General features: G+C 42.9%; 1 protein-coding gene across 1 annotated transcript; it reads left to right on the top strand.

The window, feature by feature from the left end:
* Positions 1–21,367: 21,367 nt before the first annotated feature.
* Positions 21,368–50,344, top strand: LOC143482162 (kallikrein-7-like). Its single transcript, XM_076980440.1, has 5 exons — positions 21,368–21,620; positions 22,038–22,215; positions 23,898–24,136; positions 29,698–29,822; positions 50,029–50,344. Exons 1-5 carry the CDS (start codon positions 21,578–21,580, stop codon positions 50,191–50,193), a joined length of 750 nt encoding a protein of 249 aa, XP_076836555.1. The 5' UTR covers positions 21,368–21,577; the 3' UTR covers positions 50,194–50,344.
* Positions 50,345–65,821: the final 15,477 nt, after the last annotated feature.

Genomic DNA, 65,821 nt, shown 5'->3' with positions numbered 1-65,821 from the left:
TGTTTAATCTCTACCAACTGCCAACAAAAATATGTTTTGTGCACAAATGTTTTTAAACAAAAGAAACTGCATTTATCTGTATTCTATTATGCACAACTTTGTCAAATCTATAATAATTTGTTTATCTTATCTGTGATGGGTTCGATATTTTCCTTACGTGTGCTGGAAACATAATATCAATGTCAAAACATAAGAAAACAAACATTAAAAAGATTTAAATGAAACCTAACTCAATGTCTGACTTGTATAAGCCTAATTGTTAATTATTATATTTTAGTTCTTTTAGATGTTTATGTGGCCTTCGACACTGTTGATGACTTGATGACACATTACCAGTGCTTTTGTACCATTGTTCTTCAATGTACACACTCATGCAACAACTCTCAGTGTCAAATTTATTAAACAGTGTTGAAAAAGGAAATTTCTTTCATCTGCAAAATAAATAAATAAACTCAAATGTGTTTTGGAGGTTTTCATTCATGTGCTCATTTCTTCTCTCCGTGACATCTGCAGCGCTGTGTTGGTCATCAGTCAGTTGAACTCGTCATGTCTACATACAGATCAGAGTGCTGCTACGAGGCTTCTGACAGGAACAAGGAAAAGACAAAATATCACTGGTGTATTTGTCTCCTTGTACTGGTTACAAATGAGATACAGGAGCTAATTCAATATTTTGTTATTTAAATATAACTATAACTAGAAGAGAGTAAACAATGGCACAAGGACAATGGCAATACATCACAAACATAAAGTGTTTAAATAGAGACAAATAGAGACATAATGACAATGACTCTGATGTCATGTCCTCTTTTGGCAACATCAAAACCACCCTTTATGACTACACTGTACACATCTTCTGATGGCTACTTCCAGCAGAATCAGAATCGGCTTTATTGTCATTGTAATTTGCATTACGATGAAATTTGCTTCTACTCCAAGGTGCTTGTTGGGACAATAAATACACACAATACAGACAATAAATACACTTAATGACATAGAATGATCCAAATATACAACTGGTTCAGTAGAATGCTTACATGATATGTTGGATATTGCACAAGCTATTTACATTGTTATTTTTACATATATTGCACGTGGGAAGTATTTTACATGGGTTGTATTGCACAAGGATTGGGAATTTACATATTGCTGTTATTTACATGATGAATTTAGTGCAGTGATGGCTCTAGGGTAAAAGCTGTCCCTGAGCCTACTTGTGTGAGTTTTGTGCAACCTGTACCGTCTGCCTGAGGGTAACAGGTTAAACAGGTGATTGCTGGGGTGGGATGAGTCCTTGGTGATACTGATCGCCCTTCTAAGGTAGCGAGAGGTGGCAATGTCCTCCAGGCTGGGCAGGAAGCAACCAGTGATCCCCTGGGCCGTGTTGATCACCCTCTGCAGCGCTTTTTTAACTGCTGCTGAGCACCCTCCATACCATGCTGTAATGCAGTACACGAGGATGCTCTCGATAATGGAGCTGTAAAAGAGCACCAACAACCTCCATCTTGTTCCTCTTTAGAACTCTCAGGAAGTGGAGTCGCTGCTGGGCTTTCTTCACCACCATTACTGTGTTTGCAGTCCAGGTGAGGCTGTCTGTGATCTGCACACCCAGGAACCTGATTGAGCTGACCCTTTCCACGCAGACTCCGTTTATGAGAAGCGGGGCTGGGTCAGTCTTGCCCTTCCTGAAGTCCAGAATTAGTTATTTAGTTTTTTGAAGGTTCAGTGGCAGGTTGTTGGCAGAGCACCACCTGGACAGCCGATCTATCTCATCCCTGTAATCTGACTCATCTCCCCCTGAGATGAGCCAGACTACGGTGGTGTCATCTGCAAACTTTATGATTGTGTTTGAAAGATGAGTCGGGGAGCAGTCATAGGTGTAGAGGGTGAACAGGAGAGGGCTCAGTACACAGCCTTGGGGGAGTCAGTGCTGAGTAAGATGGTGGAGGAGAGGTGGGGGCCTAATTTTACAGACTGTGGGCGGTCCGTAAGAAAATTCTGTATCAACTGGCAGGTGGAGGTGGAGATACCCAGAGCCGTGAGTTTGTGGACCAGACTCTCCGGGATGATGTGGTTAAATGCTGAGCTGAAGTCCAGGAAGAGCATTCTCACATAGCTCCCTCTATGCTCCAGGTGACTCAGCGCGGTGTGGAGTGTGATGTTTATGGCGTCCTGTGTGGAGCGGTTTGCCTTATAGGCAAACTGATGGGGGTCCAGGTTGGGAGGTAGATAGACTTTCAGGTGTTTAGAGACCAGTCTTTCAAAGCACTTCATGACTACCGGAGTAAGTGCTACAGACCTGTAGTCATTTGTGCTCTCCACCACAGACTTCTTCGGGACTGGAATGATGACGGAGGCAAGGTGGAATGTTGGCCTGTGCCAGGGACATGTTAAATATGCAGGTGAAGACCCCCGCAAGTTGGTCGGCACACGCTTTTAGCACCCTTCCAGGTACGCCGTCAGGGCCAGCCGCTTTCCTGGGATTCACCGCCTTCAGCACTCGTCTCACTTCATGTTCCTGGAGTGATAACACACCAGTGCTACTTGAGAGTGGTGAATGTGTGGTTGTTGTTGCTGCTGGTCCGACTGTGTCGAAGCGGGCAAAGAAGCGGTTCAGCTCCTCTGCCAACAAGGCGTCGGTGCCAGAGTTGTCCGGTTTCCTGCATCTGTAGTTGGTGATGTGGTTTATGCCCTGCCACATCCTTCTGTGGTCGTTTCCAGACATGGTCCTCTATCTTTCTTTTGTATGCCGTCTTGGCCTCCCTGATGCCTCTTCTCAGGTCAGCTCTCACTGCGCTATACCGGGCCCTGTCCCCCGATTTAAAGGCAGTGTTTCGGCTTTTTAAGAGGGACTGGACTTCACTGGTCATCCAGGGTTTCTGGTTAGGAAACACCCTGACCTTTTTGTGGATGGTGACAGTGTCAATGCAGTTCTTTATATAAGAGAGTACGGTGTCTATGTACTCCTGCAGATTGTGGCTGAAGAATAGGTTCCATTCCGTGCGGGAGAAGCAGTCCTGCAGCTCTGTGAGGGCTCCCTCAGGCCATGTCTGGATGGTTTTCCGGTGTGGCTTTGTCTGTCTCAGCAGGGGGGTGTAGGTGGGGGTGAGCGATAGGCAGGTGGTCCGATCCAGCAAGGTGGGGGAGGGTGGTAGCTCTGTACGCATGTTTAATGTTTGAATAAACATGGTCCAGCATATTTTCCCCTCTGGTTGCACACTTCACATACTGGACGAACTTCGGTAGCACAGTCTTTAGTTGGGCCTGATTGACATCTCCGGCTACAATGCAGATGCCATCCGGATGAGCCAGCAGCTGCTTGTTTACACAGGCGAGCAGCGCGCTAAGGGCTATGCTAACGTTAGCATCGGGAGCAATGTAAACAGCAAGCACAATAACTAATCCATAAGCAGCTAATTTCTGATAATGGTATGCAGTCTAGTTCACCACTAGTGAGTGTTATGAATCTGTCTCCATCAACTGTTCTGTGTGATTTCTGTCTTCCAACCGAAAGTCACATCTATGAACTTATTTCAAAATCAAATAACTCCACATGCAACCTGGATCCTATTCCCACAACTTTAGTTAAAGCTTGTTTACCTTCTATTGTTTCTCTGATAACCTTAATTATTAATTCTTCCTTGACTGCAGCTATAGTTCCGCCTGCACTGAAAGTTGCTATGATTCGACCAATTTAAAAAAAACCTGGTTTGGAGCCCAATGATTTAAATAATTATCGCCCTATTTCGAACCTACCATTTATTTCTAAAATTCTTGAGAAGGTAGTTGCAGCTCAACTTCAAGCTTACCTTGATGACAATAATCTTTTTGAACAGTTTCAATCTGGTTTTCGTCCTAAACACAGTACAGAGACAGCTATGGTCAAAATCACTAATGACCTTCTCCGTGCTGCTGATTCAGGCTTGGTTTCAATTTTAATTCTTCTCGACCTCAGTTCAGCCTTTGATACAATATCACATCAGCTTCTTTTGGATCGGCTGGCTGGTATTGGCCTCTGTGGCACTGTATATCAATGGTTTGTCTCCTATCTTGCTGATAGAAAACAATTTGTTCAAATTCAGGATTCTCGATCAGAGACTTCCAGAGTTTGTCACGGTGTACCACAGGGTTCAGTATTAGGGCCACTTTTATTTATTATATATCTTCTTCCTCTTGGCAATATTTTTCGATATCATGGGATTCATTTTCACTGTTATGCTGATGATACACAGCTCTATGTGTCCAGCAAATCAGCCTCTGTTCTTACTTTGGATTCACTTACTGCCTGTATCCATGATCTACACTTATGGATGACAAGGAACTACTTAAAATTCAACAACAGTAAGACTGAGGTACTTCTTGTGGGTTCTAAGTCCACTATCTCAAAAGTTTCACCTTGTTCTCTTCTCATTGCTGGAATCACTATACCTGTCTCTACGCAGGTTAAGAGTCTTGGTGTTATTTTAGATAGTACACTCTCTTTCTCTGATCATATCAGCAAGGTCTCTTGGACTGCCTTTTATCATTTGCGAAATATCTCCAGACTACGTCCTATTTTAACACAATACTCAACAGAGGTTTTAGTTAATGCTCTGGTTACATCGCGCATTGACTACTGTAATTCAATTTTGGTAGGCATTCCTAAAAAGATTATTCACAGACTCCAGCTAGTTCAGAATTCTGCAGCACGAATTATTACACGCTCAAAATCTTTTGATCATGTTACACCTCTGTTGATTCAGCTGCACTGGCTTCCTGTGTTGGAGCGGATTCAGTTTAAAATTTTGCTTTTAACTTTTAAGGCACTACATAACCTCTCCCCTGGCTATTTAGCAGATCTCCTTCAGATATACACCCCACCCCGTTCTCTGCGGTCTTCATCAGCACGCTTATTGGCACTTCCTGTCATTAAGCTTAGCACAGTGGGTTCTAGGGCTTTCTCTCATGCTGCACCTAACCTTTGGAATTCACTACTTTATCATATTCGGATGCTGGATTCAATCGCAGAGTTTAAATCTGCTTTAATAACTCATATTTTTAAAATTGCTTATTCATTTAATTGACTGTGTTTATTTTATTGTATTTTTTACAAAGTGGATTGTTTATATATTCTCTGTATGGGTTTACTGTTTATTGTTATTTTAATGTGAGATGTAAGGTGACCTTGAGTGACTTGAAAGGCGCCATTAAATAAAATGTATTATTATTATTATTTATTATTACTGTGAACTCCCTCGGTAGATAAAAAGGTCTGCATGAGACTGCCAAGACCTCTAAATCAGGAGAACAGTGAGAGTCTATAATCCTGCTACTGCCGCACCACTCACGGTTTACGTAAACACATAGTCCCCCACCTCCGCTCTTACCGGAGTCGCTGGTTCTGTCCTGCCGGTGTAGCGTGCGGCCTGCTAGCTCTAATGCAGCGTCGGGGATCAGTGGATGTAGCCACGTTTCCGTGATGAGGGAAATACTGCAGTTTCGCATAAAGCTGTTTGTCGCCATTTGTAGCTCCAATTCGTCTATTTTATGAATTATCGATCTTGCGTTTGAGAGGAAGAGACTCGGTAAAGCCGGTCTATGAGGTTGTCTGCGTAGCCTAGCCTCAGGGCCTGACCGGCATCCACGCTTTTGTTTCCTGTGTCTCCGCCTTCTCTTACGCTTGCCGGGCAGGCTGGTGATCCACGGAGACCCCGGCGGTCTCGCTATGTCCTCTGGAATGTTGTATTTTTGATGAAAAGATTTTGCCTCAGACCGATGTCTATCAGGTCCTGTTGGCCCAGTTTACGGTTAGCTTTACTAAACACTATGAACAAACATGACAAAACTAACAAAAACAAGCGCCAGATTGGAGAGCACCCATGCGCGCCGCCATCTTACTCCACAGCAGGATAACACACCATTTCATAAATTGGATTTGGACCCATATGATTGTTAAAACTTGTAAATCCTGTAAAGCTGCTTTGAGACAACGTGTTGTGAAAAGCGCTATACAAATATATTTGATTTGATTTAATGATCTGATGTATCTTTTACAATATCATTCATATTCTTCTGTTTGGCCATCTATACTCACCGGCCACTTTATTAGGTACACCTGTCCAATTGCTCATTAACGCAAATGTCGAATCAGCCAACATGACAGCAACTCAATGCATTTAGGCATGTAGACATGTCCAAGACGATCTGCTGCAGTTCAAACTGAGCATCAAAATAGGGAAGAAAGGTGAAGACTACACCAGGTGCCTCAGGAAAATGAGGCTACAATTCACACAGGCTCACCAAAATTGGACACTAGAAGATTGGAATAACATTGCCTGGTCTGATGAGTCTTGATTTCTGCTGCAACATTCAGATGGTAGGGTCAGAATTTGGCATCAACAACATGAAAGCATGGATCCATCCTACCTTGTATCAACAGTTCAGGCTGGTGGTGGTGGTGCAATGGTGTGGGGATATTTTCCTGGCACACTTTGGGCTCATTAGTACCAATTTAGTATTGTTTCAATGCCACAGCCTACATGAGTATTTCTGCTGACCACCCTTTATGACTACAGTGTACACATTTTCACCATGTCATAATGCATGAGTCATCTCAGACTGGATTCTTGAACATGACAATGAGTTCACTGTACTCGAATGGCCTCCACAGTCACCAGATCTTAATCCAATAGAGCACCTTTGGGATGTGGTTGGATGTTGTTTCCCTTGTTAGTCAGTTGTACTTCCTGTTTTCTGTCTTGTTCAGAGCTGGTAGTTAGCAAGTGGAAATCTTTCTTCTTGTTGTTTGTCTGTTTAACCTGTAAATTATTTCCAGTTTATGTTTTTTCTGCCTAGTTTATCTTTGTTAGTTACTATGAATATTCGTGTTGGCTTTGTGACCTTGGACCGTGATCCCGACTCTATTAGTGGATTTGCCCTTAATAAACCTCACTCTACTCAGAATATGTGTCTGCCCCATCGATCAGTGACGCCCCAGACGTTACAACAATAGTTTTTACAATGTACTTTGGGTGTGTGAAACCACACATGCTATTGCAGGACCGAAATCAGGAAGTAGTGAGCTGCTCAACCACTGCAGGATGCACTGCACATTGTTACAACCACAAGACCCATATGAAAAGATGCTTAAATTAAGTTCTGCTTAGATGGTTGAAAAGCATGCTGTACACAACATGTCTAAGCATGGTTTTGTTTATTTCAGTAAATGAGATGCATTCTTTGACAATTAAGTTTGGTCAGATACAACAAGATATTTGACATTTTTTTTTTACATTTGACATTTAAGACATTTATCAGACATCTATCATCTGGCCCCACCCCTTTTGTCACTCATGTCTATGTTTTTTTATTTTCTTTGTTTTTTTTTTTTTTGGCTTCCTTGTATGTTTGTCTTTGTTCACGCCTCTTTTGTTGACTTGCACCTTGTAAGTACTGCTGGCTGTATTTTGGTTGTTGCCGGATATTGTTTTGTATCTCTATGCTTTGCTTTCAGTGCCCATGTCAAGTATTTCGTGCCTTGAATGACCCATTGCTAATGAGAACAAGAGAGGAACAGGTGGCCATTATGTGTGTATTATGTCTACCCTTGTTAGTTAGCTTAGAATAATTTAGTTAGGTTAGAATAAACCTGGTTTATTCCTTGCCTAGTATTCAGTCGTTTTCCTCATGTAAGTTCTACTTTGTTTGTTTATTATTGGGTTCCCTGTCTTGTTCACCATGCCCCATCATCCATGTAGCTCTCGTGTGTCCCAACCTAATGTATGTAATGGCCATCTGTTCCTCTCTTGTTCTCCTGACATTGTTACCCCCAGTGTTTCTAATAAATGTACCATCTAATTGTGTCCACCTCCTTTGAGTGGATCTTTACAGGCTGAAAGAATTAGCTTATGGCTTTAAGTACAGCCTTCTATCTTGGCATTACATGACCTATGTTATGGTCAAAATTGCCAGAGGAGGTTTATGTTTTGCAATGTGGCTACATCTAATGTTGACTTAGCATTTATCTTAAAGTTCAGATCCAGTTCCCACATAACTTCTGATCTCTTCAGAAGAACTTCTGAACTTCTGACATTCTGATCTCACTTGTTTACCTTTAAGGCATGACTCCTTGAATATTTAAGTTCCTTAATATTTAAGAATATTTAGGAATTTACACATGGATGCTGACAAACACCTGCTGGCCAGTGTAGTCTTACAGCATCTAACAGAAGTGACTGTCAATGGTGCATTTATGACTCATGTCCTTTCAATCTTTGTTTAAATAATGATACATATGTTTATCAAATTCAAGAAATTCAATAGACTGCAGGGATCCAAGTGCTAGAGGGGTTTAATTCTCCACACAATAGAAAACCACAGGAGAACAGTCTCTGGGAGTCAGGCATGAACAAACGCTCATGTAAAGAATGATCCACTTGGTCCAGGAGTACTTCAGTAGTTGGGACACTTTGGGTCGATAACAGAAGGGCTGAGACTGATAGGCTTCCAGGGTTAGACGGGAGATGACGTCTGGGGATAGAAAGGACGGTGCCAGCTATTGGAAGTCATTTGCTTTGTGCCATCAGGCTTTCACATATCACATTTTAAAAATAAATCAAATCAAATCAAAGTTTATTTGTATAGCGCTTTTCACAACACATGTTGTCACAAAGCACTTTACAGGATTTACAGGGTTAACAATACTATGAGTCCAGAACCCTAATGAGCAAGCCAAAGGCGACAGTGGCTAGGAAAAACTCCCTATGATGGTGGGGAATAGGAAGAAACCTCGGGAGAACCAAGACTCAAAAGGGAACTCATCCTCCATTGGGCGGCCCGTTAACACACAAATTACACAAATTACAGACAAATATACAAGTCACACACAAATCACACAATCAGACTAAGTAAAAGGTAAAAATGAAAGTTCTTGGCTTTGATATTGTCACTGTAAATGTCTGTTGATGAACGCGAAGCTTTCATTCTGTGTCGGAGCAGTGATGCTGGTATTGTAGGCTCCGACTGCAGCGTTACTCCCCAGGTGAACCTCGGAGAGAAGATATGTGATGTGGTAAATATGTAACAGATTAATCAAAGGCCAAAGTAAACAGATAGGTTTTTAGTCGAGATTTAAACATTGAGACCGTGTCTGAATCCCGAATAGAGGCAGGAAGATTATTCCACAATTGTGGAGCTTTAAAAGAAAAGGCTCTTCCAGCTGCTGTGATCTTTTTGATCCTAGGAACAGGTAATTACTCCTTCGTCCTGCGAGCGAAGTGAACGTGCTGGGTTATATTGTTCAATAAGTTCACTAAGATAGTCTGGAGCAAGCTGTGCAGTGTTTTATAAAAGTTAATAAAAGTATTATTAACTTTTAATAAAAGTATTTTATAGTCAATACGGAATCTAATTGGCAGCCAGTGTAATGACGATAGTACGGAACTAATGTGATCAAACGAGAGGATATGAATGCATGGATTAGTTTTTCCGCATCACTAGTATTTAATATGTTTCTAATTTTAGCAATGTTGCGCAAGTGAAAGAACGCTACCCTAGTTATATTATTAATGTGTGTATCAAACAAGAGATCTGGGTCTATTGTGACACCTAAGTTCTTTACCTCTGCACTGGGGGTTATAGTAAAAGAATGTTGATTCAATGCTACATTACGTATCTTGTACATCTGGCAAATCACGTTATCTCACTTAAAATGGACTTAAATGCGTATTTTACACCACTGTAGCTTGAAGTATTAATGACTGCGTATGCAGAATATTTAGATATTATTAAACGTAAATGTAATACTGCGGTAGCTGCTAGAGAAAGGCAGTCAGCATGTCAAAAAATTGCCAACAGAGTTAATGCGTGAGTGAAAATGATATTTTTATATTTAGCAGAAGGGTGCGATTATATTATTATTTTCTCCACCTTTATAATACTGTATTGAGTTTTTAAATATTTTTTTATTGAACACTTACTAATTCCAGGTCTAATCTGAGTGGTGTGAAACACACATGGCATCAGATAAAAATGAAGTATAAGAATATTGTACAAAGTGGTATGGCTGTACATAACTATATCTTATTCTTAAATTATATTATAAAATATATTTATTTACAGGAAAAATGAAATAATGAAACATAACAGTGAATTTGACTGTAATGTATATTAAAAGGTTACAGGGTGGATGGTGAGGTGGGGTGGGTGGTGGTGCATGATTTAATGTGGAAAGCAGTGATTGCACATGGAGTCTCTGACAACTCCACCATCTCTGTTGTCACCCAGATGCAGTAAGGTTCCTCATCTGTGGGCATGTAAGAGATGGTAGGCTGTCACTCTTCCTGGATGGTTGCAATGTTGTGTAATACCACATATGCCATTATTATGTGGCACGCCCTATCAGGGGTAACTCTGAACCCCTTCAGGCACTGGAACCTGGCCTCGAGGATTCCTAGGGTCATTTACATTCTTGCCCTGGTTTTGCTGTGGGCCTGATTGTAGCGGGACAGTGGTCCAGGTGCAGGATCTGAATAGGGAGTCATAAGGTAGGCCTATAGGACAGGCAGGGATACCCTCTGTCTCCATGAAGGAGGCCGTCATAGTGTCCTATAATCGCACTAGGGTTTGCAATGATTTAACTATTACACTGCATGTGAACAACTAGCAAAACTACCACAGGCCTACCCTGTTCAAATTTGTTGTACAGTGTGGAATCATGCACGGATCCTGGCCATCTGGCTTCAACATTTGTGATGAGGTGGGAAGCATCACGTATGATCTTGATGGGGAGAACGGTCATTTACAATAGCTACGTTATTTTTGTTACCATTAAAGATAAGTATATTATTCATTAAGGATTATAAAGGTTAGTACCTCTACATTAATGCTATGGATGGATTTTCTGTTTATGTAATCACCTTCTAATGGTGCTGGAATAGGTAGCATATGTAGGTTTCATCAATGCAGCCAATCACTCTAGGAAATCCTTAAAATGTAAATGGAATGAAGTTCGTTATATCTAGCTTCTCCTTTGCCTAAATTCTTTATTGTCTGTGTGAATTAAAAACAAACCAACAATGCTGTGGAATTCCTCTTTGACGTCCATAACTGGCTTATCCCCAGGAAACACCACAAAACTGGGCACTAGTCATTTTAATGCCAGACATAGTTTTCGGACAGACAGACATACAGTAGCTTTGCTGACAGATTCCGCATCTCCTACACTATAAAAAAAACTTCCACTAGCAAAAAACGAAGAGCAATGTATAACAATCTGGAGAGAATTTAGGGCTGTTCCGCGATGTGTAATATTTGAAATGTGACGCTTAATAATGTTATTGATGTAAGTAATGGATTGTGCTGAAAAACGATAATGTTCATTAAAAAATAATCAGAAAATGATAGTAGGCCTATGTCTATTCGGGGTTTTATAAGGCATTCCCGACGAAGAGCTCGCGAATAAACTGAGCTTCAATATCCACATGATCCTCGAGGAAAGGACACGTCATGATGACGTGTTTGTAATTCATGTTTAGGTTCCAGTTAACCTGCCAGCAAGCAGGTTAGCTTCAGAGCATAAGTTGCTATAGTAACTGACTCAGGTTCTCTTTAAGCTTGGTTTCTGGAATGGAAAACCTAGAGTTTCTGTGAACACCCGGTTTTATCACTTGGAATACCCCCCTGGTCAGTAATCCCAAGCAACAGTACAAAGGGGCAAATCCAAAAGAGCAGTGCAAACAGTCCAGATCAAACCATGAATAGACAGGCAGTAGAATAATGCTACGTATGCTTACTAGAAGTTCGGCAATACTTCGTATTGAGGTTACAGATGGTAGGTATATGTGTACTAATGAGAGACACAGGTGTAAAGAATCAATACTGCGGAGAGAAGAAATGAGGCAATCGATGCCGAGGAGTCTGGGAAACGTGGTCCACTTGGTTGTGCTGCATGAAAAATTTAAAGTAATAATTTAAGTTCAAAATGGTCTAGCATCTAGGGGATGGGGGGTTATAGATGATGGTTTATAGTTGATGGTTTATAGACCCTGTTCAGTATAGTAACCGATACATCTAAATGCATAATTATTTAAGCAAATCTTGAAAGGACACTGTAAGAGATTATGGCTGATGCAAGATGCCGAGTGGAGTTTTTTCAATACGCTGTTTATTAAAAACAGAATGGTAAAATGGGACACACATGACCAAACACACACACTTAAATATGTGACACAAAGAAAAATACTGTATATGCAACACATAATGTTAACAAGACAAGAGACAGAACCCCCCCACCAAGGGAAGAGTCTGGGCGGACTGTGACAGAATTCCCCACCAAGGGAGGAAACTGGGCGGACCGTGACAGACACAAGGTGCCACAAACATTTGTACCTTCTGTTTGATGCTCCTGACTAGACCACACCGACCACAGAGTTGTTTCCACCACACACAGTTCTCTCATTGCATTAAGTATGAGATGTAGCCCTGATGTCATAAAAACATGGCAAACAAATCAAGGCTAGATGAGCTGTAAGATGTATAGATTGATTTTTGTTTGGGGGACAGCTAGTAATCCCTTAACCCCTTTATGAAGGATACAAGAACTCAGTTGTAGGGGTTTCAGCTACTAATCCTTTAAAGTAGATACAATTTGTTTTACCTTAATAATTAATCAGTCTCATTAATTTAGAATCAGTCTCATATTCTAATTATACCAGAACCACAAGTTTAGTTATCAACTAAAGGTAATTAATGGTTTGGTATCTGAAGGATTTAACAATGAATTCTTTGGAGGTTTTGGCAACAACCACTTTTGAATGACATCAACACAGACAATTTGGTGAAAATAAATGATACATTTATTTAAAACCAACTATTCTAAAACACAAACAGTGTAGCGGATACATATGTTAGTTTATGGATTATGAACGGGGCACCATCCTGATTGCTCAGGAACCAGTATTGTGATAACGAAGATAGGTGGAATATGGTTTGATCAGTCTCATAACTAAAGGGTTAAGTTCTGGTTCCGCGCAGTGACCTAATACCATCGACCAAAATATGCATTTACTACCGTGACCAGATGAATGAATAAATGTCCAAATTTATTAAATGGTTAATATGACAATTGATACAAACATATGGAATGATTTGGCTCAAAATGAAACTAAACCTATATGTGAATCTATTGATCTAAACCAGGGATATAATAGTGAACAACAAAGAACATAAGATTAAACAACAACAGCGAATGATAAACAACTGTCGGTGATCATGAGATTTATTTATTTGACTATCCTAAGGCTTGCCTAACTAGCGTAGGACCCAGGGACGGACACGAGGTCTTTAGAGAGAGAATAGAAAGGAGAAAGAGAAGGTTTGGGCAGGTTAATGGTAACAGTATTTACTAATTTGGACTCTGGGAGAAATAGAAGCTGGCAACCCCAAAACAGCACATGAACTGAGCGTCTTACTTCGAAGCAGAGCCGTATAGAGAGAGAGTCGCGACAACGGAAGTTCAAAACGCTCGATGGTCACGTGATTCACGGAGGCTTCAGATAGTTCCAGGAAGTTCAATTTGAGCGCATAAACACACAGACAGAACTGCGATTTGAGGATTATTGTGAACATATGGCGACCAACTTTAGGCTAATTTTAGAGCACATTGCTGTTTAATGCTTTGATTGTTTTATAATTGTTATATATTACGTTCATTTATATATTTAGAGGGACAGGAAGGGGTGAGAAATTCAGATTAATTTTCTAACATCAACATATCTTTAAATCATGGTGATTTCTGTAATCCCATGGTATTGGGGACCTAAGTAATCTAAATGACTAATGTACATTTTCTGACAGAAGGAAAATTTTCTTTGACTTCATTGTGCATAAATATGCTTTAAAAGGGTACATTAAAACACATTACATTTACATTCAGACAGTATATGACATTAAAATACATTGATAAATTATATCTATATATCTTGTCTTTTTAATACACACTTATTTACAGCAATTAATTCATTAAATAAATCTCTAATAATCTCAAATATGAATATCATGTCAAGCAGTTTTTCTGTGTCTTTTCCTCCGTGTTGTTTGTGTAGTGTCCACCATGGTTTGCTGTGTTGCATGGGGATGCTCCAATCGAGCAAAAATGTATGGTTTCCCCACTGATACTGAGAGGAGAAAAAAAATGGTTGTCTCAACTAAGCAATAGCAATCTTACCCTCACTAAAGATTACAACAGCAAATATATGTGAGGTAATCATCAAACACTGCATTTGCACTTTTCACAATAAACACACTATTGGAAAGCTTAATGCATCATTTATTAAAATACAGAATAGTGAACAAAAAAAATCAAAGACTCCAGACAGACTCGGGTGCAGGGTGAGGGTGCTATCTAGTTGCAGGCTCCATTGAATCCTCTATGGTTCTTTGGCTTAAAGAGAGAGAGGAGAAAAAGACAGGAGAAAATTATTATTATGAGTATTGATGCAATATGAATTTGAATTTGTTGCACATCCTTGGTTGTTTTTTATACGTGTAATGACTGTATACGTATCCAGTAAGTGTTCTCTAATACTGTGTATTCACCCACTATGGGATATGTATATGGGTAGACAAAACTGAGTTGTCATGTGTGAGGAGTAAACTCGCATCACTCTGCAGGCACATTTTGAGGCAGACCAGTTCATCAGAACCAAACAGGACAAGACTAGGCTGAGATCAGATGCTGTTCCCACCATTTTTGTGCATCGCCCCGCACTCAGAAAGAGGAAGCCCCCTGCACTACGATGCACCACTGGACCTGTAAAGACAGGGCCCATAGCTGCTGATCACAGCTATAGTGTTGACACAGGTATAATAAGTATGAACTCCTAATAATTATATTATTTCTTTAAGTGATAGAATATTTAAAACTTAATCACACTAAATAGTATACGTCTTTTATATCCAGCAGTTTCAAAAACTGAGGAAATACGTTAATAAAATAAAAATAAATAAAACGAAATAAAAAGGAAAATAAAATAAAAGGATGATTAAATAAAATAAAAGGAAATAAAACGTTACATGTTAATTTGATTCTGATGTCCTTATAATACACAATCAGATTTTTTAAGCGTACTAACCTGTAAAAGTGTATCACAGATGGTCCACTGCTCCAGTTTGACTGCGCTGCTCGTATTTGCTGCTAACTTCCGGGAACTATTGACAGGCTCCACGATCCGCCATTGCTGTAAAAAAACTGGTCCATTGGAGTGAACGGAGTTGACGCGACTCTCTCTCTATATGGCTCTGCTTCGAAGAAGAGGCGTGGTGACGCGGACCAACCGGTGCGCGTTCACGATTCGTTTCTTGAGGCAGCTGAGGTCTGCGGAGCAGGTCACATGAGATGGCTCGGGTCGCGGAGACTTAGTGGTGACGTCACAGTCGCAGCTGGAGTGCGCAAACAAACTTGTGAAAATACTTGACTGAGAAAGAAGATGAGCTTGACTTGAACGACTAGACGAAATAAAAGTACTTTTGACGATGAAACGTAGAATAAACAAAATAAAATAAAATAAAGAAGAATCTTCTGTGGGACTCGGTGAGAGCTTTAGTTGTGGTCTATTGGCATTGCTCTACTGGACACTGCGGTGTGAGTCCAGCGAACAGTCGCGATGGTTTGGCGTGTTCGAGTCTGAGTCTCGGCGAGTCTGGCGAAGTTCTCCAAGTCCTTCCCAAATTACCAGGCTGCCAAGCTCATTGTTTCGCTTCGAGCAAGGGCTTTTAAAACAAGTTTTAGGGGCATAATTGTAAGGCACTTTCATGTTCATCAGGCCATTGACCATTGGCCTTTATTAATGAATATTCATAACCTTTGCCCAGACAGGAGCGAGAGAGAGAGAAGAGAGAGAGAGAGGGAAGTGAGGAGTGCCCATCTTTCCAGGTCTAGTTAATGACTTAACCAAAGAAGACAGATTAAACAATTCGAAGACCAAAAGGAATTCCCTATTCCTAAATAAACTGTCTTACATACTCTGCTTAAACAATAATTAATTTGGTTCTATTAGTCTACACATTGAGCCATTCTTAATTTCCACTTTTGGACAACAAATGACACATAATGCACAGACAGGCATGAATGTGAGGTCACATACGTACACATGAGAATGATTACATTCTATGAGTAACATACAAACTAATACATAGATATGCATATGCCTAATATAGCACATTACATGTCGATACTTGGTTATATATGAATCTAAATTAAAATTACATCAGAATACAAGTGTATTGATATGTCTAACATAATGCAGCACAGGAATCTGTGAGTACACAGTCTATGACATCTAACACATAGAATTAATGAGCATGTCTAAACAGCAGAACACACAAATATAATATATTATATATATGCATTGTTACGTTCTATGGAGGAGGCTCGACGAGCGAGAACAGTGCAACACAAAACGTTTATTTCACAACTCTTGACGTGAAAGCTCCGTGCGGAGCGTGAGCACAACAGACACACACTCACGCTGACACGAAACTTTAGACAAAGACGAGCACAAGACACTGTGTGAACGCACATTAAATAGGTGATTAACACAGACCCTCGTGATCTCGAGACAAGGCACAGGTGATCCTACGAACACGCTTACGGACAACCCACATAAAAGTACATACATGGACATAATGACACGCAGACAACGTAGCGGCACGCCTACAGGGAAGGGTCCGGGACTGTCACTGTAACAGAATCCCCCGTCAGGGGCTCGCTACTCCCGGAGCGTCCCGCGCAGCTGGAAAGCCCTGAACCTACACCGACGGGCAGGTCCGGAGCCGCCGGGATCACGAGCCTCCAAGAGCCGTCTCCCCAGATGGTGGGAACCACCACGAACAGCCCTAGTACACCCTCCCTGGAAAGACAGGGGAAAATACATTAAACAAGGGCACAGCAACAAACACACACACGGGAACATTAAACACGAAAGGCACAAGAGGGAAAAGGAGATTAGGAAGACACACGGGGATAGACAAACACACAGGAACAGGCAGCCATGACAGCGCTCCGGCTGCCTGCCAAAGCGCAAGCGGAGGCGCGGTCTGTCCTGGGGGCACAGACGCAGCGGGCGGTACAGGCGGCGGAGTCCCTCCGGTCTGCGGGATGTGACTCCACGCGTGCGTTGCGCTGCTCGGGGCTTCCGCTTGCCTTGCTCCCGATGGCTTCCCTCGGGGAGCTTCTGCCCTCCTTCTGGGCGCCACCGGAGTCCTGGCTCTCTGCCGCGCACTGGCTGGGGTCCGCCTTGTCTCCAAGGGTGCGCTGAACCCCCGCCTCGGACCGCTGGCTATACCAGGACCTCCTCGCGCTCCCGAGGATGCCGTCGCCTCGCCACTCGCCGTCTCCATTTCCTCCTCACTCTCGGAGACGCTGCGACCAAGCGACATGGGCTCCTCCGGGGTCGGGCAGCGAGAACAGTCCATACCACTTTCTTCCGAAGGGGCCCAATGTTCTTCCCGCGCGGACTGCACGGTAGCCTCTGAGCACTGAGCGTCGCTGTCTTCCTCGCTCTCGCTACCTTGCTCGGAGGGGAGCAAGCGAACGGAGGGAGAGGGGCTGGCTTTCTCCTGTCCCTCGCCGTAATACTCGGTCGGAGCCGAGTATATGGACGGAGGGGGACTGACCACTTCCTCCTCTTCATCGGAGCGCTCGGTGGACTCTTAACACTCCTACGGCGGAGGGCTGAGGCTTCCCTCTTCCTCGCTGGAGTGCTCCGTCGGAGCCGAAGACACTGACGGAGGGGGGCTAACGTTTTCCCCTTCGCCGTAGTACACGGTGGGTGCTGAATATACCGATGGTGAAGGGCTGACGTCATCGCCCTCCTCACCATAGTAGACGGTCGGAGCGGAGAACAGGGATGGGGCATAACTGGCTCCGTCGTCCGTCTCCTCCTCTCCCGACTCATCACTCCTGAACTCGAACTCGGGAGGAGTGGCAGCCACCATGCCCGCATACACGATCAGCGGGTCCTCCTCGCTTTCCTCACCGCTTGCCGGGGAGGACTCCCTTCTCATTGCGCGGAGACCCTCTCTCCACACAGCCTCAAAGAAGGGATCTTCTCTCCTCTCCTCCTCAGGATATGCTATGGTCAGAGGACAGTGACTCTCCCTCCACATCGTCTGTGCGGCCAGCCGGAAGCATTCGGCCTCTGCCTCTGTTTCGGCCGCCAGAGCACCACGCAGCATGCTTGCACAAACGGGCTCCTGCTGTCTTTCCCCCACTGGACCGGGGGTGTCACGGTGGCATGCAGGGGAAGAGGAGTGGTGGTGCTTCGCCCTCTTCTTCCCCTTCTTACGCGCATACGTATAACCAGGCATCGTCGGCTCGTCTTTATGTTACGCTCGATGGAGGAGGCACGACGAGCGAGAACAGTGCAACACAAAATGTTTATTTCACAACTCTTGACGTGAAAGCTCCGTGCGGAACACGAGCACAACAGACACACACTCACGCTGACACGAAACTTTAGACAAAGACGAGCACAAGACACTGCGCGAACGCACATTAAACAGGTGATTAACACAGACCCTCGTGATCTCCAGACAAGGCACAGGTGATACTACGAACACGTTCACAGACAACCCACACCCACGGAAGTACCTACATGGACATAACGACACGCAGACAACGTAGCGGCACGCCCACAGGGAAGGGTCTGGGACTGTCACCGTAACATGCATGCCTGCATTCATTACACAATTTAAGACTACAAGAACAGGTATCTAACTACTGATACACAAAGTAATACATGAATATGCATCAATGTGGTGTGTTTATACAATAACCAGTATTCTAATAAGACCACTTAATACTGAATACATGAAAGATCATAAGTTGTGTCTTTATATAAACCACATGGCACAGTGTTCACATTTAGGCACATGGTCACGTGGTCCTTTGTCCTTAAAGGCTGGAAAGCTGAATACTGGTTTCAAGAATAATTAATCTTTCCTTGTATGGAAGGTAGTCAAGTTTGGTGTCTCTAGACTGCATTCGCCGAGCTGGTTCCTGTGAGTTGAATCCCAATTCCGTGTACAGTTCAGATTTGGAGTTACAGAGATCTCTGAAATATTTGTATCTTCAGCTCTGGATTTTAACACAGGACTTATAACGGGTTTAAACTGTGGGCAATCAGATAAGGTTGGAATTTAGAGTTTTATTGCTCTTCCTGACTGTGGTCCCAGTGTCCTCCGACGAAGGTTGGTTTTGACCAGCCTCTCTTAAGCCTAGTTTATACTTTCACGAGCGACCTTAGCGCGCGACTCCGCCCACCTCGCGTGACCCTGCGCGAGCGGTGTAGGCGTTTATAATTTCGCGAGCGTCGCTGCAGTGTTCTCCGAAACGATAGGTGGCAGTGGAGAATAAAAAAACCCTGCAAAACCGGGGAAAGAACATTTTTACCTGACCAGAGACCGTATATATACACATCAGGCATCAAACGTAAATATGGCTTTGCAGTGTTGTCCGAAACGATACGTTAACAAATACGAGCCTCTTGTAATTCCAGGGCGAAACATGAGAGAACGTGAAGACGTTAAGATTGGGCGTTTTGAAAATAAACAACCATAAAGTAATGTGATAAAAAAGCGAATTATTTCGATTCATTTCGAGTATATGTATAAATATTTAACTTAATTAAGTTTAACGTGCTGGGAAATATTGAAATGGACCTTTAAAGTGACATACAAGTGCTTTAATTCCACCTTGTAAAGGTGTATGAACCCGGCAAACATGACTTTGTCCATCGTGCTGAAGCGCGGCGCGCGCGCGAAGTTACAAAATTCGAGAGGTGCACGACCCTCGCGCACGGGCGGAGCCACAGCGATTGCGTCATTTTCGCCGCGCGGACCCTCGCGCCGTGTCAAGTATAAACCAGGCTTTAGATGGCCTCTCTCCCAAGCTCAGGAGATCATAAGGTCAGCATTGTAGGCTTTTGGGAGGTAAGCACCATTATGGATGTGGGTCCTTTGGGGCCTGTTGCTGTTGTAAAGAATCAGTGTTTATCTTTACATACCATCAAAGAAATCTGAAAGAGTCAGTCACTCAGTTCTAGGCAAAGGATTCCATTTTGGGTGTCACAGTGAAATGGCGTTTAGCTGTCTCCACTACAACAGCATCAACAAGGATCAGTATATTTACAGTGAAGACTCTGCATCTAGTGTGTGTGTGTGTGTGTGTGTGTGTGTGTGTGTAAAAAGGGGGGGAGAATAAATGTGTGCGCGCTTGTGCGCGTGTGAGGAGGAGGGAGTTGTAGCTTCAGTTCTCCTATGGAGAACAAAGCAACTAAAGTGGCGCCGACTTTAAACAGTAGAGCAGCGTGACTGTATGTTAATGAGCTCAGCTGGTTTATTCCAACGTGGTCAGAACAAAGAGTAATGGAGCTGGCTTAATAACTAAAAATTAAATGTGATGTGTCTGAAAATGAAAAATACAAATCTTGATGATTATGAAAATAAAGTTAAACACATTCAGAATGTATTAACAGAAAACTTAGTTAACTCTACAGTTCAAGTAACTTTACCCTTTTATTAAACTATGCTCAGCGGTAAGAGTCTCACGTGTTGAGGATTTTGGGTAGTGTTGTCATCCTCCCTGAATTAGGAGGGAATTTCCACCACAGGCTCCTCGTTGATAAAAGCGACGTCGTCCAGGTGTGCTGGGAATCGTCCTTCTGGGTATGAAGTCCAGGAATGAGAGTCTCATTCACGGTTTAACAGGGAATTGATCGCCTTTGTTTCAGTCCGTGTGGCCGCGTCAGCAAGCTTGATTGAAGTAGCTAGGTGAATCTGTTGTCACGGTAATGTTGATCAGTTGCTGGTTAGATTGCACCGTAACTCGGGCTCGTTAATTAAGTAATACGACTTTCAGCTGTTTGCTGTTAGTCGTACCAAAGTTTGCGTGCTCTTAATGAAAACCGGAGAGAGAGAGAGAGAGAATTACAGAGCCTCTCTTTAATAGGTCTAACCTATGTGTCGGTCAAACCAGAGAGAGAGAGAGATTGATGGCTGATCAGAGTATTTAAGTACCTGGAAACCACGTACTTTAGACACACCCTTACTTCCGTCAGAGCAAGCTTGTTCAATGTGTTGCCAGTGGTACTGCTACCTGCTGGTTTAGCAGTATTCTGTGATGAATTATGGAGCCTCATTATGAAAATTAACTCAGTGTTCTTTTTTTACATGAATATATACTTTTTTTTTTACATGAATATATACAATTTTTTTAAATGCAATTTTTGTAATAGCATTTACTTTGGTTATCTGCCTGAAGAAATGTTTAAAAAGATAACATTGGTCCAATAAATGCATGGTAACACATGTGAAAATGTTTATAGTTCAGTTATGTGGTTTTCACAAGTTCAGGGTGTCAGCTTTTGAAGCAAGTGGAAAATTGATCCTCAAGAGTTGTGTCAACTGTGATTGGTCTGTGTTATGTGCAGAGGTGGCGTGATGTGGGTTAGAGAGTTTAAAAGTCAGACACTTCCTTGACATCTTCACCCAAGAAAAGACTGAGGGGGACCATTCAACTGAAAACTGAGAGGGAACAATCATGGCAAAGGTTTTTCTCCTGCAACTCTTGCTTCTATTGGCAGGTAAAACTCAACATGTAAACTTAACAATACATAGATACTGGAACACATTATATAAAACTCAACAAGTAAACTTAATACACATACACTGGAACAAATAAAACTGTCTGTTTTAAAGACATGCTGATCTAAAGTTCATTACCAGTATATGCTATTATTATAGACTGTCTAATGAGAAATTTTTGTGTTTGCCCCTTATGCTAACTCTTAAATTTTCCCTTATGAACCATGCTGAACTACGATTAGATGAGCATGGTTATTGTGAACTAACCTAAACATCTTACCTGTAACATACCCATGGTAATATGTTAGGACCATGTCTAAAAAACTAAATGAATGCTTTGTCTGTTATCCATGTTTATACGTTCATCTCTAAACAAGAGAATGAAAACATACAAATTAAATGTAAAATTATTCCAGGTGCTGGATCAGGTGAACGTCTGATTGGTGGAGGACCCTGTAAAAAAAGAGAACGACACCATCATGTACAGGTTTTTCATCACAAACGTAATGGACAAATAGGTTTCTGTGGTGGGACTCTGATCCATGAGAACTGGGTTTTGACTGCAGCCCACTGTTACAACCAAACAGCAGGCGGGTATGTATTGGTTAATACAGAAATATGTTCATGTTTTGTATCTTATTTAGCCCAGTTTGCACTGCATAATCTGGATCTGGGACCTTTGTGTGTGTGTGTTCTGCACAAATGTTTCAATCCATGTATTTGTTCATCCAAAGAAACCAGATTTTTATTTTTTTTGCATTGACTCAAGAGACAAGCAGCTCTGGATAAAGTTGAGAAAACTTCAAAATGTCATCTACACATACACTATGTTGCCCTATATCACCCATCCAAATTATCAGAATCTGGTGTTCCAATCACTTCCATGGCCACAGGTGTATAAAATTAAGCACCTAGGCATGCAGACTGTTTATACAAACATTTGTGAAAGAATGGGTCACTCTCAGGAACTCAGTGAATTTCAGTGTAGACCTGTGATAGGATGCCACCTGTGCAAGAAATCCAGTCGTGAAATTTCCTCACTCCTACATTTCCACAGTCAACTGTCAGCTGTATTATAAGAAAATGGAAGTGTTTGGAAATGACAGCAGCTCAGCCCTGAAATGGTAGGACACATAAGCTGATGGAGCAGGGTCAGTTGATACTGAAGCACAGAGTGTGAAGAGGTAATCAACTTTCTGCAGAGTCAATCACTGCAGACATACAAACTTCAGATTAGCTCAATAAGATTAGCTCATTCTAGAGAGCTTCATGGGATGGGTTTCCATGGTTGAGCAGCTGCATCCAAGCCATACATCACCAAGTGCAATGCAAAGCGTCAGATGCAGTGATGTAAATCATGCCGCCACTGGACTCTAGAGCAGTGGATGCGCCTTCTCTGGAGTGACAAATCTCACTTCTTCATCTAGCAATCTGATGGACGAATGGTCAAAAATCTCCACAAACACACCAACCTTGTGGACATCCTTCCCAGAAGAGTTGAAGCTGTTCTAGCTGCAAAGTGTGGACCAACTTCATATTGAGCTCTATGAATTAGGAAGGAGATGTCACTTAAGCTCATATGTGAGTCAAGGAAGGAATACTTTTGGCAATATAGTGTGTGAGTCGCACCATTCCAGTGTCTGCTGAATTCCAGCACATGGACACCTCATTCTACTTAAACACATACAGCACATAGGCATAGTAAATCCAATTAATAGTAGTGGAACTGATTAATTTGCAGTGCACAGTGGTAAAATTCTTTCAGAGATGTATTCTCATATGAGGCAGGATGTGAGGCTGAGGCAAGCTGTGAGGAAAAAGACGTTTATTGAAAACGAAAGCACACTGAGTCAATGAAACACACACAAACACAGGGGTTTACATACTCACACACACACACACACACACACACACACACACACACACACACACACACACACAAAAACAGGGGTTTACATACACACACACACAGGGGTTTACCTACTCACACTGGGTCAATGACCCACACACACACACACACAGGTTTACATACATAATGACCCACAAACACACAAGTGAGGAATAAATCAGGACACAGATGTGACACATAACAAGGGGGCGTACTGGATGCACAGACACACACACATGATAAAACCACTATGAATGGTGATGTCATGCTGGTCAAACATCCTGATGCTGTGAGCAGTTTTTTTTCTTATATTCTGTGTGTGTGTGTGTGTGTGTGTGTGTGTGTGTGTGTGTGTGTGTGCGCACATATGTGTTTGTGCATCCTGCAGAACTGTTTCAGTTAAGACAGGGGTTCATCCGAATTCAGCAATCCAAAAAACTCACAGTAATCTTCGTGACATCCACAAATTTGAAGAAACCAAGGAAACGGGTGATATCATGTTGATCAAACTTCCTGGAGGTGTGAGGGGAATCACTCCTGCTCAGCTTCCTAAATCCCCATGCAAAACTCCTGCTAATGGAGATGTGCTGCAGGTCGCTGGTTATGGAAGTACTGTCAACCCAACAGGTAAAACAGCTTACAGCTCATAATACTGCTATTATAAACATTTCAAGAAACCTTTCACGTTGTAGTTGTTTGTTTTTTCAGTTTATCATCTTCTCTTGTATCTAGTGCAAAAGTTCACTCACCTCGGATGTACTCTTACTAATACAGGGACTAAGAAAAGTCCGACAGTGCATTTAGCTTTGTCAAAAACAAATTCTGCCAATGAAAACTCAAAAGTCATTAGTCTCAGAAAAATCTGCTTGAGGTCTAGTGGGAAGTGTGCATAATCTGTGCTTGTGTAGGTCCACTGTCTAATATCATGAACAAGGTCAGCGCAGCTGTCTACCAGGAAATGTTAGAGCACTTCATGCTTCCCTCTGCTGACAAGCTTTTTGGAGATGGAAATTTCATTTTCCAGCAGATGTCCACACTGCCAAAAGAACCAATACCTGGTTAAATAACCACAGTATCACTGTGCTTGATTGGCCTACAAACTCACCTGACCTTTAAACCCCCACAGAGAATCTAGAGGAAGTGTCACGTAGGGCTACGCCCCCTCTTCTAGTTGTCATTCCAGTCCCCTGTTCCACGTGCCTGTGTTTTCCTTGTCTGTTTATCCCACCCCCTTTTCACGGTTTCCTTCTGTCTGTCACACCCCTGTCGTCAGTGTTGCCATGTCTTCTTTAGTTCTGTGTATTTAAACCCCTTTGTATTTCTCCTCCGTGTCGGTTATTGTTTCTTGTAATCTGCCATTGCTATGCCATTCCGTGCCTCTTGTTGTAAGTAGTGTTTAGTTCTCTGCCGTCGCCTTCGTTGTACATGTGTGTAATGATCTGCGTGACGCGGAATTACGAGGCGGACACAAGCGCTGAGAAGAGTGAGATTTATTATAGGGAATTCCATAATCGAAGTCGTAACAGGCAGGAGTCGTTACCGGAGAGCCATCCAAGTGAGACAAGTACATGGCCATGACAAAACACTGAAAGACACGAACGAGGCAGGGAAACGAAGAACAGACAAGAGCGCACAAAGAACCACAATAGAATTAAGCACGGCAAAAATACCACAACAGAACGAGAGAACGAATATCCGACAAGGGGCTAGGAAAACACAGGGACTATAAGTACACGGAACTTAACAAGACACAGCTGATAACGATAATGACATGGGCGTGGCAGACAAACAGAAACCAGGGCAACAGACAAGCAAGGCGGGGCTAACGGGCAAGGCACAACACAGACACGGGGAATAGAGACACCGGAGTGACAGCGAGGAGAGGGGGGCATAGCCCTACGTGACAATGTGTCCTGGTCGTGGCCTTTGTATTGTGTTCTACCCGTGTTTTGTTTATTTATGTATATTGTTCCTTGTCTTTATTTCTAGTAACTCTGTTCAGTATGTCGCTATATGTTTCATGTTCGGACTCCCTCAACAATCTGACCTAAGCTTTTCTCTTCGACCATGAGTTTGGAATTCCCTTCATTATTTCTCACTCTCCTCAGCATTTGTGTCCACTTCCTCATTCTACAATGCGTAATGCGTTATAGGAAGATGAGAGACACCAGATCCAATAATGCAGATGAGCTGAAGGCTGCCATCAAAGCAACTTGGGCTTGCATAACACCTCAACAGTATCATTTTACATTTACATTTTATGGCATTTGGCAAACGCCCTTATCCAGAGCGACTTACATTTTTATCTCATTTTTTATACAAGTGAGCAATTGAGAGTTAAGGGCCTTGCTCAGGAGCAAGACCAGTTCCCTAACCGCCAGGCCACGACTGATCGCCTCCATGCCACGCCGCACTGATGCAATATGTCACGTAGGGCAACGCCCCCTCTCGTAGCTGTCACTCTGGGTTCCCTCATGTCCGTGTTCCCTGCCTGTTTGTCCCGCCCTGCTCGTTGGTTTTGATGGATTCCTTGTTTGTTACCACGCCCCTGTGTCATTGTCATCACCTGTCCCTAGTTTAGTCCTGTGTATATTAGTCCCTGTGTCTCCCAGGTCTAGTTGTCGGTCTTTTTGTTATGCCTGTGAGTTGTCTGATCTCGTTCTTCGTGAGTACTGCCGTGTTTGCGCCTTGTGTTACCCGTCACCCGTGTATTTTGCCTGTCCTTCCGTAGTCAGTCTGCCTTGTTGTTTTCTTTGTCCGTGTTCATGCCTGTGTACATTTCATGTCAGGATTGCCACCCCGTTATGACCCATGCCCGTGACTACAACTCTGCCTATGGAATTTCCTGTAATAAATCTCGCTCTCCTCAGCGCTTGTGTCCGCCTCCCTGTTCTGCCCCGCGCAGATCGTTACATAAAGACCGACCTAACAAGGACACAGCGAGGGAGCGAGACTCTGGTGAGTTTAATCGCTGTGATGAGATGTTGGCTGGTTCGGTCCAGTTCAACTCTCCGATATCGCAGCGTGAACGAACCAGAGACAGAAATTCCCCTGGCGCTGTGGGAACACGGAAGTCTCGACGCGCACCAACGAAAGCCCAGTCACTTTCGGTTTCGACTGGCTTTCGCGTCGAGACTCCTGTTGAGCGCTACGTGTCTGCCCGGCTTGATCACTATAGGGAGGAGAAACCTGTAGTACAAGTCGCGGGCAGACGGATTGAGTGCACAGACTGGCGTTTGCTTAACCCTCGGTTGGCTCTCGATGGCTTCTGCGAGCTCCCGACGCCTCAGAGGAGGCGGAGCCGTCGCAGAGAGAGCCACCGAGGGGCTTCTGTGTCTGTGTATTCTTCCAGGCTCACCCAGGACCCTGAGGAGGAGGACCTAACACCGCTGATCCCGCCGGCTACTCCACAAGACACCCCCATGTATTTTTTGGGGGGGAGTACAAGCCACGTCGGCTTGGCGGTCCCGCCCCCCGATGACGTCAGTATGGCGGTCCCGCCCCCCGATGACGTCAGTATGGCGGTCCCGCCCCCCAATGATGTCAGTATGGCGGTCCCGCCCCCCGAGGACGTCAGTATGGCGGTCCCGCCCCCCGAGGACGTCGGCTTGGTGGCTCCGCCCCCCGAGGACGTCGGCTTGGTGGCTCCGCCCCCCGAGGACGTAGGCTTGGTGGCTCCGCCCCCCGAGGACGTCGGCTTGGTGGCTCCGCCCCCCGAGGACGTCGGCTTGGCGTACACGCCCCCCGAGGACGTCGGCTTGGCGTACACGCCCCCCGAGGACGTCGGCTTGGCGTACACGCCCCCCGAGGACGTCGGCTTGGCGTACACGCCCCCCGAGGACGTCGGCTTGGCGTACACGCCCCCCGAGGACGTCGGTTTGGCGTACACGCCCCCCGACCGCATCTCCTCACTCCAGGTTCCTGTCCCCGCTGCCCGTAGGCAGTCCGTGCCGGTTCCTGTCCCCGCTGCCCGTAGGCAGTCCGTGCCGGTTCCTGTCCCCGCTGCCCGTAGGCAGTCCGTGCCGGTTCCTGTTCCCGCTGCCCGTCGGCAGTCCGTGCCTGTTCCTGTCCCCGCGACCCTGGAGGGGTCGTCCACGCCGGTTCCTGTCCCCGCGACCCTGGAGGGGTCGTCCACGCCGGTTCCTGTCCCCGCGACCCTGGAGGGGTCGTCCACGCCGGTTCCTGTCCCCGCGACCCTGGAGGGGTCGTCCACGCCGGTTCCTGTCCCCGCGACCCTGGAGAGGTCGTCCTCGCCGGCTCCGCCTGTTCCCGCTGCCCGCCAGCGGACCCTGCCTGTTCCCGCTGCCCGCCAGCGGACCCTGCCTGTTCCCGCTGCCCGCCAGCGGACCCTGCCTGTTCCCGCTGCCCGCCAGCGGACCCTGCCTGTTCCCGCTGCCTGTCTGCCGGCTCCTGTTCCCGCTGCCCGCCAGCGGACCCTGCCTGTTCTCGCTGCCCACCGCCCGGCCGCGCCTGTGCCCGCTACCCGCCGCGCCTGTGTCCCCAGAGACTGTGCTGCCCTCTATTGGGCCTGGACTCTTTGTGCCCCCTGCTCTGCCATGTGCCCCTGTCTCGTTGCCCATGTTCCCCTTGCTCCCATGTTCTGTCCCTGGTTTTGTGTTGGTCCCAGTTCCTGTGTGTGTACCTGTTCGTGTCCTCGTGCCCGTCCCTGTGTCTGTGTCTGGTCGTTTCCTCCAGGTCCCTGTCCCCGTGTCTGTTCCCCAAGTCCTGACCCACTTTGTTCCTGTGCCGGTCTCTGTAGTCCAAGCCGTTTTTGTCTCAGTGTTTACCTCTGCCCTGTCCCCTGGCCCCGCTCCAGTGTCTGTCCCCGGTCCTGTCCTGTCCAGCCCTGCTCCTGTGCCTCACCCTGGCCCTATCCGGTCTCCCTGTGTCCCGTGTCATGCCGTGTCCCAGGTCCCTCGTCCTATTTTGTCTGGTCCTGTCCCTCCGGTCTGTCCTGTGTCCGCTGTCCCTGTCCTGTCTGCCCTTGCGTGCCCCGGAGTGGCACGCTTTGAGGGGGGGTTATGTCACGTAGGGCAACGCCCCCTCTCGTAGCTGTCACTCTGGGTTCCCTCATGTCCGTGTTCCCTGCCTGTTTGTCCCGCCCTGCTCGTTGGTTTTGATGGATTCCTTGTTTGTTACCACGCCCCTGTGTCATTGTCATCACCTGTCCCTAGTTTAGTCCTGTGTATATTAGTCCCTGTGTCTCCCAGGTCTAGTTGTCGGTCTTTTTGTTATGCCTGTGAGTTGTCTGATCTCGTTCTTCGTGAGTACTGCCGTGTTTGCGCCTTGTGTTACCCGTCACCCGTGTATTTTGCCTGTCCTTCCGTAGTCAGTCTGCCTTGTTGTTTTCTTTGTCCGTGTTCATGCCTGTGTACATTTCATGTCAGGATTGCCACCCCGTTATGACCCATGCCCGTGACTGCAACTCTGCCTATGGAATTTCCTGTAATAAATCTCGCTCTCCTCAGCGCTTGTGTCCGCCTCCCTGTTCTGCCCCGCGCAGATCGTTACACAATAATTTGTGCAAAAGGAACCCTGACAAATTTTTGAGTACATTTACTATACATACTTTTCAGTAGGTCAATATTTCTGAATTAAAAATATTTTTTTCAATTTGTCTTAATATTCTGATTTTCTGAGATAATTACTTTTGGGTTTTCATTGGCTGTAAAACATATCAACATTGTTCATCAACAATAATCGACAACAATCATCAGCAAATTCATGTGTGCTACAGTTTGGTTTCTTGTGTGCCTGCTCTTTCATAAATGTTTGGCTTATTTATCTGGTTTCATGTTGTTTAATGTTACGCCATATTCAAGTGTTGAAGGTGTTTAATCAAGTCTTTGTTAACTCATTGTTTTGTCTGGTTTATGCATGGTCTTGTTTCTGTTTGTTTGTGATACATCCGGGTGTATGAGAGGATACATAAAACTTGTTCTTCTCAGCAAATGTGTCTGCCTCTTGGGTGCTACATGCAAAAAACCTCACAGAATGTGAAACGACAGGTCAATAGTAACATCTACCTGCTTATACCACAATTTGGATGCAACTAAAAAGCCATCAAGTTTGTCCTGCATTTTCAGTTGTACCTGAACTACAAAAAATGTGGAATAAGCACTTAGCATATTATAACCCTTTTATATAAAATAACAGACCCTTATTACAATTTCCTCTTTATGTTTTAGGACCTGCAGACCCAAAACAGCCTCTTCAGTGTCTTGATCAAAGAGTTATACACTGTCCTCATTCCTATTCCAACACTTTGTGTGGTGAAGGTCTTCATAAGAAAAAAGCCACCTACAGCTGCCAGGTAGGGGCTTGTCATTACAGTACCACACAAATTGAATTCCTTAATGATCTTAAATTGTATTTCCTTTTTTTAAAAAACCTCACAATCCCACCTCAATCCCACCATAGAATGAGAAAATCATAGACTATGGTTTACTGCTGTGTAGTAATCCTCAAATGCATTCTTTAGATGCCTGTCATGAGAGACAGGAGGTGGTTCTGGACAGCAGATGCCACAGTCGAGCACTGGCCACGCTACCTGCCACAATTATGTTTTTAGTAGCATCCAAAGGGCCATTTCTGGGTGGCAGAGAGGCCACTTCATGCTGCCATATGCCAAACAAGGACCAAACCCTTACTGGAAACTTAGCAGAAAAACACGCCTCCCAATTACCTCAGAGATGTTTTGTAATTGGCCAGCTGTGAGTTCGATTAGCTTGATGTTTGTTTGCTCTTCCCAAGTACCCCAGATGTTTTCGTGACCTGAATTTTGAATTTTTCAACTTGAACTTGAATTTCAAATCGAATATTTAGATACCTGACTACATTCATCATGTGTCAGGTTCAGGCTCTGGTGACACTAAATTATCCCCATAAAGAAATACCTTTGAGTTGAACAGGTGTGTGCACTAACCAGTCTTTGATAAGCTAATGTTGAATTGATATTAATTACTTCCCAAAGAACATAAATAACCCTAACTCTACAAACAAAAATGGGATGCAAGATCATTTTTGCGACAAAGTGTTAGACCAAATTAAGTGATTAAGCAAATTAATCGCAAACAATGGGGAGCTGAATTGTTTGGCGTGTGTGACTGTTGCTGTGGTGAGAGCTGGGTTTTATGAGTGTTGTGTGAGTGGCGTAAGAGGTAACTGTTTGGGAGTCATAAATTGACTTGCATTCCCACTTCGTTACTGGCATTGTACCCCTCTACCGAGTATGCGACCCCAAGGGGTGGGAGGCGATTAAAAAAAATTATCTGATTAATTAGAAGCTTTGTAATTGATTAATCAAATTTAATCACATTTTAATCACATTTCAGTATTTAACATGAGAAATATTAATTTAACTTTGAATGATGAATAAATCATAAGCATAAACTTCAACATCTTGTTTATTTTTCCACCAGTCTACTACACAGACCAATAGATGAGTGCAGAAAACAGAGCAAACAGTTTTCAGAACACTGGAAATTCGGACCAAAAATGTTTAATTTTGGGAGTTTTGCTCAGGATATTGGAAGAATAAGGACTGAAGTAAAGCAGAAGATGTTTCTTACCATTTTAGATGGTAAACTTTTTCTTTAATTTGCCAGGCATAACGTTCTCTGCACAGGCATCTCCATAGTGCCTAGAAGTGGTCTTCTGCAAGCTCAAAGCAAATGACTGGATCTTCCATTCATCAATTTGAACCCCAGACATGTGGTCGAGTGTTGACTGGCGACACTGTTTGCTCGTACTAGGAATACATTTAGCAGCTAAGTTATCAGTACTGACCTGCGCGTTAGCCCCAACATGTTTTGCGTTGAGGTGGTAACAAATGGCGAACTCCTTCCTCAAAAAGTGCAAATAACACTATTTTTGTTTGTACTTCCATCTGGAAGTTTCTTATATTTAAATTTCTCATCCACCAGCGTAGCCTCTTCAATCATCTCCATCATGCTCATCTTATTGTGCGTCCATATAATCTGTATGCCTGAAACTTGTGCACTGAGAAACATTCCACTGTGCAAAAGTGTCTCATGTGTTAAATGCGTTAAAATGCATACATTTTTTTAGTTCGTTATTTTCCCTGTAATTAATTAATCGAAATTAACATGTATGTGTACCAATATTAATTAATTATGAATAATGAGGGACACCACCCTGAACTCTCAGGGATATATGTTTTGATAACGTGAATAGGTGAAATGAAGTTATATCAGGCTCATTACCAAATGTGGAGTTCACATATATACCATGACCAAATGTATTGAATGTTTAGTATTACAAGGGATAATATGTGGGATGATTTGGCAGGATATGTGGGATAATCAGGAAAGTAGATCATTCTAATTGGTAAGCTAACTAGCATAAATCATAAAAGCAATAAAACAACAATTGGTTATTATAGGACTACGAATGGATTATATAACCAAAGCAAACCTTTTTTATTACCAAGGTGGAAATGAAGATGTAATTGTGACGCACGACGAGGCACAGATTCCTTCCATTCACTCACGGTCACTTTTATTAACACTCACAATTATAGTCAGTGGCGGACTTAGCAATTTGGGGGCTCAAGGCGAATTTAGCTAGGGGGCCCATCAACATTAATATGCGAGAAATAAGTTCAGGTTCACACTACACGATTTTAGGCTGGTTTTTCAGTCGCCAACTGTTTTTGTAGATCGCCGACAGAAACTGTGGTCGGAGGCAAATCGGTGATCATTTGGCGCTCGCTCAGTCGTGTAGTGTGAACTGCTGAAAGACGCTCGCCGAGCCGTCGCCGAGTGGTCGCCAACTCATCGCAGATGACCGGCAGATATCTAGCATGTTTAATATCTAGCATGTTTCATATCTAGCCCAGTCGGCGACTGTGAGTCAACAGCAGCGTCTAGCTTCATACAACTTTACTACAACACTGTGTTTAAGTTATTGTGACAGCACTGGAGAAATAGTGCGATTGACTATATCTATGTTCACTGCAACGGAGAGATGAAATAATTCTGGCAATTTGGGACTATGGAGTGGTTAAACGGTAAAAAAATAATAATAATATTAACGAAAATGTGGAGTACATGTACATTGTTTTTATCTTCTTCGTGGTGTTGCTGGTTCTTGCGAGTGTTTCGTTTTCGTGTTCTCGTGTTTTTGGACGGCAGCCAGATGAGTCGGCGATTCCCCAGTCGTTTAATTCGTGAGCCCGCGTCGCCGATCAGTCATGTAGTGTGAAAGCCACAACAACTGAGAGACTCGCGATTACAGCACAACCAGTCGTGTAGTGCGAACGGCACAAAAACCTGATGACTGAAAAGTCGTGTAGTGTGAACCTGGCTTTAGCTAGACAAGGGGGCCCTACAGTGGGAGGGGCCCAAGGCAATTGCCTAGCAACGCCTCTATGCAAAGACCGCCTCTGATTATAGTGCACATAGAACATATGAAATACAAATATGCAGACTTAGGACAAAGACCAGCACGGGACACTGCGCGAACGCACATTAAATAGATGAACCACATAAGCCCCGAGTGATGACGAGATGAGCCACAGGTGAGACCAATATACACTCAGACACAACCGCACCCACGCAGATACACAGACGCAGACGACTTGACATAGACAACGTAAACACACGCCCAAAACGAAGGAGTCTGGGGCTGTAACATGACAGTAACGCTCGCGAAAAGTAGGCGGGATGCAAGTGCGGATTTTGAAACTATTTAATAACAACTAACACTACAAAGAAGATACTGACAAAAGATAATAAAACCAAACCAAATATGAACCAAATACACCAACTAACACTACACTGTAAAAAAACGGTAAATTACTGGCAGCAGCGGCTGCCAAACAAAAACTTTAATTTTATAAGTAAAAAACCCTGATTTAAATTATTTGGAAAAACTATAAATTTACAGAAAAATTCATTAAACATTGTTGAGGGCCGACCACGTTCCTACCACTTCAGCCCAGCGTGTTCGTTTGATTGTAGGAGAAAACAGGAGCCACCAGCCAAATTGTTGCAATGCTATCAAAAGGCTTTATTAAAAACAGATATATCTCGGGAGAATCTCAGAGACACCAACAATACCTGTGCATCAGAGAATTCTCAAAGAGTATGATTAGACGCAGTCATTATATACTGTTTTCTCCACCCCTCCGCTCACAGCTCTTCTATACCTTACATGGTAATGTTATTCAAGCATACCACACTTCTCCTTCTTTTCTGCAACCCCAACATTTTTCCCAGATGGACTTATGGTTCCTGTCTATGGACTGATGGGTCGGCGAGAATCCCCCATACATGAAGATGCTGTAAATTCATATTTCCTCAACGTCGGCATAATCAGGCCTACGCCTTCTGCTTTTTCGATCTCACTCTACAGTGTGGTTTCGCAACATTCCCTTCCAGGGTTCACAGCTCGGACACATCTTAAAAGAGTTGTTACATTTTACTCCTATATTAAACAGTGATTACATTTTACTTCTATATCAAACAGTGGTTACATTTCACTTCTATATTATGTTAAAAGAATAAGCAAAGTAAATGCTATTGCTAAGCAAAAAACCCAAAATCACAACAACATTCTGCAGAGAAATACCGTTATTTTACAGATTTTTCCTGGATTATTATGATTTAGCACTTTTAATAGAGTGACAGCACTAATATTTTTGCTGAGAAATATCGTTATTTTACAACTTTTCCCTGAATTATTTGATAAAGCACTTTAAAAAAGTGACAGCACTTATTGTTTTACAACTTTTAACTGAATTATTACAATTACAATTGATTATTGCAATCCAGCTGCAAGATGAATTTTTATTGCATAGGATTTTCTCCATTAATCTAGAAAGGTTTGACAAAAAATACTGCAGTTTTAAGTCTGTTCATATTCATTACATGTTGTAACGGCTTCGAGTCAGAAGGACAAGAATGAGCCATGACACCAATGTTAGTGAACTGTTATTTTATAAGCAATACACTAAAGGGAGGGGGAACACTAACACACATACAACACACATCAATCAATCAATCAAAGTTTATTTGTATAGCGCTTTTAACAACTCAAGTTGTCGCAAAGCAGCTTTACAGGGTTTACAAGGTTAACAATACTATGGGTCCAGAACCCTAATGAGCAAGCCAAAGGCGAACCAAGACTCAAAAGGGAACCCATCCTCCATTGGGCGGCCCGTTAACACACAAATACACAAGTCACACATAATTCACACAATCAGACTAGGTAAAAGGTAGAATTGAAAGTTCTGGGTTTTGATATTGTCACTGTAAATGTCTGTTGATGAATGCCAGGCTTTCATTCCGCGTCGGAGCAGTGATGCTGGTATTGTAGGCTCCGACTGCAGTGTTACTCCCCAGATGAACCCCGGTATCAGCACATCCACCGGCAGCCAGACCATCCCCCAGGTGCCTGCAGGTGCCTGTATCCAATCGTCTTGGGTAGAGCCATGCAAGAAGATAGATAATACAGACTGAGTGGACATGAATTTAAACCACCGTTGATTTAAATGTACGTAGCTCACGTGCCAGTGATCAGCATGTGGCTCCGGCAGACTAATCTATAGCAGCATAACTAAAGGGAGAGGTTCAGAGGTGACCACAGGCATGAGGGCTCACTGAGACATTGCTTTCCAGTCAAGTCATAGTCACAAATAGAGTGATGCCAAGACACAGCTGGATGACAGCATCAACATCTCAGATCACCAGAAATCTCAACGTCTGGGGGCCCCCAAGCCCCTACACCTTACAAGGGGAATTTTAGCTGAAGGCTTGACTAAACAGGTGAGTCTTAAGTCTTGATTTAAAGATTGGAACTGTGTCAGAGTCTCGGATTGGAGCTGGAAGGCTATTCCATAATTGAGGGGCTTTAAAAGAGAAAGCTCTGCCTCCGGCTGTAGTTTTACTAATTTTTGGAACTACGAGAAATCCAGCATTTTGGGAGCGCAAAGGGCGAGATGGGTTGTAGTAATCAATGAGTTCACTCAGATATTGTGGGGCAAGACCATTTAACGCCTTATAGGTTAACAGGAGAACTTTAAATTCAATGCGATATTTAATCGGCAGCCAGTGTAGTGCAGCGAGAGTGGGACTAATATGATCGAATTTCCTAGCCTTGGTTAGGACTCTAGCTGCGGCATTTTGTACAAGTTGTAGCTTCTTTATGGACTGTTTAGAGCATCCAATTAGAAGACTATTACAGTAGTCCAATCTCGACGAGACAAAAGCATGAACTAGCTTCTCTGCATCAGCTAAAGAAAGTAAGTGTCTCAGCTTGGCAATATTACGTAAATGGAAAAAGGCAGCCTTAGTGACATTGCATACATGTGTGTCAAATGAAAGATCAGAATCAATAGTGACACCTAAACTTTTTGCAGTAGATTTTGGTGTTACTGAAAAACCATCTAGGGTAAGGGGAATATCAGCCCAATTGCTTCTAACAGCTTTAGGCCCAAGAATCAGTACCTCAGTCTTGTCAGAATTTAGTTTAAGAAAATTAGACGCCATCCAGTTTTTAATATCCTGGACGCAGTTCTCAATCTTGAGAGTTGTGGTGGTATCATCTGGATTAGAAGATATATACAACTGAGTATCATCTGCGTAGCAATGGAAGCTAATACCATGCCTACGAATGATAGTGCCCAGTGGTAGCATATATAATGAGAATAATATGGGGCCCAGTACAGATCCTTGTGGGACACCATACTTTACTTTAGAATGCTCAGAGCATTCGTTATTTACTAGCACAAATTGGTAACGATCTGTCAGGTAGGACCTGAACCAGGAGAGTGCTTGACCTCTTATGCCAATGAGTGTCTCCAGTCTATTAAGTAGAATATTATGATCAATGGTGTCAAAAGCAGCACTGAGGTCTAGCAGTATGAGAAACGAAATGTGTCCTTTATCAGAGGATATTAAGAGATCATTCAGTACTTTAGTTAGTGCTGTTTCAGTGCTGTGATGAGCTCTAAATCCAGACTGAAATAGCTCTAAGACATGTTCTGTCTGTAAGAAGGAAGAGAGTTGTGAAGAAACTACTTTCTCTAAAATTTTGGATATGAATGACAGATTAGAAATTGGCCTATAGTTGGACAGTTCTTGGGGGTTAAGACCAGGTTTTTTAATTAGCGGCTTGATGACTGCAAGTTTAAATGAACTGGGAACGTAGCCCAGGCTCAGAGAATAATTTATTATAGTAAGCAACGGTTCTACATTGCTGTGCAGTAATTCTTTAAGTAGATGGGTTGGTACAGCATCTAGTATGCATGTGGAGGGTTTAGCAGATTTCACCAGTGAAATAAGCTCCTCACGACCAATTGGGGAGAAGGACTCGAACAGGGCATCAGAGCTGACCAGACAGCTGTCAAGGTGCATTGGCATGTTGACAGGCTCTGAGATAGCACTACTAATGTTTTCCCTAATTTTATCAATCTTATCATTAAAGAATTTCATAAAATTGTTACTGCTACACTCTAGTGGAATAAGAGAATTGTTTTGTTCATGACTCCTCGTAAGGCTGGAAACAGTTTTAAAAAGGAGTCCTGAATTGTTTTTATGTTTTTCTATTAAGGCCGATAAGTATAAGGACTTTGCCATATGGAGGGCATGCTTATATTCAATAAGGCTGCTTTTCCATGATAGTCTATACACTTCTAACTTCATATTTCGCCATTTACGTTCCAGGATCCGCGCGGCTCGTTTGAGGCTACGCGTGTGCTCATTGTACCATGGCGCTATTTTTCTCTCCGTTGCTCTCTTATATCGTAGTGGTGCAACTTTGTCTAAAGCTGTACGAAGGGAAGTCTCGACGTGCTCGGTGAAACGCTCTAGTCCTTCCGGAGCTACAAGTGGATCAGTGTTTGTCAGACCCGGTAAAATATCAGTGAGCGCGGCTATGGTGCTGGGTGTTATAGCTCGTTTAATTTGATAGCGGAGCGGCCGATGAACACAGTCAGTTAAACACAACTCGTATGTTATGAGGCTGTGGTCAGAAACAGCCTCACTCTGAGGAAGAATTGCTAAACTGGATATGTCAATACCAAATGACAAGACCAAGTCTAAAGTATGACTACAGTTATGCGTAGGACCCACCACATTCTGAGTGATACCCATTGAATCAAGAATTGCTTGAAAATGAATGCTAAAAGAGTCACACCGATTTTCAAAATGGATATTAAAATCACCCACTATAATCACCTTATCGGCTGATAGCACTACATGAGACAGGAAGTCTGAAAACTCCTGCAAGAACTCAGAGTATGAACCAGGGGGGCGGTAAATAGTAATTAACATAAACGACTGTGACACTTTGTTGCTTGTTAAATTTGAAACATTTGATACAGTGAGGATGAGGTGTTCAAAAGAATTAAACTTGAAGCCAAATTTTTGAGAAATGCCTATATCAGAGTCATATATTGTAGCGACCCCACCTCCTCGACCATTTGGACGGGGGTTATGGACATATCTATAGCCAGAGGGAGAAGCTTCATTTAGGGCCATATAGTCGTCTGGTCGGGTCCAGGTTTCCGTCAAGCAAAGCATGCATAGATCATGATCGGTAATCATTTCATTAACAAGCAATGCTTTAGATGACAGGGATCTAATATTTAGTAGTCCTAGTTTCAGATTTAAACTGCTCTCTGAGGGAGCATAGTTGAATTTAACATTGATTAAATTTTGTCTACTAACTTTACGAGAATTATTTTTTGGTACTCGAGGAACAGACACAGTTTCAATCTGGTGTGACCTAGGTGACGTCTCTTTGCAGCTCGCAGACAGTCGGATTAGCCTGTTTGTCTGCTGCCTGGCCTCGGCTCTGGTTTGTCAATCCCCATTAACTACACCTACACTACCACTATTAAGCCTAGCAGATATGCTATGAGAAATGAGAGCAGCACCCTCCCAAGAGGGGTGAATGCCGTCTCGCTTCAAAAGGCCAGGCCTGCCCTCAAAACGTGTCCAATTATCTATATAGCCCACTTTGTTATCTGAGCACCATTTAGACATCCAGCGGTGTAACGCCCATAACCTGCTGTAGGTTTCAGCGCCACGCCGAACTGGAATGGGACCAGAGCATATTACGGCATCTGACATCGTCCCCGCTAACTCGCACACCTCTTTAACATTATCCTTGGTGATCTCAGACTGTCTCAATCCCACATCATTGGTGCCGACGTGTATAACTATCTTAGAATATTTACGTTTAGCCAGCACCTTTAAATTAGCCCTGATGTCAGGCGCTCTAGCCCCCGGGATACACTTGACTATGGCCGCTGGTGTCTCTAAACTAGTCGCTACGTTCACGTGTCTGAGCTGTGAATCTCCTATCACCAGAGCTCTTTTAACAGGTCGCTCAGTCGGTGTATTACTGAGTGGGGCAAACCTGTTTGACACGGGAACCTGAGAAGGACGGTGCTCAGCCCTACGGTTATGCCGCCGAGACGTCACCCATTCGCCCCGCTGCGAGGGCTCTAATGCCGGAGCTGAGGGCTCGCTAGCTACAGCTGTGCAACCCGGGCCTGCTACGCTAGCTGCGCTAGCCGCTACGCTAGCTGCGCTAGCTGCTACAAACTTTCTAGGACTTTCTAAAGCCCGGATGCGTTCCTCTAAAAGCGAAATCTTCTCCGTCATACTAATAACTAACCTACACTTCACACAAATATAATTATTATTATCACTACTGACGGAAGAAGAGTAGCTATACATGCCACACTCAACACAAGCAACAAGGGACTCAGACATGATGAAATACTTAGCTTCGGTTAAGATGTCGAAATGTCGAAGATGTTTCCAGTCGAAGAGAGTAGTCAACTGTCTTGATAGTGGAAGCACTACCTGTAATAGTTGTCTAGGGAGGAAAAAAGTAAAGATTAGTACGTAAACAGATTATCACACTTTAGAGAAACAATCAAAATTCGCTCCGCAACAGCGTCAGCAGGAAGCAGCCAGGGAAACACACATCCAGGGAAACAGGGGGAACCCACCGTGGGGCCTTCTGGGAAGTATGTAGACTCCACTCCTCAACGCTGCCCATTGGCTGACGGTACAATATTCAGCCACCACAGAACGTGATAGAGGCGGATAAAAAAAAAAAAAACCATTAATGTCTGCCACCCAAAATTTAATCATTAGCGATAGAATAGTCGGCGACGTTCCTAGCAAATTAGACTTAAAAGCCTGTTCCATTACAATGTATGTCTACCAGTATATCAGTTCATCTGTCTCTCAGTGTGTTACAGGTTATTTCCTTGATTATGTTCAATTATACCAGTTAGTTCCGACCCTACAATGTGATTGGCTGAGAGGCGATCTAGGAGTGCCAATATTACACGTTATAGCACTGTAACCGAAGCTCTCCATGTATTACTCCGCCACATACCGGTAACCTAGCAACGAAGCAGCGTTTACAAGCCAAACAGCGCAACTACAAACAAGCAGCAACATTATCAAAATGAATTACAGGGAGTTTGTTAAATCTATTGGCTTCGAAAGCATTTGTTTCGATCTGAAACTGGAGGATGAAGCTATAAATGACCAGCCTCATTCCTCCAATGAGCCAAGGTTTGTCACGCTTACAAACAATGATTTGGATGAGCTGGAAATGCAGAGAAACAAAGTTAATACTGTAAAACAAACGTCCTGGCCTCTTAATGTATTTACATCCTGGTTAAAGAGCAATGACATTGCAGTCGATTTTAGTATTATCAACAAAAATAAAATGAATCAGCTTACGACGTTTTTATGGATCCGTCAGAAACGTGAAGGGAGTTATATAGCATCAGCAGCTTTGTTGGTTCAGAGCTGGACTGAACAGATACCTGAACGAACCTCCAATCAGTCGTGGATGGCCAACAATTATTGTACTTTATTTTTTAATAAATACAACTTTATCAACAGTTGTTTTTGTGTATATTTACCTCTATAATATTTATTGGGTAAGGCTGTTCCAGTGTTGTGTAAGTTTAGCAGCGAGCCATTGAATGGAACTATTTTAACTGGCGGAGTGTTTTTAACCAAACAGGTTGTATTTTCTCGTCCTCTTTAACTCAAAATCTTTCAATAAACAGCGATAATGGAACTGTGGTATAATCGCAATAATACACTCGAGGTTCGTGCTATAACGTGTAATATTGGCACTGCTGTGCTGCGGTCGTAGTGCCAATATTACACGTTATAGCACTCCCGCTCGTGTATTATTGCGTAAGTATAGACCCAGTGTTTAGAAATGTATCTTATAAAACTCCAGCACCCAAACAAACTGCCATTTTCTATTGCCATTGACTGCACAGGAACTAAAATGAGAACCGACATCAATAGAGATGGAACAATCAACAGAAATCTCCTACAGCCATACAGTTACATACTTTAGACATGCCAATGTAAAAATCTAATGTCTGAACTGACATTAGGAAGTCACTCTTCATTCTGTAGTCGTCATAAAAATGAGCATAATCATGATTTTCAATTGCAGAAATGTTTTAGTTTTCTTCGTCAAATCAAATTAATATGTCCGGACTAGGGATGCAAATGATTAATCGACTTTCGATTAATTGTCGATTAAGACGTTACTCGATCAAAATGTATTAATCACGATTAATCGTTAGAGAGCGCTCCTGTAGTAACTTAAACAGAGTGTAAGAACGAGAGGTGAACACGTGTCGCGAAAGACCAGAGTGGAAAACAAAATGAAGCGGGCGAAAAGACGTGCGGTGTGGGACCATTTTGAAGCGGGTTCGGGAAACGAGGCAGAAACTGCGTAATCCAGAAAATCCCGAGGAGGGAAACTTTATTTACCACGCAACTCAAACAACAGCACTGTTCTCTTCCCCTCCCCTGACGCGCGCAGGCGCCGCTCTCCCAGTGTCACTTAAAGGGCCAAGTGCCTGTCTGTCAGGGAACTCGCTGCGAGGAGTAGTAGTCGCTACAATTTCAACATTGTTAATTTAGGCAAAGAAGTCAAATGTTCTCTGTGTAATGCGGTATTGAAGTACAACAGTTCCACTAGCTCACTCAATTATCATTTGAACACCATGCATGCAGCTGTCCTGCATATCACCAGTGCACCTGGTCAACCTAAAATCACAGCTACACTGGGAAGGCGAGCGTTTTCGAAGCTCGCTATGAAAAATGAAGAGTGAGCTAAAACAAAGCTATCTACTGCTACTACTGTAGCCCTTACAACAGATTGTTGGACGACTCTAACAACATAAAGTTACATTACCGTGACGTGCCACTACACTGACAGAACTGGCAGCTAAAATCTGCAGTGCTGATTACGACGAACATGTCGGATAGACACACCGCTGACAGTTTAACTGACAAGCTCAATGATGTTGTGGAGACTTGGGCACTCTCCGGTCGCGTTACAGCGTGTGTTCACGACAACGCTAGAAACATTGTCCAAGCATAGGCTCAATAATATTCTGTTTGGCTCTCTATTTAATTTCTTCTTTAAATTTTTTTTTTTTACATCTTTTAAAATGTCTAATGTTTCAAATGCAAGAACGGAGCCAGTCCAATTTATTCCTTTTTTAAATGAAAGAATGTATTTTGTTATACCATAAAAAATTCCTAATGCATAATTACTTGAGCAATATATCATATAATACAATATAATTATCATAATATAATATATACTTTTTGACCAAAGTGTTTTAACTACACTGCTCAAAAAAATAAAGGGAACACTTAAACAACACAATGTAACTCCAAGTCATCCACACTTCGTGTTCAGATAGGAAACAACACTGATTGTGAATCAATTTCAACTGCTCTTGTGCAAATGGAACAGACAACGGGTAGAAATGAAAGATTTTCAACTGATTTCAAAGATTTTTATTAATTGAGATCTAGGATGTGTTATTTTAGTGTTCCCTTAATTTTTTTGAGCAGTATATTTAGCTAATATTTTTTAAAGCCCTATTGAAACAATGAAATTCAGGTGGAAAACGCCGCTTATCGATTAATCGAAAGTCGATCGATAAGATCAATCAACTAACGATTAATGAATTAATCGATAATTTGCATCCCTAGTCCGGACCCTTTGTGTACATTTTTCTCCTGAACATCAATGGATCCTCTGAATTACGAGGACATCTAACAATCAAAATACGAGTATTGCTACATGTAAGCTAATACTATGAAAACCACATTCATTTCTGACATTGAAAATCATGTTTAAACCAGCAGTGCCAAACAACTAAACACATCGCCAAAAGACATTAGATAATACAAGTTTTTACAATACAAGATTTTGATTAAAATAACAGAGAAAAAAACTTTTTTGTTCTTACAGACATAAACCTTCATATAATCAACCGAATGTTTAATTGCAGATAATTGCTGTAATTGTACATGAATCTGTATGTCATTTAAGAAAGCAGAAAAATACTGTATAAATAATACTGTATTTTTTTTTGTAAAAAAAGAGAAAAGCGTATAACTTGTAATTATTATCATAATACTTAAAATAAAAGATATTTTGTCAAATTACAAATAATGTCTGTATAATACATTATAATAATAATAAATAATAATAATAATAAAATAATTATTATAATAAGTGTTATTATATTATATATATTTATAATAATAAATAATAATTTTACAAAGTTTTGTATACAATTGGAAAAAAATGTTAAACTACATTGAAATATTTACAGTTATTTTCCATAAAATTAGGATTTTTTTTTCCAGTGTAAATGAGGACACTAATACACAGAACACAGGAGACATAAAATCTAGCACTAAAGACATGGCAAAAGCAAGATTACATACAGCATGAAACCTAGATTTACTTACAATAACCGACAAGACAAGAAACTAAACACAGGACTTAAATACACCCTCTAAAATTAACAAAACGAGACACAATCAGGAAATTTCAGGAATAAAAATCAGGAATAAAAAGGCACACAAACAAAGCAAACACATGAAAAAGACATGACAGACAGGAGGGAGACAGGACCACATGTGACAGAGGACTTCAGGTGGAAATGTTAGAAAGAGCAGAACCCTGACAGAGGCGAACAAAGGGCCCTAATCTTACCAAACAGAGTGTTATGAAGAGAGAATTCAAAAGTGGCATTATGAATGAAGACGACCTTACTCGGTGAGAGAGTCTTCCAGAGTTGGATGGCTATCCACTCATGCCGGCAGGACTAAGTGGTATTTTGAGGTGCAAAATGAAACCACATGTCCTTTCCGAAGTTATACCAGGCACCGACAGTGACCCAGCTGTACTGAAAGTTCATTGAAGTTTAGCGACAATGTATGAGCTGATCCGTTCCAGAACCGCTATCCACTTGGAGAAAGGCCTTCGTAGGATTGAGCAAGTGTGCACACTAGCCAATTTTTTATGCTCTGTGGTAGAATTGATATTAATTAGTTCTCGAAGAACAGAACTAACCCTAACCCAAACTCTACAAATGAAAATGGCAGGCTTTAGTGACCACACGTTATAGCAAATTAAGTGAATTTAAAGGAACTCACGGACTAAAGAGGTGTTGGGCGTTAGAAGCATACAGTTAATTCTTAGCTTTCCATTGCTGCACTGTAAAAAAGAAAAAGTTGAGAAAACTCAAAATTTCAAGGCAACTTACTGCACTCGATTTTTGAGTTTTGATCCCAACTCAAACTCTTAAGTTTTAAGAAATTCACTCAGTTAAGCCAACTTATTATTTCTTGTTCCAATTATTTATTTTTCACAGGTATATAAACTTCAGATTTTAAGTATTGCCTACAAATAATTCCAAATGATTCAAGTTATGCTAACTTACTCTATCTTGTTCAGATAATTTATCTTGCCCATGTATATGAACCTCAAAATGTAAGTTACATAACAGGAGTTGCAAGTTTTTTAAAGTTGTGCTAACTTATTATATTGTGGCACGGTGTGGGAGAAAAAGGCCACAGACACGTCCATTCTCACCTCGCAAGAAAATTGGCACTCACAGGCACAATTAGATCAAACTCGAGGCCTTAAATAGTTTGGCCTTAACCATGAAACACAGGGGGAGGTCATGAAGATGACAACGTTACACATACATGAAGGGGAAACTCGGATAATGCACATGTACATAAAAAAATGGACCGGGGTGACTTAACGAATAACACAATAATATATAACACTATACAGACATAAACACCACATAATACGCATAACAGGGCCGGAGCCGCAAGGGCTCATGGGTAATGATGTCACCCCGACGCTACAATATCTTGTTCAGCTAATGTATATTTCCATACCTGTCAAGTGTCCCGTTTTGGCCAGGAAAGTCCCGTATTTTACCGCTCTGTCTTTTACCGCTCTGTCCCGGCGTCATCCCGTATTTTTATTTTCCAGTATTTTCCCGTATTTTCAGTTTTCAATTGTTATTTTTTTAAAGCATTCATGTGCCGCTCCAAACAGAATTCTGTCACTAGCCTCGCGAGAACTGCTACCCAGACTACTGCAGGTGGCAGTTCTCGCGAGGCTAGTGACAGAATTCTGTTTGGCGCGGCACATGAATGCTTTTTAAAAAAATAACAGTTGAAAACTCGCGGGTTTAGTCACATTTGTAGTCCAAAACATATTTGGGGTGTTTTTTCTTCACTTTTTGCCACTCCAAAGATGTTTTCGTCTCTCCTACAGCCTCGATTGCAGCTATATGCAAATAACCGATTATGCAAATTACGCGATACACGATTAGGTCAGATACGGGAAATGTCTCGTATTATTAAATACAAAACTTGACTGGTATGTATTTCACATGTACATAAATCTCTAAATTCAATACTAAGAATAGCTAACTGAAGTTGGGTCATATAAGACAAATAACAAAACACATTTGGACGTGAATATTCAATTCAGAGTAGCGTATGTCGTTGCTTGCTGCAGGTGAAATCCATTTCAAGTTGTCCGGAGTCGAAATCGCAAACCCCGCCCCGTTCTCAACTAAGGAGTAAAATTGAGCATGCGCAGAGGAGTTGGCCTGGCCTTAACTAGGGTTCAACTACAATTTGTATGTTTTGACAATGCAGGTTGTAAGGTCAGATCAACTTTTAACAAGAAACTCAATAAAGTAAGCAGATCTAATTACTTTGTTATAGTTTATGGTACAATTAATTATTTTTGGCTCAGCTAAACTAAAAATCATAGTAAGGTGAGCAATTTTAAGTTCTGTTTTTTACAGTGTGTTGATGTCTCTGCAGAAATCCAGGTACATTTCTTTTTGGAGTTAGAACTTGTAGCGATGTCTTGGCTTCTCCCCTTTCTTTTTTGTTATCACGCACCGTGAAGTACCATTTAACCAAATTTTATGGCCGTGATCATAGACAATAGAAAGTAGAAAATAATTAGCTGACCTCCTGAAACTTACCTAATGAATATGCATTACCTCTGTCTAAAAGGTGGAGTTTTTTTAGAAGACGAGAGAGAGAGAGAGTGTGTGTTGAAATAAGGCATTTACACAGAGGCTCAGTTGGATGAGGAAAATAGTGTTCCTTTCTCAGTTCAGTAGTTGAGCTCAGCAGCAACCGTGCAGGCCAGCAGGGGAACTGCTGTGTGGTCTGTGAATCACCGAATCACCTGCAAATCTGGAGGCGGAGACTCTCATTGTTCTCACTCTCATCTCCTGGTCCCGGAGGCCATGAACTAAACTGAAACATGAACTGTTAAGCCGTGTATCAGTTAGATAGGTCGGAGTCTCAGGCTCCTCCTGCCAAGCACTGAACAATTCGGTGAACAAATCTTTTGAACAAATCTTTTTAGTGAACTGATTCTAATATTTCAGTTCATCTAAAAGAACTGATGTGCCCATCACTACAGGAAAAGCTGTGTAACGTGGTGAGTACGGGAATGTACACACCGCGTATAGAAATAGAGAAAAGGGTAGACCCAAGTGCCAGTTCATGATAACAATACGTCTGACACTTGTCAAACATAAGAGCGAGAAAATGCGCACAGCAACACAGAACAACCAAAACAAAACAACGCAGAAGACTCGATACGTAAAAGAAAAGAAAACGAAACCGCGAGGGCACGGAGAATAGAGAAACAAAAACAACGCGGAAAATACAACGCGTGTAAAATGACACTCAACCATAAAGAGACGGGAGAAAGAAACAAAATAACAAAAGCAACAAAAAGAACCACAACCGCAGCAAAACAGAACCCTTCCCAAAATAAAGGTAAAACGGATAGGAAGAAATACAGGTGGAGGAAAACTTGAGATGGGTCAGGAGGCAACGCAGGTGGGTCAGGAGGCAACGCAGGAGATAGAGACTTGAATAAGTAAAAGGTTTGTAAGAGAGAGAAAGGTGACGAAACACCATGATAACGTAACACAACCACAGAGAAAGCAGAGACTGGCTGAGAACACACTGGAATAACCAAAACTATTCAGCAGTAATTCGTCTCAACAACCTCTAGTGGTTGTTGGAGGAGCGGCATCCGAGCCAGCCCTGACAAGCTGACTGTCATGATACAGCCTGGACCCCTCCCTTTGGGTGTGTGTCCCTGTAGTCTACGTCTAATTATGTCCATGTGTATTTCCGTGGGTGTGGTTGTATGTTAGCATGTTCATCTGTCTTACCATACCTGTCAAGTGTCCCGTTTTGGCCGGGACAGTCCCGTATTTTACTGCTCTGTCCTGGCGTTGTCCCGTATTTTTATTTTCCCGTATTTGTCCTGTATTTTCAGTTTTCAATATTTATTTTTTTAAATCATTCATGTGCCACTCCAAACAGAATTCTGTCACTAGCCTCGCGAGAACTGCCACCCAGACTACTGCAGATGACAGTTCTCGTGTAACGCTGCATGTGCACCGGAGCGAGGAGACGGACACAAACGCTGAGGCGAACGAGATTTAATAAAGGACATACCGTATGCAGAGTCGTTGTAACAAGCAGGGGTCGTAACGGGAGAGCCATCAAGGTGGGACAAATACAGGGGCATAACGAACCAGGTAAAACACAATCAAGGCAGGGTAACACAGAACAGCGAACAGAGGACAACGGGCGATCAGGACGATGAGTACAATGAACAGCGTGAACAACACAAACAGACAGAGTAGACAAAACCACGGATACCAGACGGGGGAATTGCTGGGACTTTTATACATGACACTAAACTACGGACAGGTGACGGCAATGACACTGGGGCGTGGTAATAAACAAGGAATCACGAAGACAAACGAGCGGGGTGGGATAACAGGCACGGGACACAGACACAAGGGAACCCGGAGTGACAGCCAAGGGAGGGGGTGAGGCCATATGTGACATCTCGCGAGGCTAGTGACAATTCTGTTTGGAGCGACACATGAATGCTTTAAAAAAATAATAAAATTAAAACTCGCGGGTTTAGTGTCGACAGTGGGAGCAAACCTGGAACAACAAATCAGAGATGGATTTAACGAGAGAAGGCAGTCCTGCCAAAAAAGCTAAGCGTACGTGTGAGTACCTTGACGAATGGGACAGGGAATTTACTTTCCTAAAGTGGAGCATGAAGGGGCATAGCTGCTCATTCTGTAAGATATGTAGCTGTGATTTTAGTGCCTCTCATGGGGGAAGGAACGATGTCCGTCAGCACGAACAATCAGCCAAGCACAAACGCGGGCTAAAGGCACAAAAATATGCCTATTTGTAGCTAGAAATACCACTAGAAAATTAATTTTTAAATTCATTTGTAGTTCAAAACATATTTGGGGTGTTTTTTTTCACTTTTTGCCACTCCAAAGATGTTTTCGTTTCTCCTACAGCCTCGATTGCAGCTATATGCAAATAACTGATTATGCAAATTAGGCGATGATGTCATATACAGGAAATGTTCCGTATTTTTAAATACAAAACTTGACAGGTATGGTCTTACTTGTGGCTCGTCTTGTCATCACTTGGGTCTTGTGTAGTTTGTCTATGCGTTTACACAGGGTCCCGTGCTCGTCTTTATCAGAGTCTAACTAAGTGCGAGTCCCATACATGTTTTGTGTTCACATAAGCCTCATGCTGAGTCAAGTACTTCAATAAACTGTGTGTTTTTGGGTATGCTCGTCTCTGCAGCCTTCCTCACCTCGCACTTTACACTGACTAGGCAGAAAGCAGTAATACAGTGCCATCCCTGGCTCCACTTCTAGTCTGAGTGTTTTTTGTTCCCTCCTTGCAGGGGCGGACTGGGGGGGAAAAGTGGCCCGGGAGTTCCTGATAGACTGGCCCACTATATTTTTATATATACACTACCGTTCAAAAGTTTGGGGTCACCTAGACAATTTTGTGTTTTACCTGAAATCTCATACTTTTATTTATCAAATGAGTTGCAAAATGAATAGAAATATAGTCCAGACATTGACAAGGTAGAAACTAACCCATCGGCCCACCGGGGAAATCCTCGGTAGTAATGTATGCCAGTCCGCCCCTGCCTCCTTGTCTGTAACACCACCCCTCGTTAGTATTGCCAGGTGTGTCTTCTTGGCTTTCCTTGGTGTGTCTTTGTGATGATGAGACTGGTAGTGTGTCATCACTAGCTCCACAGGTCATAAATAAGCAACTTGAATGAGACCTAAGGGTGGAGAAACACCGGGATGTGCCACCTTAAAACAAGAAAAGGGGGAAAACCTCCATCGGATTATGAGTGGTATGCAATAAGCATGCATAAGGCATAATAAGCATAAGGGTTAATACCAATATTGTATGTATATTGATCTCTTTTATGTCTATGCATGTATTGGATTATAGCACGAGACATGCGTCATTATTTAATATCATGTGGCTATCTTTATGCAGGGCCTTGTCTGTCAAAATAAAATATATTGAGCAAATACATGTAAGTATTGAAGAGTACACAACATCGCACATAAAATGTCCTAAGGAATGTCCATGGTGCCACACCCTTGCCCAAATGTGTCACACCCTGATTGAAGATGCTGGCCCCTATACACCAAGAGCATGCAACTTTTTTTTGTTGTTGCTTAAACAAAACAACAATGTTGGACATCTTATAGAAACACCAGAAAATTCCAAATGAAGATGTAACAGAAGTTACTAATAGGCCAAGAGATGTCCAAGAGTCCAAAAGGCAAGCTGAGCTAAACATGATAGCTAATACTTAAATGCTCTAATGCTGTTTAGAATGACAATTTAGCTGATATTTAGTATGAATTCACATATGCACAGCTGTGTATTTATACTAAAACACAAACAAGTCCTTTGTATCAACTAAATAAATATTCCAGAGTCAATCGCGTGTGCTGGAGAGCTTAGCTTAGGTTAGCATGTTTACAACCCAACTAGCTTGTTGTGTTGCACATGTCTTTCTCAAAGACAAACATTCACAATTCAAAACAAGTGATGTGTTAATCTTTTCAGCTTTGAGTGAACTATTGGTTATAACAGCTATCAATCACTTCGAAGGCATCAGTCAGCTTGTCGCTTTTGCAGTTACTTAATTGGCACATTTTTTCACTACCTCTACTATAATTATTCTAATGAAAGAAAATTCCACATCAATGGAAAAAGGGAAATAACTCTCCATCTCTCAAACAGGGGGACTCTGGTGGAGGCTGGCTGAAGAAGAGGACTGGGAGAACAGGTGTGATCTACGGAGTTCACAGAGGTTCACTTAAACAATTTACTGAAATGTCCGCATCCACAAGTGTGTGTGCTCCTCGTATCAGGAAGTGGATAAAAGACACCATGACTAATCACTGAGAGCAGGTCCAGTATTAGTTATGCAGCAGTATCAGTATTAGTCCCATATGCAGCAGTAGCAGTATTAGTCCCATATGCAGCAGTAGCAGTATTAGTCCAATATGAAGCAGTAGCTGTACAGTCCCATAATAATTTACAGATTATAGGCCTATATGACTGCTGATCTATTCACTGTACTTGTTACAATTAAATACATCATTCCATTATGTGCATTTGTTTGACCTTCATTTCTGGACTGATCAGTTTTAATATACAATTGTTTACATATTTTAATCCATATTACTGTAAGGTAAAGAAAGATAAAACAAACATAGCACACCTTGATGGTAGCCCCTGGAGCTACCTGAACAGCAATGTGGAGATTGCTGAAGTCTCGCCCACGGGGACATTCAGAGGGGCCTGTGAATGTGGATGCAGCCCCTTCTTTGCTGTACAGTGTTCACAGCAATGAATGAACAGCTCTACATATCTGTGGCAAGATCTTGCTTCCAGGGACCAGCTCTTCCTATATCTGGTACAACAGCCTGTCCCTCACCTCAGAACACTGTTTTATTGAACAAGCAGTAACATAGGAGCATGGAGGAAAGAAAAGGGAAGGGGAGAGTAAAAACAAAAAGGGGGCAGGGGGACTAAGACACACACAACACACACTCTGGGCACTCTGGAGTCATTCAGTGACGTATATATGTAACATCATGTTATGTGGTAAAAGGAATGGCAACATGAAGATGATCAGAAGAGAAGGAATAATTAAGGATACATAAATGCAACTTTTTTACAACCATCAGCATTCCCTTATCTGTTCAACAGAGGTCCCCCTTACCGGAATACTGACGTCATCTCTTATCTGAATCTCATGTGTTATGATTAGTAGATCTATTTCACTTTCAAGTCTCTTCCATGAACTGTGAAGTATTGCCTACCTGTTCATTTGTATTGTCAAGCCGTTCTTTGTCTATTACATCTTTGCCTATTTTTTGGTTTCTCCTGGTACTTTTGCTGTATTTTGTTGCCTTCTCTGCTTTTTCACTCTGCTTGGTTCTGGTTTTCCATCTTGTCAAGACCTTTTGTCTACAAGACCCACAATCACCACAATGTAACATTCTAACGTCCGCGGGATCAGAGAAAAGACACGACTGCGAGGAAGATGAGACCGGAGCGCACACTGGGAGCTCAGGGAGAGGAGATAAATATAATTTGCCTAAACGTAAACTCGAAACACGTTTACGAGAACGACGAGGCATGTTGATCAAAACACTCTTTTAATTCCGACAATAACAAGACACATGACCCAAGAACACTCTACCGACACTCACGCCACAGAACAAGAAACAAGATTCACAAAACTGGACTACCAAAACTAAACAACAAAATACATGGACAAAACTTACATCACGACAATGACTTGACAGCCAACAACTAATCCAGATAAACACTTAAGGAAAGAAGAAGCAATCATGTAGAACACAATTCGACACATCGCTACTCGACAGACTCACAAACATGCACGGTGTCAATACACGATCACGTTAAACATCCAGACATCCGACACAATGAAACAACTAAGAAACGTTAACAATCACACACACACACTCTAATAACCGAACACTGATACATAAAATACTCAAATCACATAAACCAGACAAGACAATCACAACTATACCAGGAGACTATTCGACACTTGAATCAGACAGACCACGGAGCAGGATCACGGTTATATCAGGAGGTTACAAACAAACAAACTTCTAATGATCAAACCTCTAACACAATAACCTAAGAAGAAACCGGCACATATGGACGAAAAAAAAAAAAAACCCCACACCTACTGAATGAAAGAATGCGTTTAAATACATACCAAAGAGATTGAAACAAGACACAGGTGAAGTGGATTAAAACCAAGGGGCAGAACAGGGCATGGAAATGAACATAAAACAAAACAGAGAGAAAACAGAAAACATGGAAAGGAATACACCTGGATCAACAAATACAACCAGAATAACCATAACACACAACAACCTTTAAAAACCTGTTATAGTAGCTTTGGTGCCTTTTCTAATTCCTAATCTTTAAATATAAAGTACTTCACCACATGAATGTCACAGTGTGTCACTGAATGTTAGTCACTGATGGTGCCTGCTAATGACAATACTGTTTAGATAGTTATAGTGTAGTAATAACACCACTGTTTAGATTGTTATAGTGTAGTAATGACCACTGTTTAGTTAGTTATAGTGTAGTAAAGACACCACTGTTTATGTGGTTGTAATGTAGTAATGACCCCACTGTTTAGGTGGTTATAGTGTAGTAATGACACCATTGTTTAGGTATAGCATAGTAATGACACCAAATTTATGTGTTCTTTTGAATATTGTTGACTTCGTTCAAAATGGTCTCCTCAACATCACATCAGTGACCTCAAAATAAAAATTAGTGACATGTTAAATTTATTTTTGTCTACTGTACTTGTGACCAACTCAAAATGTTCAGAATTTATTACTTATTTTCTTATTTTGATGCTTATTATGAGTTTTTTGTTATTGTTCAGTATAGCAATTTATACATTTAAATGTGTCATTGTTTAAATAAAGCTTGAAAGGACATAATGCACCACTGATATATGTATATGCTTGCAATAACACAGCACACATTAATACCTGGGTATGCCTAGATCTAGGACAACATATCACACATTAATATATGGTTATGCCTAACCACACAGCACACACTCATATCTGGTCATGCATAAGTATAAAATACCACAGCACACACTAATATTTGGTAATGCATACATCTAAAATGCCATGGCACATATGAGCATATGATACACAATAATGAATGGGAGATACAAATGATTATTTACTGAACAGTACTTGGACTTGACCCATTCATATCTAATACATGAGGGGTCCTAATTGGTGCATTTATATCAACTACAGATTATTTAATGTTGAGATGGTATAGACACAGGATTGAACCTAGGTATCAACTTCAGTCCAGAGTTCTTAATCATACGCTAGTAGGGAAACATTGGTTGAATAAGGCTTGAGAGCTTTAACTCCTTCATTGATGATAGGGGTGCTTCCCCAGATCAGTTTTTTTGTACTCCCTTCCACACGCTATTCCATCACATTAGGTCTCCCATGGTTTAAACTCCACAACCCCGTCATCGACTGGTCCACGGGTAAGCTGCTGAAGTGGGTAGCGCCCCTACAGGGCACCCGGTCTCCCTCCCGTGTGTTCGCGCAATCCACCAGCGTTGAGAGCCCTAACATCAGCTCCACTCCAGTCATTCCCGCTCCGTACCGTGATCTAGCGGAGGTGTTCAGCGCTGCCAAGGCAACCCAGTTACCACCTCACCGACCCTGGGACTGTCACATCACCCTCAAGGCAGGTACTACGCCACCGCGCGGTCGAGTCTATCCACTTTCTCAGGAAGAGGAGCGGGTCATGGCTCAGTATGTTAAGGAGGCTCTCGCTCAGGGCTATATTACTCCCTCCACCTCTCCCGCCTCAGCCAGCGTCTTCTTCGTAAAGAAGAAAGACGGTGGGCTGAGGCCATGCGTAGATTACCGAGGGCTCAATTCTCTCTTAGTGAACTTTGCCTACCCGCTGCCTCTAGTGCCGTCGGCGCTGGAGCAGTTAAGGAAGGCTAAAGTCTTCACTAAACTAGATCTGCGCAGCGCCTACAACCTTATTCGCGTGCGCGAGGGTGATGAATGGAAGACGGCGTTTAGTACCTCTACGGGGCACTACGAGTATCGCGTCTTGCCTTATGGCTTGGCGTCTGCTCCGTCGTTCTTCCAGGCGTTCATTAACGAGGTCTTAAGGGAGTTTCTGAATAGATGCGTTGTCGCTTACATCGATGACATCCTGATCTATTCTCCCTCCCACGACCAACATGTGCGTGATGTATGGGCAGTTCTGGAGGAACGCTCCTGGATACCGGCCTCTCAAGTGGTAGGCCCCTCCCTTATCGCCGACTTCCACAGGGAACATCCAGACCGGCCAGCTCCGTGGCGACGGGGAAGACCGCATGGGAGTCGACGGGAGGGGTCCTTGGGGGAGGGCTCTGTCACGGTGAGGGGGCCGGGTCGCCACCAGAGGGCGCGCAACCCGATCAGCAGCCGATCCCAGCACACACCCCCGCGCACGCAGCCACTCCCACAGTCGCAATCACCATCATACTGAGCACATGTTTCTTGTTTACTTTGCACTTCTTAAGCCCGCAGGTCGTCTGGTCCAGTGCTGCACATTGCCGCTACACGAGCGTCTCTGGTTGATAGCGAGTCCTTCACTGCGTTCCCTACCGTGTGTGTACGCTAAGAGCTTCACCTTGCATCCTCAGTGTGTGCGCTACGAGCTTTACCTTGCATTACTTGCTGTGTATGCGATACGAGTGTTACTGGTTGCCATGGATAACAAACCACCTTCTGTCCAACCCACGTCTCTGGCTGCTCCGGTCCCGACGCCCCCGGCGTCACACAAACAGTATTAGTGACTTTCCTAACCCCTCACATTTAAGTACTTCACCTCACGAATGTCACTGTGTGTCACTAAATGTTAGTCACTGACAGTCCCTGCTAATGACATCGTTGTTTAGGTAGTAATTGTACAGCAATAACACCATCATATGTGTTCTTTTGAATATTGTTAAAATTGTTTTGAAGAAATAATCAAAATGGTCTCCTCAATATCACATCACGTCAATATCAAGGACCTGAAACTTATTTTTGTCAACTGCACTTATGACAACTTATAAATGTTCGGTTTATTGTTGTCTTATTGTTATGCTTATTATGGGTAATAATATATTATTATACATTAGAATATATTATATAAAAATATATTATTTTTGTTATTGCTTAGAATAGCAATCAATTCATCCAAGTGTGTCATTGTTTAAACAAAATCTGAAAGAGCAGAAGGCACCACTGACTAATAAACATCTTTGTCACTTCTGTTAGACACTGCTGATTAGACCACACTGACCACCAGGGTTTTTCCATTGCACAAATGAAAATACTTCTGTTAGTATGAAATGCAAAGTCAGAATGGCAGAGCCCATCTGAAAAGTTCCTCTGATATCTAGAAACACAGTCAAAATAATATAAGACAATAAAAATTAAGATAAATGCTAAGACAACATCAGAAGAGCCCACATAGCAAAACCTCAACCTCCTCTGGCAAATTCTGACTATTACATGTTTAATCTGATAACAAGATAGAAGGCTGTAGTTAAAAGGCTCATGCTAAGTTATTCAGCCAGGAGATTTTTAGGTTTTTTATACAATGTTTATCAATGGGTAATTGCTATTGTACAGTGCTAAATGAATCATATAAGGTTGTTGACACAAAACATATTGAAAGGACACTAATAAACATGGCACCACCATATCCTGCTGATAATTGTCTTTTAGAGTCTTTGTTGTATCTGACCTCAAACTTTATTATCAAAGAACACACACATGTAAATAAACAAAACTGTTCGTAGACGTATTGTAATCTGCATGTTTTTAAGCAGAACTTAATTTAAGCATCTTTTCAGATGGACCTTGTGGTTGTAACAATGTGCAGTCCATCCTGTAGTAGTTGAGCAGCTCTCTACTTCCTTATGTTGGTCCTGCTATAGCATGTGTGGTTTCACACACCCACAGTGAAATTCATGCTCATAGTTTGACACAGGCATTTTGACACAGGCTGTACTAGGATGACTAGAGTCAAACCTGTATTACTACCCACTGTACCTGTATCACCCACTTGGTCCCTGTGTCCATATCTGTCGTGTTGATGATACTTGCCTCTGTTGTTCTCTCCGCTTTGCCTTTCCCCAGTCCTGTGCCCTCTGATTCTGTTCCTGTGTTCCCAGTCCCCATGGTTAAACATATTCCTGCCTTACTGTTTGAGCTTTCCTGTCACTGTACTTTCAGCTCATGTTCTGGTTTACTTAGTCCTGTTTTGGTGCCCCTGTCATTAGTTACACCCATTCAGTAATGTAGCAGTTGAAAAGTCCTTGTGCTGCATAGATGTGGTCCTCAACAAAATGTGTGTTTTTTTAGATGTAATTTATTAAGCAATGAGGATATGCTAAATTATGACCCTTCACATTCTTTGTGGTCAGGATAAAGTAAAGCTGCATTGCAAACTATCTTTTCACAGTCAAGGGCTTCTAGGGCTTAGTAAAACTGTAACTGCTCTTTCTGTAGAAGATACTTTAGATTTAATTATCAAATCTAATTTTAGAATATGTATTTACATATAATTTTAGAATACAGATTACATATTTAGTTACTTATCATGTTTTTCATCAGTGCATTTGCGATGTCAGGAGGTCTTATCTATTACCAGGACTGTTTTAATACATAGGCAAATAACTTTATAGCCAAATGCTACAAGTGATGTCAAATTGAATTTATATCAAATCAAATCAAATATATTTGTATAGCACTTTTCACAACACATGTCACAAAGCAGCTTTACAGGATTTACAAGTTTTATATTTATTTACAAGATTTATATTTATAAATCTAATTTTATGTCCAATTTTAATTTTATGCCCATGTCATCAGTGTTGTCACCTGGTCCTTGTCTAGTTCTTTGTATAATAGTCCCTGTGTCTCCCATGTCCGTATCGGTCTTTTTGTTCACTCCGTTGTTTTCCTGTTCGCCGTGTTGCTGCCGTTCAGTGAGTCCTCCTTGTTGTGTTTTGCCATGTCTGTCCGTATTTCGTGTACTGATTGCCTGACCGATATGACCCCTGCCTGCTACTACGACTCTGCCTATGGAATTCCATTTAATAAATCTCGCTCTCCTCAGCGTTTGTATCCGCCTCCCTGTTCTGCGCTACGCAGATCGTTACAAATATGTGAAGTTCATTTATATGTGTATATAACCCAAAAATGTGGTAACAAAAATACTAAGATGGAGATGACTAGATGAATAAAAATAATCAAGATCAACAAACTAAGAGTATTAGTGACTTTCCTAACCCCTCACATTTAAAACTAAAGTACTTCACCTCACGAATTTCACTGTGTGTCACTAAATGTTAGTCACTGACAGTCCCTGCTAATGACATCGTTGTTTAGGTAGTAATTGTACAGCAATGACACCATCATATGTGTTTTTTTGAATATTGTTAACATTGTTTTGAAGAAATAATCAAAATGGTCTCTTCAATATCACATCACGTCAATATCAATGACCTGAAGCTTATTTTTGTCAACTGCACTTATGACATCAACTTATAAATGTTCGGTTTATTGTTGTCTTATTTTTATGCTTATTATGGGTAATAATATATTATTATACATTAGAATATATTATATAAAAATATATTATTTTTGTTATTGCTTAGAATAGCAATCAATTCATCCAAGTGTGTCATTGTTTAAACAAAATCTGAAAGAGCAGAAGGCACCACTGACTAATAAACATCTTTGTCACTTCTGTTAGACACTGCTGATTAGACCACAATGACCACCAGGGTTTTTCCATTGCACAAATGAAAATACTTCTGTTAGTATGAAATGCAAAGTCAGAATGGCAGAGCCCATCTGTAACGTGGCTCGCGCCACAGAGCGAGAGGACGGACACAAGTGCTGAGAAGAGCGAGATTTATTCAGGGGAATACCGTATTCATCGTCGGATAGCCAGGCAGGGTCGATAGCAGGAGGGCAGTCCGTGAAACAAGCAAAGACAGGCATTACAAAGACAGGGAGCACGGGTAACGGGGGAAACACGAATACGGTCAGGTACAGAGAACAGCGAAGAAACAGACACGATCACAAATCAAATTCAAAATACCGGACGAAGGACAAGGGAGACTCAGGGGCTTATATCCACAGACATTAAACAAGGGGCAGGTGATGACAATGACACAGGGGTGTGGTAACAAACGAGGAATCAAAACCAACGAGCAGGGCGGGACAAACAGGCAGGAAACACGGACATGAGGGAACCCAGAGTGACAGCTACGAGAGGGGGCGTTGCCCTACGTGACAGAACCCCCCCTCAAAGCGTGCCACTCCGGGGCACGCAAGGGCAGACAGGACAGGGACACAGACTAGGACAGGACAGGGAACTACGGCACACGGCGAGGGACAGGAACAGCAGACACAGGACAGACCAGAGGGACAGGACCGGGAAGAACAGGACATGGGGCCTGGGGCATGGCAGGGACAAAGACAGGGGAACCAGAGACGTGCCAGGAGCTGGGCCGGGGCATGGCGATACAGGCAGGGACAGGGCAAGGCACAGGAGCAGGACTGGACAGGACAGGACCGGGGACAGACACTGGAGCGGGGCCAGGGGACAGGGCAGAGGTAAACACTGAGGCAAACACGGCCTGGACGACGGAGACTGGGACAGGAACGAAGTGGGTCACAATCTGGGGAACAGACACGGGAACCGGGACAGAGAGGACACCACTGGGACCAGACACAGGGACGGGCACAAGGACACGAACAGGCACACACACAGGGACTGGGACCAACACAAAACCAGGGACAGAACATGGGAGCAAGGGGAACATGGGCAAAGAGACAGGGGCACATGGCTGAGCAGGGGGCACAAAGAGTCCAGGCCCTATAGAGGGCAGCACAGTCTCTGGGGACACAGGCGCGGCCGGGCGGCGGGCAGCGGGAACAGGCGCGGCCGGGCAGCGGGAACAGGCAGGGTCCGCTGGCGGGCAGCGGGAACAGGCAGGGTCCGCTGGCGGGCAGCGGGAACAGGCAGGGTCCGTTGGCGGGCAGCGGGAACAGGAGCCGGCGTGGACGACCTCTCCAGGGTCGCGGGGACAGGAACCGGCGTGGACGACCCCTCCAGGGTCGCGGGGACAGGAACCGGCGTGGACGACCTCTCCTGGGTCGCAGGGACAGGAACCGGCGTGGACGACCTCTCCTGGGTCGCAGGGACAGGAACCGGCGTGGACGACCCCTCCAGGGTCGCGGGGACAGGAACAGGCACGAACTGCCGACGGGCAGCGGGGACAGGAACAGGCACGAACTGCCTACGGGCAGCGGGGACAGGAATCTGAGGTGAGGAGATGCACTCGGGGGGCGGAGCCACCAAGCCGACGTCCTCGGGGGGCGGAACCGCCATGCTGACGTCCTCGGGGGGCGGAGCCACCATACTGACGTCATCGGGGGGTGTGTCCGCCAAGCCGACGTGGCTTGTACTCCCCCCCAAAAAATACATGGGGGTGTCCTGTGGAGTAGCCGGCGGGATCAGCGGTGTTAGGTCCTCCTCCTCAGGGTCCGGGTTGAGCCTGGAAGAACACACAGACACACACGCCCCTCGGTGGCTCTCTCTGCGATGGCTCCGCCTCCTCTGAGGCGTCGGGAGCTCGCAGCAGCCATTGAGAGCCGACCGAGGGGTAAGCAAAAGCTCGTCTGTGCATTCCCTCCGTCTGCCCGCTGCTTGTACCACAGGTTGCTCACCCCTGTGGCGTTCGTCAAGCAGGGCAGACTCACAGCGCTCAAAAGGAGTCTCGCCGCGAAAGCCAGTAGTGAGAGACTGCGCTTTCTTCGGTCTGCGACGAGACTTCCTTGTTCCCACAGCGCCAGGGGTATTCCTGTCTCCGGCTCGTTCGCGCTGTAACACATGAGAGTTAAACTGCACGGAAGCAGCCAACAACTCGTTACAGCGACTAAACTCACCGGAGTCTCGCTCTCTCGCTGTGTCCTGGATAGGTCCGGTATTATGTAACGTGGCTCGCGCCACGGAGCGAGAGGACGGACACAAGTGCTGAGAAGAGCGAGATTTATTCAGGGGAATACCGTATTCATCGTCGGATAGCCAGGCAGGGTCGATAGCAGGAGGGCAGTCCGTGAAACAAGCAAAGACAGGCATTACAAAGACAGGGAGCACGGGTAACGGGGGAAACACGAATACGGTCAGGTACAGAGAACAGCGAAGAAACAGACACGATCACAAATCAAATTCAAAATACCGGACGAAGGACAAGGGAGACTCAGGGGCTTATATGCACAGACATTAAACAAGGGGCAGGTGATGACAATGACACAGGGGTGTGGTAACAAACGAGGAATCAAAACCAACGAGCAGGGCGGGACAAACAGGCAGGAAACACGGACATGAGGGAACCCAGAGTGACAGCTACGAGAGGGGGCGTTGCCCTACGTGACACCATCTGAAAAGTTCCTCTGATATCTAGAAACACAGTCAAAATAATATAAGACAATAAAAATTAAGATAAATGCTAAGACAACATCAGAAGAGCCCACATAGCAAAACCTCAACCTCCTCTGGCAAATTCTGACCATTACATGTTTAAAAACGTCATACAGCACCACTCACTCTAATGAAGACATAAAGAGAACATTTACTCACAGAGAATCACAGGGAGTGGACTGAGCTCCATACTGTCCAGTAATGACAGACTGACTGAAAAACTGTGTTAAATGCTTGACACTTCCTGTGTTCTTTCAGTTAAAGCACTGTTTGAGAGAGAAAGTGAGATAGGGAGAGAGAGAAAGAGAGAGAGAGAGAGAGAAAGATAGAAAGAGAGAGAGAGAGGGAGAAGGTATAGTTTCTGTTTTACATTCTCTCTATAGTCGTTGATGTGTACAGGAAACACTTAGGACAACTAATCACCATAATCAATATAAAAATAACATTAGACATTATTAGAATTAAACTTTCATTATTGTTATTGTAACATGTCATGTACAACAAGAATTTGGTGCAATCCACAGTGCCAACAAGCACACTAAACAATAATAATAAATAAATTATTTAAGAAATTCTAATATAACTCTGTACCATCTGCCTGACGGTAACTGTGTTCAGATGGAGATCAGGGTGGGATGTGTCGTTTGTGATGTTCTGTGCTCTGTGGAGGCAGTGGGAACTGTGTAGGCCCATTAGAATGGGGAGAGATGATTTTCTCTGCAGTCCTGACCACCCTCTGAAACTCTTTTCTGTGTGCCACAGTGCAGCTGCAGAACCACACACAGAGGAAATAGGTGAGAATGTTCTCTGTTGTGGTGCAGTAGGAGGAAACCAGACGTTGTTCTTCCTGAGGACCCAGAGGAAGTAGAGCTCGTGCTGTACTTTCATAACCAATTCTCTGGTGTTCACATCAGGTCCTTCTTAATGTACACTCCCAGAAGTCCATGACCTCTCTACACAGCCCCAGCTGATGGGTAGAATGTAATTTTTTCCTTTCTGAATTCAGTACGCAGCATTGTCTTTGCAGTGTTCATGAGCAGGTTGTTATCTTCGCACCACATTGACAGCCTGTCCACCTCATCCCTATAGGCAGACTCATTAAATGTAATAAATGCTGAATTGTAGTTCACAAAAAGCAGCTGAATGTAGCTCCCCTGCAGTTCTAGGTGGGTCAGTGGAGTATGAAGGACTGTGGCTAATGTGTCCTCTATAAAGCTATTAGTTCTGTAGGCAAACTAATATAGATTCAGGCTGGGTAGTAGGAATGAAATGATGTAACTTCAGACCAGTTTTTTTTTCAAAGCACTTAATTAGTTCAGAGGTGTGTACTACTAGCTGGTCGTCATTGAGGCTGATGATACAGGATTTTGGGGGCAGTAGAACTTCAACAGGTCCCTACCCCAATCCTGCATCTCACACTGCCTGAAGATCTTAGTAAAGATTCCAGCCAACTGATCTACACAGTCTTTCACTACATGTCTGGAAACACCCTCAGGGCCTGCAGCTGTCCTTGTGTTAATGGACCTCAACATGCACCTCACCTCCCCTCACCTAAAGCCGGAGTTGCTGTTCGATATTGAGTGCAGCATGTCTGTTCCTTGTCAGTCCACCTCAAACTAGGTGTAGCAGGTAGGGACCTGGGGCCCTTTTTTAATTGGTCGCAAAAAGGCATTGGTTGTGGTTGTTTTGAACCAGCAGATATATGGGCAGCTAAAAAGGAGGGGGGGGGGTGCTAGTTAGCAATAGCTGAGCTAGCGTCCGTGCACGGTAGTCGCAATTTTAGTGGAGAGAAACTAAAGCAGGATATACGATTGGAATTGAGACGCTGTGTGAATCCGTGTGGTCGGCATGAGTGTGCTACCGCAACGTAGAATGATCCCTCTGATGTGACTCTGCCCTCTCACTTCTTTCGTTTACCAGGTAGAAGAAGTTGCGAACTGGGGCTAGCTGCTGTTTTGGGTTTTCTTTTGGTTGGGTCTGTGTTTTTTTTTTTATTTGAGTTGTTGACCAGGCTGTATTTTTAATGTCCAGAAGATTTTAGACGAACTTTAATCTGCTCTGGCTCATTTCATATTGTGAGTTCTTGTTGTTTTTTTTTTATTTTTATTTTTTTTATTAAACCTTTGGGCGGTAGAATGACTGCTGGGATCTTCCTTGAAGCTGTCTGAGCTTGGGAGGATTTGGGAGGTTGCTGTTGTAGTGATTTGAGGTGTGTAGTGTTCACTTAAGGGTGGGTTTGTAGTGACATTATTAACAGTATTAATTTTGTGTATTTCTTTTTCTTTAGTATGGGCACTGATGTCAGGACTAGCAATCACGCCCGTGACCGCCAGAGGGAGCCATCGCCGGAATACTAACCAGCACATCTGACTCCAATGAATCACTCACCACACCCTACTTAAGTACTCTATACACATACACCATTGCGAAGTATTGCCTCCCCGTGTCGCATACCAAGCTGTGTTTCTACATACTCTGTCTGATATTCCTGGTTTATTGATCCTTGCTCTGCCCTCTTGTTATTCTCCTGTTTGCCTAGCCCTCCTGTACCTCTGCCGGCCACGATTGGACTGTTCTGGTTTTTTGACACTCTGCCTGGTTTTTTGACTCTCCCTTTTTGTGCTGCTGCCTGCTTTCCCTATGGGGTCTGCTTGTTCGTTGTTTCATATTAAAAGCTACGTATTTTCCACCTGCGTATGGATCCCTCACTACCTTCGGGTACGCCACCGTTACACTGGACTTTTCCCTGGTGTGAAATTTTAGTAACTAAGTACACACCCCACCCCCAGAGCTCAGTCTATGGTTTTTTTTTTTGAAGACCGTAGTTATATTTATGTTCTTTTCATAAAGTTGTGGTATTCCTTGTCTATCATACTTATTAAAGAGAATTGTGTTTGTTTTTTTAAGTCAGCCCAGTTTTAAGTGACCAAGGGTTAATAAAGAACTTGTATATTTTCTAAAGAAGTAACCTGTGTGCTTGTACTGATTCAGAGCTCCTCTTTGCTCTTGGAGTAAACCAAGGGGAGATGTAGTCCACTTTAGAATTAGGCAATCTGTGACGGGGTAACAGAGGCGGCCAGAGGCAATGGCTGTGCGTCATGTTCTTTATTATCCATGACAGCAGCGATAACACACAGAAGCTTTTAGGCTCACGAAGAGCAGAGAACCATCAAAACAAAAGGAAAAACGAAGGACTCCTCTCGTGCGACGTGTAACTCGCGGAGGAAGCGCGTTGTCCTCAGGAATGTGCAGCACTGGACTGCACGCCCTGTGGGAAGATAAAGGGAGCACACCAACCATGCACAGGTGTTAGTAATCAGGTGATTGTGAGCGTGGTAGTGGCCTAATGCTAGGGGGTGTGTGATGTGTCCGTGCACGAGCGGGTACACGCGCCCTCTGGTGGCCACTCGGCCGACCCACCGTAACACAATCGGGGTGCTGGTGCCACACTTGTACAGGTCATTTGATAGACTTGCTGAGCCCAGGGGCATAAAGTCTTCATATGTACCAGCCTTTACTTCCTCTTCAATTATTCAATCAAGCAATCACATAATCATTTAAATTAATGTCTTATTGAACAAAATACTGTAATAAAAACTGTAGCAAACCCATAAATGTACAGTTACGAGAAACAAGACAAATGACGTTATCAATTGAGTCGTCAGTTCTCTGTGTCTGCGGTGGTTTTTCCGTCTGTGTGCTGTTCTGGTCTGTGTGGGTCAGGGATTAAGAGTTCGGTCTCTTCACTACAAACGGATCGGGTCTCCAACTTGACAGAGCTACAACATTGTTGTTATTTACCATAATCTCTGGGCTTACAGAGTCAAACCCTGCGATCTTTTACTAACCTTCATGTTAGTTCATGTGCACCAGATTTGTGCCGACTTGCCATTTTTATGTGTTATCTCTCTAGATCAGATTTGCGAATGTAGCACTCGTTATATGTAGCTCAACGGCCACAATAATAATGGTAACACTTTATTTTAAGGAACACAAATTAGGCACTTATTAATGTCTTATTATTTGCTTAATAAAGCCTTAATTCGACATTTGTAAATGATTTATTCACTGCTTATTAGGCTTTATTCTGTGTAAGTGTTATTGGCGCTTAATTAGGGGTCTGTTATGTGGAAATGACTAATAATGGCTATATTAGTACTTATAGTGCACAATAAACAGTTATGTTAGCACCCTGTTAAGCAGATTATTAAGCATTAACTATTAGCTAATTCTACATGTTATTAGTGTATAATTGGCAGTTTGTGAGTTTGGCAGGGTTACGACTGTGCTGGAGTTTACTGAGTTAATAAAGGCTTAATAAGTCACTAATAGACCAAGAAGTGTACCATATTCTAAAGTGAGGTTCTGTTCATCAGTAATTAGACACTAAAAAGCACAAAATAAACATTTAATAAGTCAATCTCCATCAGCATTTAGCTAATACAAGCTTAATAAGTCACTAATAGACCAAGAAGTGTACCATATTCTAAAGTGAGGTTCTGTTCATTACTAATTAGACACTAAAAAGCACAAAATAAACATTTAATAAGTCACTAATAGACCAAGAAGTGTACCATATTCTATAGTGAGGTTCTGTTCATCACTAATTAGACACTAAAAATAACTGTGTATTTAACCTGCCATGTACAGAAGTTGAATGTCAAAAATGCAATTGTCTTAATGGAATAACAGAAAACACATTTTAGCATGTTTACTCTCTTTTGAATTCAAGCAGTTTTATTTTCTGTTAGATGTAGACTCTCAACTTCTAAATTTAAAATGCAGAAATACTGACTGGTTTTATGTGCAGATACCAATATAGCTAAAATGGCAACAGTAACAGCAAAGGCAACATGAACATGACTTTAATTATACTTGTTACAAAAAACTAGAAAGTCTGTAAAAATAATTCCCAAATATACCAAATCATTCCTAAATATACTAAATTGTTCCAAATATATAAAATTATTCCCACATATACAAAAACATCCCCAAATATGTAAAATTATTCCCACATATACAAAAACATTCCCAAATATGTAAAATTATTCCCAAATATATTAAAACATTCCCAAATATGTAAAATTATTCCCAAATATATTAAAACAACAACAAAAAACAGAGCCTACATATTTTGGTTATACCTTATTTTCAACAACACTTTTTTGACAATCAATTTCCATGACTTTTCCATGACTTTGAGGCAAATTTTAATGACTATACATTCTCTAAACATATGTGTAGACATGAAAAATAAGAAAAAATCCAGGCCAAAATTCCACAGTATATCATAAATTAATGACAAGCCACGTGGTTTAATTGAAAAAATAAACATTTACCGTATTTTCAATATCAATATAAACCGGAGTTACGACCTACTTTTTTTTTTATTTCGCGCGTGCACGGAGGAGCAGTGGCAGCACAGTGGAGTGTTGTG

Source organism: Brachyhypopomus gauderio, chromosome 18, assembly GCF_052324685.1.
Source record: "Brachyhypopomus gauderio isolate BG-103 chromosome 18, BGAUD_0.2, whole genome shotgun sequence".
Lineage (NCBI taxonomy): Eukaryota > Metazoa > Chordata > Actinopteri > Gymnotiformes > Hypopomidae > Brachyhypopomus > Brachyhypopomus gauderio.
This window is presented reverse-complemented; position numbering and strand designations above follow the sequence as displayed.

Coding starts and splice junctions, on each gene's coding strand:
- LOC143482162 (XM_076980440.1), top strand. CDS start 21,578: ATGGCAAAGGTTTTTCTCCTGCAACTCTTGCTTCTATTGGCAG. Junction 21,621..22,037: donor ACTCTTGCTTCTATTGGCAG/GTAAAACTCAAC, acceptor AAATTATTCCAG/GTGCTGGATCAGGTGAACGT. Junction 24,137..29,697: donor AAGTACTGTCAACCCAACAG/GTAAAACAGCTT, acceptor TTTATGTTTTAG/GACCTGCAGACCCAAAACAG.